The sequence below is a fragment of the Bufo gargarizans genome, chromosome 3, assembly GCF_014858855.1.
Source record: "Bufo gargarizans isolate SCDJY-AF-19 chromosome 3, ASM1485885v1, whole genome shotgun sequence".
Taxonomy (NCBI): domain Eukaryota; kingdom Metazoa; phylum Chordata; class Amphibia; order Anura; family Bufonidae; genus Bufo; species Bufo gargarizans.
Genome location: NC_058082.1, coordinates 92,908,520 through 92,960,012, shown reverse-complemented (window position 1 = coordinate 92,960,012; position 51,493 = coordinate 92,908,520). Strand labels below are relative to the sequence as shown.

General features: G+C 44.8%; 1 protein-coding gene across 1 annotated transcript; it reads left to right on the top strand.

The window, feature by feature from the left end:
* The first annotated feature begins 15,295 nt into the window (after positions 1-15,295).
* ACAT1 (acetyl-CoA acetyltransferase 1) lies at positions 15,296-49,154 on the top strand. Its single transcript, XM_044285050.1, has 12 exons — positions 15,296-15,408; positions 31,529-31,576; positions 31,936-32,053; positions 32,165-32,260; positions 32,362-32,462; positions 32,928-33,071; positions 35,103-35,253; positions 42,580-42,675; positions 43,279-43,392; positions 44,901-44,965; positions 47,759-47,916; positions 48,672-49,154. The coding sequence occupies exons 1-12, from the start codon at positions 15,355-15,357 to the stop codon at positions 48,790-48,792; spliced, it is 1,266 nt and encodes a 421-aa protein (XP_044140985.1). The 5' UTR covers positions 15,296-15,354; the 3' UTR covers positions 48,793-49,154.
* The last annotated feature ends 2,339 nt before the right edge of the window (positions 49,155-51,493 follow it).

Below are 51,493 nucleotides of genomic sequence, written 5' to 3'. Positions count from 1 at the left end.
AGACCGGTGAACAGATAGGAATTGATACGTGGATCACATTTCTTTCTCTCTAGTTAGGAAAACTGCAATTAAACCTCTTACACTCAGCCGTGCCTGTATTGCAGTCCCGCAAACAATAGGATCCGCAATATAGGGGCACCGGCAGTGTGCACACCGTACCATGGATGTGGACACATTCACTTGAATGGGTCCGCAATCCGGAAGGAGAGGTGCAGAACGGAGGCACTACAGAGCACTTCTGTGGGGATTCTCCCCCATGCCTCCACACCACAAAAATATAGAACATGTTCTATTTTTTGAGGTGCGGATGGATCACAGACCCATTCAAGTTGAATAGTGCCCGTGCATTGGGAACCGCAAATTGCATTCATGTGCATGAGGCCTTACTTGCTGTGCTACTGTTTCTATGCACTGCAGTGAGAGCTACTAAAACAGCGGATTGCCGATCCACTCTGCTTTTCCCAGCCACCTAGTGGTCGGCGCTTAGTCCTATCTTGGCTTTATAACGGCAAAGTGAGACAACCCCTTAAATCAGTATTGCGAGAACCACTGCTAAAATGTGAATTCAGCCTTGGAGTTGTCCAGGATTTTGATATTGATGGCCTAGTCTCAGGAAAGACCATCAATATCAGATCAGCGGGAGGTCCATCTTGTAGGTCCAACACCAGAACTACACGGCTGTGTCCATTGTATAAGTTTAATAGGAGCAGCTCTGTGGTCACCAGCTCCGTCCACTACACAACGGACAGAGCTGTGTAGTGCTGGAGCTGCTAAATAGCAGCGAGTCAGACCCTTGCCAATCTGATATTGATCCAGAGGATGGGCTATCAATATCAAAATCCTGGAATACCCCTTTAAGGGTCCATTCACACGTCTGCAAAATGGGACCGGATCCGTTCGGCAATGTTGCGGAACAGATCCGGACCCATACATTTTCAATGGGGCCGGAAAAGATGCGAACAGCACACAGTGTGTTGTCCGCATCCGCACTTCCGTTCCGCAAAAAATAGAGCATGTCCTATTCTTGTCCAGACAAGAAAGGGCATTTCTATTGAAGGAACGCACATGGCCGGTGTCCGTGTTTTGCTGATTTGCAATTTGCGGTCCGCAAAACACTTGCAGACGTGTGAATGGATCCTAAGTCCGCTTCGGGTGGGCATAATGCAGCCACATTTTAAACAAGTCTGTTTTATTAAATACTTTTAATAAAGTAAAAAAGTATATTTTAGAACTCTGCACTGCGCCAATCTTCCCTTCTTCCTCCTGGAAGTGTATTGACACCTGGTTACCACCATTCCCCTAGTGATTGTGTCCCTACACACAATCTAATCAGTGCTGACATTGACCATTGCAGGGGTCACACCTAGTTGTCAATTTAGTAATTCATTTCCAGAAGGAATTATAACAGCATAAGGGCTCATTCAGACGGCCGTATGCTGTCCGCAAAAATGCGGATCCGTTTTTTTGCGGATTAGATGCTGTCCCATTCACTTCTATGGGGCCCTATACTTCCATTGCACAACTCGGCAAAAAAAATAAAAAATTAAACATGTCCTATGCTTGTCAGTGAAAATCAGGACATGGCCCTATTGAAGTCTGTGGCTCAGCAAAAAAACTGAATACAATCCGTTTTTTTTGCGGACATGCTGAACTGTCTGCAAAAAAATGATCCGCATTTTTCCGGACAAAATACGGCCAGTCTGAATGAGCCCCAACAGTGACAATATATAATTTATAGCTAGGGATGAGCGAATTTCATATTTTGAAGTTCGTGTGCGGGATCGTGTTGTGGTATTTACTGAATTGCGTTATGGATTCCGTTCCCACGGACCATAACGCAATTCCATGAGGGAATGCATAAAGAAATGCCTTTAGAGGCATTCCATCATTTATTCCGTCATGGAACCCGCACATGAACTTAAAAATATGAAATTCGCTCATCCCTATTTATAGCACGTCACGTTAATGTTGGAAACATCGCTGATGTAGCCAGGTCTGATTATGTGGGATTATTCCTATATAATTTTGTTTCTTTTCATTGCTGAAGCTGTAAAATATTGATCTGTGTATTAATCAGCGCCCTGAAAAACACTCTAGCAGTTTCCAATCGTCTTCTGCTTTATTTGCTTTTAACCCCTTTCATCTCGCACGTGCATTTCACAGAGAATCCTTTCCATATCTACAATGTATTTCCAGCCCTGTCATTCTGCGGTGCTGAACAGGCCCTTCGAGGTTTGGGGGGTTCACATACTTTACAGAATGTTTCCTTTCATAAATAAAGTGCAGATTGTATCGGAGGACGCAGTCTTTGTGAATGGTTCCCGGGTGACTTCTGTAAATCTCAGTGACGCGATTGCTTTCTCTGTATGCGCGCCATGCGTAGTCGGGAGTGTAGTTATGTGTATGGTAATTACCATTTAGTGTGCTGCTAGAAAACAGCTGCCGATCGCTGTGCAGTCCTGACATGAAGTAGGCCCGTATGGCAGTGCAGAGATGTGCCGCTTCAGTTTTATTTTTTAAGTTGTATAATTTTCCTTCATAATAAACGTTTCAAGTCTATTTGTATCCAGTGGTCTTTGCTTATTTATCTATTTATCTTTTTGTTTTGTGCACTGGTCATCAACAGGGGGGGCCAGTGAGTCATCCCGGCACCTTTGCATCTTGTTAGACACCCAGTCGCCCATGTTTCTCCCGGGGCTGAAGGGCCCAGCTGTAAGGATGTCTTCCCACACGGCAGATTTTGTTGCAACTGAAATGTCCATTCTTTAGAATGGGGTTGTTTTAGCGGGAAGCAAATGGATTTCTGCAAGCCTCATTCATATGAATGGAATTGATTTTCCATTCACAGAGATTTCTGCAACAGAATTTGCCACGTGTGAAGACACCCTAATACAGACGACCAGTCGCCATAAAATCCGGTGGAACCTGCAGGCAGTATATGATGGAGCAGGAGGAGCTGGGCAGATTGATAGATATTTTTATGGAAAAGCTTCAGTAAAACGTGCAATTTATACATTTAAATCTCTGTTATTTCTGTTTTCATGGTTCACGGCACAGCTATCTCTGTGTATGCACTAAGGGTGCATTTACACAACCGGATGTATTTTGTGGTCCACAAAACGCGGATCTGCAAAAAATACAGATGACGTTCGTGTTGCATCCATTTTCTTATGTGGACCCATTGTAACGCTGCCTATTTTTTACCGCAAAACGGACAAGAATAGGGCATGTTCTATCTTTTTTGCGGGGCTGTGTGACGGACATACGGATGTGGACAGCAAACGGTGTGCTGTCCGCATTTTGTACGGCCCCATTGAAATGAATGGGTCGCCATCTGATCCGTAAAAACTGTGGAGCAAAAATACCTTGTATGAATGGAACCTTACACAGGGAATGCTATCAATCACTAATAACAACTCCCCTGTGTACAGCTATTAGTAACTGACAGCTTTCTCTGTATACACACTTACACAGGGAATGCTATCAATCACTAATAACAGCTCCCCTGTGTACAGCTATTAGTAACTGACAGCTTTCTCTGTATACACACTTACACAGAGAATGCTATCAATCACTGATGACATCTACTCTGTGTACAGCTATCAGTGACTGACATCAATCTCTGTATACACACTTACATAGAGAATGCTATGCATCACTGATAACACCTCCTATATGTACAACTATCAGTGACTGACAGCTATCTATGTATACACACTTACACAGAGAATGAATGCTATCAATCACTGATAACACCTCCCTGTGTATAACTGGAGTCAGAAATAGCAGATATACTGTAACAAATTTCAGGTTCCGCTGATTATTTTCCCATAAAACTATATCTGCTCCTCCTGCTCTATCGCATGCTGCCTGCAGATTGCACTGCATTTTGTGCTGACGGGTCATTTTTAAGAAGGCCACACACCTTGAGCCACGTTAATTCCACCTATTTACAGCTAATTCTCATGCTTCATCTGTACTTGCAATTTGTATCAATATAATAGACAGGTAAAGCATGGCAGTCTGCAGTAAAGTGCTTGTCATTACTGTTTCCTGGCCGCATGGCATCCTAATGCCACATGCACACCGAAGCGGGTGAATGCACCTAAGATCCGTGCACAAGGATAGTAAACAACCTCCAGGGAGACCAATAGTGTCAGGCATGAATAGCCTTAATGACCCCATCTGTAAATACGTTGAATACTTTCTGCATTCTCTAGTGGAAGGCCTTCCATCATATTTAAAAGACACTATGGACATTCTGAAGAAAGTGGAGGAGATCCCAATTGAACCTGATATGCTCATTGCGACGTGTGACGTTGAGTCATTGTATACATCAATTAGACAGAAGGATGGCCTAATGGCAGCTGATTTCCTCCTACGTACCACCAATATGGATGAGAATAGACGTAAGTTTGTTATGTCTTTGCTAGAATTTGTTTTGACCCACTTCTTCCTCTTTGGGGGGTCTTTCTTCCTACAGCTCCAGGGGACTGCAATGGGGGCATCTTGTTCCTCCCCCGTGTGTGCAAGTGCGAGATTCGGGAGCTCTTAGCGCGAGGTGGCGGGGCGGATTATTTTATTTTTTTTAAGTATATCTATGTCTCGCTGCATGATCCCGCGGGGTCTGAGGATTTTCTTGTCCGCCATTGGCATAGACGCCAGCTATTGCTACATGCAGCTCATGGAATGAACCTACACTTACACAGAGAATGCTATCAATCACTGATAACACCTCCCTGTGTACAACTGGAGTCAGAAATAGCAGATATACTGCAACTAATTTCAGGTTCCGCTGATTATTTTCCCATAAAACTACAGACGTGGACAAAATTGTTGGTACCCTTTGGTCAATGAAAGAAAAAGTCACAATGGTCACAGAAATAACTTTAATCTGACAAAAGTAATAATAAATTAAAATTCTATAAATGTTAACCAATGAAAGTCAGACATTGTTTTTCAACCATGCTTCAACAGAATTATGTAAAAAAATAAACTCATGAAACAGGCATGGACAAAAATGATGGTACCCCTAACTTAATATTTTGTTGCGCAACCTTTTGAGGCAATCACTGCAATCAAACGCTTCCTGTAACTGTCAATGAGACATCTGCACCTCTCAGCAGGTATTTTGGCCCACTCCTCATGAGCAAACTGCTCCAGTTGTGTCCGGTTTGAAGGGTGCCTTTTCCAGACTGCATGTTTCAGCTCCTTCCAAAGATGCTCAATAGGATTGAGGTCAGGGCTCATAGAAGGCCACTTTAGAATAGTCCAATTTTTTCCTCTTAGCCATTCTTGGGTGTTTTTAGCGGTGTGTTTTGGGTCATTGTCCTGTTGCAAGACCCATGACCTGCGACTGAGACCAAGCTTTCTGACACTGGCTAGTACATTTCTCTCTAGAATTCCTTGATAGTCTTGAGATTTCATTGTACCCTGCACAGATTCAAGACACCCTGTGCCAGACGCAGCAAAGCAGCCCCAGAACATAACAGAGCCTCCTCCATGTTTCACAGTAGGGACAGTGTTCTTTTCTTGATATGCTTCATTTTTTCGTCTGTGAACATACAGCTGATGTGCCTTGGCAAAAACTTCGATTTTTGTCTCATCTGTCCACAGGACATTCTCCCAGAAGCTTTGTGGCTTGTCAACATGTAGTTTGGCATATTCCAGTCTTGCTTTTTTATGATTCGTTTTCAACAATGGTGTCCTCCTTGGTCGTCTCCCATGTAGTCCACTTTGGCTCAAACAACGACGGATGGTGCGATCTGACACTGATGTTCCTTGAGCATGAAGTTCACCTTGAATCTCTTTAGAAGTCTTTCTAGGCTCTTTTGTTACCATTCGGATTATCCGTCTCTTAGATTTGTCATCAATTTTCCTCCTGCGGCCACGTCCAGGGAGGTTGGCTACAGTCCCATGGATCTTAAACTTATGAATAATATGTGCAACTGTACTCACAGGAACATCTAGTTGCTTGGAGATGGTCTTATAGCCTTTACCTTTAACATGCTTGTCTATAATTTTCTTTCTGATCTCTTGAGACAGCTCTTTCCTTTGCTTCCTCTGGTCCATGTCGAGTGTGGTACACACCATATCACCAAACAACACAGTGATTACCTGGAGCCATATATATAGGCCCAATGGCTGATTACAAGGTTGTAGACACCTGTGATGCTAATTAGTGGACACACCTTGAATTAACATGTCCCTTTGGTCACATTATGTTCTGTGTTTTCTAGGGGTACCATCATTTTTGTCCATGCCTGTTTCATGAGTTTATTTTTTTACATAATTCTGTTGAAGCATGGTTGAAAAACAATGTCTGACTTTCATTGGTTAACATTTATAGAATTTTAATTTATTATTACTTTTGTCAGATTAAAGTTATTTCTGTGACCATTGTGACTTTTTCTTTCATTGACCAAAGGGTACCAACAATTTTGTCCACGTCTGTATATCTGCTCCTCCTGCTCTATCACATGCTGCCTGCAGATTGCACTGCATTTTGTGCTGACGGGTCCTCTTTAACCTCTTCCGGACACATGACGTACCGGTACGGCATGTTGTCCTGATACTTAAAGACACATGACGTACTGGTACGTCATGTATGGCTCCGATCGCCGCTGCCCGGCGGGCGGTGATCGGAACCCGGTGCCTGCTCAAATCATTGAGCAGGCACCTTGGCTTAATGTGCCGGGGGGTCCTGTGACTCCCCCACGTTGGCGATCGCAGCAAACCGCAGGTCAATTCAGACCTGCGGTTTGCTGCGTTTCCGGGTTATTCGGGTCTCTGGGGACGCGATAACCCGGAACAGGATGGTGATCGGTGGTGTGATAATACACCACCAATCACCATCCTGCGATCCTGAAAGGTGATGGTGACATCACCTCTCAGGATCGCTCTCATTGGTAGGCTGCAGGGGCGGGAGGTTCAAGTCATCTCATCTCTCCTCCTCCTTTTGTGTCCAGGGAGCCGAGGAGAGAGGATCGCTGCACAGATCTCCAGCCAGCACCCCCATCTGTGCCCCAGCATCCAGGTAATTAGGGAAAGGCTAGGGACAGGTTAGGCTACTTTCACACGTTCAGAGCGGATCCGTCTGCATTATATTGTAAAAAAAAATCTTGATGATAGGTCATGAATATATATGGAAGGACAACTCCTTTAACCCCTTCAGGACCAGGCCATTTTCCAATTTTTACTTTTGGCCTTCCCGGAGCCATAACTTTTATAATTTTCCATTCAAATTATGAGGGCTTTTTGTCCTGCAAAAAAAAAAAAAAGTCTTTTCTATTGACACCATCTACTTTTGAATTTGATGTGGTGTAAAGCTGTAAAATCCAGATGGGGTGTAATGTAAACAATAAATAAAGAAATCTGCACAGTGTAATTACAGTGATACCACATTTGCAATTTTTTTCTTTTAAAGGGATTCTGTCACCTCCCCTAAGCCAAAAAACGATTTTAAAGCAGCCATGAAACACAGCTTACCTGGATTAGGCTGTGCTCTTTTATCTTGCAATCTGTCCAACAGTTACTGCAAAAAACGACTTTTATTCATATGCAAATGTGCCCTGAATGTGCCCAGAGGGGCGTTTTGTTCCCCTTAGAGAGCCCAGTACCGCCCCTCTTACAGTGCCCAGCCCGCCTTCCTTGCACTGTCTAACCGCCCCCAGCCTGCCACAGCCTCTCCTCCCCCTCCCTCACGCCGAACGAACTCTCGCACAGGCGCAGTACCCACTGAAGGCTGCGCCTGTGCGATCAGCAGGAGACTGAGGGCAGGAGCTTCATCCTCGTCACTGGGCATGCGCCGAGCCCAGTGACGTCCGATGCTCGCTCTTCCCTGCTGACTGAGGGAAGAGCGAGCATCGGACGTCACTGGGCTCAGCGCATGCCCAGTGACGAGGATGAAGCTCCTGCCCTCAGTCTCCTGCTGATCGCACTGGCGCAGCCCTCAGTGGGTACTGCGCCTGTGCGAGAGTTCGTTCGGCGTGAGGGAGGGGGGAGGAGAGGCTGTGGCAGGCTGGGGGTGGTTAGACAGTACAAGGAAGGCGGGCTGGGCACTGTAAGAAGGGCGGTACTGGGCTCTCTAAGAAGAACAAAACGCCCCTCTGGGCACCTTCAGGACACATTTGCATATCAATAAAAGTCATTTTTTGCAGTAACTGCTGGACGGATTGCAAGATAAAAGAGAACAGCCTAATCCAGGTAAGCTGTGCTGCATGGCTGCTTTAAAATCGTTTTTTGGCTTAGGGGAGGTGACAGAATCCCTTTAATACTGAAAAAGATCATTTCCAAAAAATCTCTATATTCTGATCCCCATTTCTGTTTTAGAATTATGTTGATGACAGAGGACTTTCGTCTCCGCTCAAAAATCATGTTCTGAGCGGACACTGAACGGACCCCATTATAGTCTATGGGGTCTTTAGGCTCCGTTACGCTCAGTTACTCCGGTCATCACATGGTACGTCACATGATCTTTTACCATGGTGAATCACGGAGTGACCGGAGTGACGTCATCAAAGGTCCTTAACCTCTATTTAATGCAGCAGCTCACCCCAGGTCCTGTTCAGCAGAGGAGACACAAGGAGATGCCGGCTTCGCGATCAAGTGGACTAAGGTGAGTTAAAATTTTTTTTTTTAACCCCTCCAGCACTATTGTACTATGTATTCTGTATTCAGAATGCTATTATTTTCCCTCATAACCATGTTATAAGGGAAAATAATACAATCTTCAGAACATCAATCCCAAGCCAGAACTTCTGTGAAGAAGTTCGGGTTTTGGTACCAAACATGCGCGATTTTTCCCACGCGAGTGCAACGCATGACAATGTTTTGCACTCGCGCTGAAAAATCGCGCATTTTCCCGCAACGCACCCGCCTCTTATCCGGGCAAAAAAACTGACGCCCGTGTGAAAGAGGCCTAAGGGCTCATGCACCCAAGTGTGTGTGCCCCGTTCCTGTATTGCAGACAGCAAACATCCCATTGACTTGAATGGGTCTGCAATCTGCAAGATACAGAGTGGTATGGGGCGGAGGCACGGATCAGAAGCCCACAGAAGCAAAGTGCTTCCAAAGGATTTCTCTCCGTGCTTCTGCACCGCAAAAAAAAAAATTGACCGTGTTCTATCTTTTTGCGGTGCAGAACGTATCTGGCGGATCGCAGACCCATTGAAGTGAATGGGTCCATATCTGCAAACTGCCTGCACTCGGCTCGTACCGGTGCATTGCAGACCACTATATGTGGTGTAGCACTCTTGGGGAAAGCCACCTCAGATGCTGTGGTTACAAAAGACCATGGCATCTGTCTGCGATCGGCATTGTGGTCAATCAGACATTGGCCCTAGGTCTATTTAAAACAGTAGAAACCCAGAACAGAATCTAAACAAACCTGTCTCAGCAAACTACACTTTGCTGAAACCACTGCAGCTTTCTGGATTTCAGTTCTCATCCAGCTGAGGTATCTGGGTGAGATATACACACCTTCCACCACAGTATATATAGATATAGAGATGTAAATAGATACAGTAAATGATGATAGATATCTCTCCATCTTCACACACATATTATATATATATATACACGCACACACCCTGTACACCTATGTACATATCCACACACATGTATGTATTTTATATATATCACATTGTGGGAAAAGCAGTAACCTTTATTCAATGCTGGGAATGTAGGATTGCTATCATTATGTTGATTTCTCTATGTACAGTAGTTATTTGACTGGAGGACTGATGAGATGACACCGGAGGTGCTGTTGTCACTATGGCATCACAAGTAGGCCTAGATGTCATGTGACCGCTCATCTGAAGATGCTTGCTGTGATGCATGCTGGGAGTTTTACTTTCACTTTGCAGTTGCTCCGCCCACACAGCCTCTCATCAACGTGAGCATGCTCTGCTGAATGAAGTAGAAAAATTATATATACACAGTATATCTCTCATGATACAAATACCTCTTGACATTAGTTACTGTCTGGGGCACTTTATTGTTTTTTTTTATACTTATGGTGACCAACCCCTTTAAGTAATGTCATAGCCAGACCCGTATTTCTGATATTTAAGGACTCTATACTGACCGGGAATGTTCCACAGGATTTGGGCATAGCAAATGTGGTGCCAATATTCAAAAAGGGTCCAAAAACAGAGCATGTAAACTAGAGGCCAGTAAGTTTAATGGGGTATTCCAATCTCATTGATCATATTTTAATTTGTTACTGAAGTGCCTGTGATCATTTTTCTAATTATGTTCCTTTATCAAATCCCTACCTATTTTGGCAAAATTCATTCACTCCTACCCCACTGTTGTCTTCTGGTAACCACTAGATACGGCCACCGTGTGTGTGCCGCATCAGTGGGCCTCGCAGAACACATTGTCTTCCCCCGGCCGGGCCAAACATGGCTGTCTTGAACTCGCACACATGCGCAATAGTGACTTCTTCCTGGCCGAGTATAGTACAGAGCCACGCTGCATACAGAGCATTCGCGGCTATGTACTATACTCGGCCAGGAAGAAGTCACCATTGCGCATGCATGGCGGCATGCGGCAGCGCGGACATCGGCGAGGGACATGCAGAGAGAGAGAGAGAGGACGTGCAGGAGAAGTATCGGAGGACCGGGACAACTTCAAAATATGTGAGTATCTTTTTTAGATAAATAAATTCACCACCTAATCCACCAACGATATTACCCTAATAGACAATAAAGGGGGTTACTCAGGAAGTCAGGAGGAACTCCAATGGATGAGATTATGGAGTGGAGGGACGCACATACATGTGGACATATTGCGGACAAGAATAGGACATGTTCTATTTTTTTCCGGAGCCGCGGACCGCAAGTTTGGGGCCGCGCTCCGGAAATGCGGATGCGGACAGCACACTGTGTGCTGTCCGCATAATTTCCTGCCCCACAGAGAATGAATGGGTCCACACCCGTTCTGGATAATTGCTAACGGGTGCGGACATATTCTACAGACGTCTGAATGGAGCCTTAGGGTCCATTCACACGTCCGCAATTCTGTTCCGCCTTTTGCGGAATGGAATTGCAGACCCATTCATTTCTATGGGGCCGCATGATATGCGGCCCAGATCCGGAAATGCGGACCCGCACTTCCGGGTCCGCAATTCCGATCCCGAAAAAAATTGAACATGTCTGCAATTGCGGACAAGAATAGGCATATTCTATTAATGCCGGCGATCTGCAGTCCGCAAAATGTGGAACGCACATTGCCGGTGTCCAAGTTTTGTGGATCCGCAAAACACACGGACGTGTGATTGGACCCTTAGAAGCAGGAGACTAGGAAGTGAACAGCAGAGCCGGCTGCAGGTGAGGATGAATTAGCAAGATGGGAAAACCCTTTTAACATCTGTCGTGGGTGAACTGAGGGTTTTCTGAGAGATGCTATCTTAGAGCAACTAACGACATATCAGCATGGCTTCGTGAGGGATCGGTCATGTCAAACTAATTTAATCAGTTTCTATGAGGAGGTAAGTTCTAGACTTGTATATAACAATATAGATAACAATTCTAGACCACCTGAGTCATACAGAAAATTGAGGTAAGTGATCAATTTAAAACTTAACTTTTAATAATCTAATCATAGAAAATTGGCCCCAAGATAAATAGATAACAACATAGAAGATACAAAAAGAGAAGCATTGCGGAAGGTCACCCCACAAATAGTTGTGGCACTCAGTGACCAGAACACACTTAGATAACAAGAGGTCCTCGCCGGCACCAAAAAAGTAACCAGGTGGTCCTACCGCTCTGATGAGGTGCTCCTTGGTACAACGAATGCCTCACCGGTGTTGGATGATGCACGTACACCGTTGCTGGAGGCAGTTGTCAAACACAGAGTTAGGGATGCTAGACTAGCTGGCCCTAGTGATGCCCTAGGGACCTACACTGGCCTAAGTGACCTGATCACGGATCCCCGTGACCGGGCCCAGTCAGGAACCTAACCCTGGAATTAGTGCGCCCTATAAGTCCCTACATGCATGTTTCGCTATAAAGATGAGTGTAAAACTCATCAGGGGAAACAAGGGAGCTTGGGCTATTAACCTGAACCGGGTACACTGGCAAAGGTATCAGCCGTGTCCCCTAAACAGAAACAAAGTATTTCCACGATCCTGATGTAGATTCAAGTGGACAGACTAGCAGTAGAAAAGGAAGAGGACCCCTGATGCTGGACCCCTCTCCTACTATAAAAGTGCTGGCGCATGGACTGATGTAGCCTAAGGTAGCGCTGAGAACCGCCACCTTTTTGAAAAGCCAGCCTCAGAATGAGGCTTGGCTAAGACACTCCTACTTCACCTGATAGTGCAGGTCACGTCCGCGCATGCGCAGGGAAGTATATCGCATTGCGAGAAGGGGAGGTCGCTGGGCGGACGCTCGTGAGTATGATGACATCACTGCGTCCAATCTCCTCTATTCAAGCGAGATGACGCGACAGTTGCCAGGCAATCGGGACGCTACCCCTGGGTCCTGTCAGGGAGCGCAGCTGCTGATGTGCAGTTGCGCTTTGTAAGGTAAAAGGCATTAGCGGCATGAAAGATAATCAAAGTAAAATGAATATGCTGGCCATACAAAGACACCTGCCCGAGGGGAGAGGGATGGAAAGATGGAACATAACAAATGATAGCTGATTCCAGACTTGGACAAATGGAGGGGGAAAGAGGAAAAAAAGAGAAAAAACAAAGAACTAGTATAATTGGATATACATGTTAATAAAATAATCATGATACAGATAGACAAGCAAACAAAAATATAAAGTATGCAAATGGATATGGGCAACCTAGATGAAGCAGCTGAAATGAAGCTGCTCATTCAGGCCCGTGGGTGAGACGGTACACAATGTGTAGATCCAGCGGGATTCTCGCTGGAGTAGAGTACGGTCCCAATCCCCACCGCGAATTGGGCGCCCAACCTTTTCTATTCCCATGGCCTTAAGGCATCTGGGGTTTCCCTGATGACAATCATGGACATGCCTGGACACAACTGTGTCCCTTCTGTTGGCGATGTCGCCCAGGTGTTCACCCAGTCGCCTGCACATTTCGCGTCTGGTCTTGCCCACATACTCCATATTGCAGTCACAGGTAATTTTGTAGATTACACCCTGCGTTTTACAATTAATGAAGTTCCTGATAGGGAATGTTCTTTTCAGGTTGGAACTATAAAAGGTTTTGCCTGTTTGGACAATACTGCAAGCTACACAGCCACTGCACCTAAAACAGCCTGTAGGCCTGCGATCAAGCCAAGTGCCCTGTCGGGGAGCAGGGGAAAAGTGGCTGTGTACGAGGAGGTCCTTGAGATTGCTGCCTCTTCTGAAGGTTATCTGGGGATAACCATGTATTATATCCCTGACATCTGGATCCATCAGTAAAATAGGCCAATGTGCGGTCAGCACAACCATCAAAAGTGGCTAACAGCCGGATCTTTTGGTCATCAATTGTTTTTACTTTGTGTACCAAAAGATCTGAGCGAGCCGTATCGGCCGCCCTATGGTAGGCTTGCTTAAGTATATTGACTTGACAGCGGCGAATCAATGGATGTCGTGTATCTGGACTTCTCCAAAGCATTTGACACTGTACCACATAAAAGGTTAGTATATAAATGAGAATGCTCGGACTGGGAGAAACATCTGCATGTGGGTAAGTAACTGGCTGAGTGATAGAAAACAGAGGGTGGTTATTAACGGTACACACTCAGATTGGGTCACTGTCACTAGTGGGGTACCACAGGAGTCAGTATTGGGCCCTATTCTCTTCAATATATTTATTAATGATCTTGTAGAAGGCTTGCACTAGTAAAATATCATTTTTTGCAGATGAGACTAAACTGTGTAAAGTAATTACACTGAAGAGGACAGGTATACTGCTACAGAGGGATCTGGATAGATTGCAGGCTTGGGCAGATAAGTGGCAGATGAGGTTTAACACTGACAAATGTAAGGTTATGCACATGGGAAGGAATAATGCAAGTCACCCGTACATACTAAATGGTAAAACACTCGGGCAACACTGACATGGAAAAGGATCTAGGAATTTTATGAACAGCAAACTAAGCTGCAAAAACCAGTGTCAGGCAGCTGCTGCCAAGGCCAATAAGATAATGGGTTGCATCAGAAGGGGCATAGATGCCCGTGATGAGAACATAGTCCTACCACTTTACAAATCGCTAGTCAGACCACACATGGAGTACTGTGTACAGTTCTGGGCTCTTGTGAACAAAGCAGACATAGCAGAGCTGGAGAGGGTCCAGAGGAGGGCAACTATAGTAATAACTGGAATGGGGCAACTACAGTACCCTGAAAGATTATCAAAATTAGGGTTATTCACTTTAGAAAAAAGACGACTAAGAGGAGATCTAATTACTATGTATAAATATATCAGGGGTCAGTACAGAGATCACTCCCATCATCTATTTATTCCCAGGACGGTGACTGTGACGAGGGGACATCCTCTGAGTCTGGAGGAAAGAAGGTTTGTACACAAACATAGAAGAGGATTCTTTACGGTAAGAGCAGTGAGACTATGGAACTCTCTGCCTGAGGAGGTGGTGATGGTGAGTACAATAAGGGAATTCAAGAGGGGCCTGGATGTATTTCTGGAGTGTAATAATATTACAGGCTATAGCTACTAGAGAGGGGTCATTGATCCAGGGAGTTATTCTGATGCCTGATTGGAGTCGGGAAAGAATTTTTTATTCCCCTACAGTGGGGAAAATTGGCTTCTACCTCACAGTTTTTTTTTTGCCCTTCCTCTGGATCAACTTGCAGGATGACAGGCCGAACTGGATGGACAGATGTCTTTTTTCAGCCTTATGTACAATGTTACAAAGATGAGAACGGAGACAGAATATTGCAGCGAAGCAGTGACACGTGCATTGTAGGTGCCCCAGCCCTGGCACACAAACCCACCTATGATACCAAAGTAGACCGATTCCTTATATTTGTTGTGTGGGCAGCTAGGTTTGACAGTACTCTCCATCCTTTGTTTGCTGATCTATTGGTCAGGTTGGGGCCCCTACAGCCCTCTGTTCACACTATGCGCGATGACACCGTGATCCTGCGATCGGCAGCCGTTCATTCTTCTCACCGTCATGTAAAGCTCAAGGTTTTGAAGGACAAAATATTCCCGCCCAACCATAACATCTCCATGGCAACACTCAAGCTTTTCCGCCAATCCCTCGCTTGTTAACTTTTAGCCACGCCTCAATAGATTGTTGCTCCAATAAGATTCGAGGGCAGGGCTGCCCGCGGTCGGTGATTGGTCAGAGTGGTAGGCGTTGTCCTCTGCCTTCAGTAGAGGTGACTCCCGGAGTGGCATTGGCAGCAGTCAGTGCAGTCATGGCCTTCTGCATCCCGCGTCCTGCTGCCCGCCTGTCCTCCGGCGCCTCCGGGGTGAGTGTCTCCGCCGCGGCTCCCTGTTCTGTGCACGGCCTGCAAGCGTGTCTAGGCTGCGCTTCTTATGGAAAATGGCGTCCGGGGAGCAGCTGTTTAAAGTGAAGGCGCCAAGTGTGCATAGGCAGCTGGTGCCCGTGTAGGGGGGGCTGGCAGCTGCCACTGGTGAAGCCGAGGAGGGCAGTGCTGTGGTGGGTGTACTGTTGGGCTCCAGTACTCCATTATTCCTCCTGTCAGGGTGCATTGTGTTAGCAATAGGTGGCTTTACCCATGTAATTCTGCCAGGCCCACATCTGCAAAGTCATTGCGTTTAAAATCAATGGTGGCCGGTGTGAATGGAGTATAGGTGACCGCTAACGCCAATTCTCTGCTGCAGATGTGGGGGTGAAATATCCAGCCCTCCAAACAATGGATTCCTACCCATCCTTATTTCTGCCACAGGGCCATTCTGCAATGTGAGGGCTCCGATGTGGCCACTGGTTGCCGGGTAATTGCACTGGCTCGGACTGCAGGACTTTTATGATGCATCATGCAGGTTGGAAGTCTGAGGACATGTTCCTCTCCCAGTTTTTGGAAGGGCCAGGGGTGCACCACCAGTGAGGCGATTGCCTCAGGCAGTGGAAGGGCCATGGACAATGAGTGCATTCATTGTGGCAAGGGGTTAGATTAAGAAATTGGCATTGAGGGGCGCTGTTTTAGTTTTCGCCTCAGGCAGCAGAAAGGCTAAGTGTCCCCCCTGGTAGGGGGAGCGACTTCTTTCCATACTGCGATGTGTAATGGCCGCCCCACAACCACAAGGCGTTTAGGGTGAATTCACACCTGGTAGATTTGTTAGAAGTTTTCCCCTGCCCACAGGATAGAGGATAAATATTAGATGGGTCTCCAATTGCTGGCTGGGGACCTCCACCGATCATGAGAAAGTGGATCTCGTACTCCTCGGAGCCCCCCCAAAATGAACAGGGCTCTCTGCCAGTCCATTTATCTCTACGGGAGCTCCCGAAATACTGAGCTGTCTCCGGAGCTCCCATAGAGGTGAAACGCTTTTCCATTTGTTTTGGGGGGGACTTTGAGGGATGTGGATTCTCTGTTCTCGTGATGGATGGGGGTCCCTGCAGTAGTATCTAGTTTTTCCTGATTCTGTGGATAGGGGATAATGTCTAACAACCGGAATACCCCTTTAAAAACCTGTTTAGTTTAACTGAGGTTGCTTTGCCGCAAGCGAAGAAATGTTTACCTCGAATCTGTCGCAGGTGAAGACGCCTTGGGTCGAATCCTGTAGAGTTGGCAGTGGGTTGTAGGTGCCCGCGACCAGTTGCCTATTTTACCAGTGCTGTAATCTTACCCTAGTGACTGGCAGAGTGCCCGCTCACACCTAGGAGACCGCCGCATGGACTGATACTCGAGTACTAAGGACTGGTCAGTGGACTGAAAATATCCCCAAAAAAGAAGTGTCCCAGGAGTCTTCTCTTCGGGAGGCTCTTGTCTGCAGATCTGCTAATGTCTTTTCTTCTAAGGCCACGTGCACTCCGTGTGTATTACACACAGAGGATTCGCATCGTAATCCAGTACCAGCCACGTAGATGAGATCTTCAAAATGGAAGTTTTCCGTGGATAAGTTGACCTCCTGTGCGGATTTTGAAATCTGCTGCATGTGAATTGTTTGTGCAGATTTCACACTTTGCAATGAAGATCAAAGGCAAATCCGCATCAAAATCTTCACGTCACACATGGGCTCATGCACACGACCGTATGTATTTTGCGGTCTGCAAAACGTGTGTATTAACCTCACTGCTGTGTGCATGCGCCCTAAAGCCTCATGCCCACGTCCATGGAACACGGACCGCGAGATACCGGCCTGGATTCCTGCTGAGTTGGTTGCTATGACGCCGTGCGCTTCATGCCGCCGCTGCTGTACAGTTATATACTTGTACAGATAATACATTACTGTACAGCAGCGGCGGCATGAAGCGCACGGTGTCATAGCAACCAATGACGCCATGCGCTTCTGCACTCAGCAGGAATCCAGGCCGGTATCTCGCGGTCCGTGTTCTTTAGGGCGCATGCACACAGCAGTGAAGTTTATACACACGTTTTACAGACTGAAATCTAGTTAACTCTTCATTATGCTGACCGTATGGATTATTCTGCCTCCACCACAGACGGTTGTACAGAATTACCAATACAAGGCTGCTTTCTTCCAAAAACAGCGCCACAGTTGTCTTCTAGACTGTGTGTGGTATTGCAGCTCAGCCCCAATCACGTCCCTGGAGCTCGGCTGCCGAGATGTATTTCTAATCCTCTATAAGATGATGACTGCGGTGGGGCATGAATACATTGAGGTGAAGTAGGCAGCAGGAAAGCCACACAAAATCTCTCTCCTCTTAGCGGTCTATTCACACGTCCGCAAGTGTTTTCCGCACCCGTTCCGCAATTGTGCGGGCCCATTTATTCTCTATGGGTACTGAATGGATGAGGAGAGCACACTATGTGCTGTCCGCGTTTTTGGAGTGCGGCCCCGATGATCCGGTCCGCAGCTCCGGAAAAAAAAACAGAGCATGTCCTATTCTTGTCCGCAGTTATGGGCAAGAATAAGCATTTCTATGGGGGGCAATTTGCGGATCTGCAAAACACGGACATCGGCAATGTGCTTTCGGCATTTTGCGGACCGCACATCGCCGGCACTCTCATAGAAAATGCCTTTTCTTGTCTTCAATTGCGGACAAGAATAGGACATTGTCAATTTTTTTGCGTATCCAGACAGCACATTCCAGCACCATTGAAAATGAATGGGTCCGTACCTGTTCCGCAGAATTGCGGAATGGATGGGGACCCATTTTGCGGACGTGTGAATGGACCCTTAGGACTCGCTCTTCATAGAAAATATCTTCTGGGCCATAAATCCGTCCACGCAAGTCAGCTGAATACAAAGTCTAATTATTGGGCTGATAGCGGTAGTCATAAATGCGGCGACCGCGCGCTATACTTTTCCGTACAAAGATCACTTGCTGAGGACATTTGTCTTCTACTGTGTAAGCCACCGTTCACCTACAGAATTGTCTGAAAATCCTCCGGATATGAGCATAATATGGTGACTTTCCAGTTATCCAGGGGTCATTTTTTATTAGGTTATTGGCTATATAAATGATTTGGTAATCAATACCTTTCCTTCCAGTGGCTTGAGAAATTTGGCACAGGCCTTCCAGCTTACATGTGCCACTTATAAGGCCTGAAACGGATGAGCGCGTTAAATGTGAGAAACTCGCAGCGTATGTCAGTGTGAGGTCCTGTTCTGACCGGATCACACAGAAGGATAGGACTGTTCTATTAAGGCCTCTTGCACACGAATGTTGTGTGGCCGTATTGCGGCCTGCTTATGGCGGGTCCGTAATACACGGGCAACGTCCTGTGTGCACTCCGCATCACGGATGCAGACCCATTCACTTGAATGGGTCCACAGTCATGGAGATGCGGATCAGAAGCACTACGCAGTGCTTCCGTGGTGTTTCTGTCCATGCCTCCGCACCGCAAAAAAAAATAGAACTCAAGTTTAATGGGTCTCGATCTGTCCCGGATGCCGCACGGATGTTGTTAGAGCATTATTGTGGTCCCCAATGCACGGAACAGATGCACAACTATCGTGTGCAAGAGGCCTAAGTGCCAACTGTACCGTTCTGCATAGTCATGTGCATGAGCCTTTAGGCTGCTGCCGCATGTTCAGGCTTTTAGATGCGGTTTTTAAAGCCAAAATCAGGTGTGGAGATAAAGTATTATGGGGATTATATATATATATATATATATATATAATTTCCCACTCCTGATATTGGCTTAAAAAACTGCATAAAAAAACCCTGAATGTGTGCCAGCACCCTTATTTAGAAGGTCCCTCTCGGTCACCAGGGCCTGGGTGCAGCTGCCACCTCTCTACACTTATTGCTGTGCCCCTGATTCTAGTAAATGAACACTAGGACCTCTGATCGTCCTTCAGCACCAGCCATGCCTTTTGGGTTGTGTCCACACAGGACATAAACCCTGTGGATTTGTGTGCGGCAGATCTGCAGCATGGTAAATGTATGAAATCCTGTCCATACAGTGTGTCTAAAAAAAATTAAATGTATATCCACAATGTAAATTGACCTGCGGTGTAGCTTTTAACAACATTGGAGGTCATTTTATTAAGACTGGCATTTTAGACGCCAGTCTTAATAAAACCCCTACGCTGCTGCGCCAGGAATACGTTTAATATAGGTGTTTTTCTGGATAGTACATGACCCCTGTTATGTCTATTTATGATGCGGATTTAACTCTTTGTAATGCAGGGGTTTAACTCCTTAAGGACACAGCCTTATTTCACCTTAAAGAGGACCTTTCACCAGAATTAAACTTCTAAAGTAACTATACAGGCATGTAGAGCGGCGCCCAGGGACCCCCCTGCACTTACTGTTATACCTGGGCGCCGCTCCGTTCTCCCGTAATTGCCTCCGGTATCTTTACAGTTAGGCTCCACCCAGGGGAACCTGCCGGCGCCTCCTTCTCCCATGCTGCAGCGCTGGCCAATCACAGCGCTCAGCTCATAGCCTGAGAGGCTTTTATCTTTCTCAGGCTATGAGCTGAGCGCTGTGATTGGCCAGCGCTACAACATGGGAGAAGGAGACGCCGGCAGGTTCCCCTGGGTGGAGCCTAACTATGAAGATACCAGAGGCAATTACGGGAGAACGGAGCGGCGCCCAGGTATAACAGTAAGTGCAGGGGGATCCCTGGGGCGCCGCTCTACATGCCTGTATAGTTACTTTAGAAGTTTTATTCTGGTGTAAGGTCCTCTGGACCAGGCCATTTTTTTTGCAAATTTGACCAGTGTCACTTTAAAGGGACACTGACAGGCCCAATAAGCATAATTAGCTGTATATATGCATGCACAGGTCTTCTAATGTGCATTAACCCCTTAGTGACCACCCATACGTGTTTTTACGGCGGTCGCTCAGGGGCCTTAGGCTGGGCCGCCGCGTTTTTACAGCGGCCCGGTCTAAGCGCTGCACGGCTCCCCCGTGCAGCGGGGAGTGCGGACCCGGCTCTCACATGAGAGCCAGGGCCCTGCTCTAACAGCCCGGACCGGCAGAAGTGCCGATCCGGGCTGTTTAACCCTTTACACGCCGGCCCGCTGCATGTAAAGTGGTGACAGAGGGAGCGGACTCCCTCTGTCTCCCATCAGCACCCCGAAAATGCGACTACGGGGTGCTGATGTGTTCGAAAGCTTACCTTGCTTCCGTTCAGGGCCCCGAGCCTGTCTTCAGTTCTCTCCAGCAGGCTGTGCCTCTCTGGCGCAGCCTGCTGGTCAATGTTTGAAATGCATTGCTATTGAAAAGTAATGCTTTATAGAGATAATGCATTCCATTTTAAAAGCAATCAAAATATTGTATATTATAGTCCCCTTGTGGGACTTTTAAGTAGTAAAAAAACAGAAAAAAAATGCACATTTATTAATTAAAAAAATTCCATAAAATAAAAAAATATGCTTTTTTTTTTCCATTGAAAATACGCTTTTCAATGAAAAAAATTGCAAATAAAAAATCCCCCATATGTTTGGTATTGCCGCGTCCGTAACGACTCAGACTACATAAATATTACATAAATTATCCCCTATGGTGAACGCCGTAAAAAAAAGACAGAATTTCTTAGTTTCCACCGAAAAAAATGTAATAAGCGATCAAAAAGCGCCATTTACTACAAAATGATGCCAATGAAAAATACAAGTTGTCCCTCAAAAATCAAGCCCTCACACAACTCCATAGAAAAAGAAAAAAAAGTTATGGGTCTTGTGAAGTGGCAATGCAAAATAATTTTTTTGGTTAATAAAGGTTTTATTGGAAACAAAAAAGTAGTAAAACGTAAAAAAATAAGTATTTAGTATCACTGTAATCGTACTGACCCAGAGAATAAAGATATTATGTTATTTGTACCGAAAAATGAACACCGTAAAATTTATAATGTAAAAACGCAGTGGCAGTATTGCTATTTTTCCCAATCTCCCTCCCAGAAAGAGTTAATAAAAGTTAATCAGAAAGTTGTGTACCCCAAAATGGTGCCATTAAAAAATAACTTGTCCCGTAAAAAACAAGCCCTCATATAAAGCTATATAGACGAAAAAATAAAAAAGTTTTATAGCTCTTGGAACAAGACCATGAAAAAAGGAAGAAAAACGCTTGGTCATAAAGGCCCAAACAGGCTTGGTCACTAAGGGGTTAAAAACATATAAGTATAACCCCTGTCCAGCTTATGAATACAGTAAACTCATGTTTTATAACCTGAAGTAATCGCTTTTCTTTTTGCCCAAGGGGCGGCGTTTCAGCTCCACTTGCGCCCAGCCAGCCGCCCCCCAACCGCCGTTTTGAAGCGCCGCCCAGATCATCCATATTCGCTTCTGCTGTCCCCAACCTTCCGAGATCCGGCGCATGCCCAATAGAAAGCTATGGGCATCGGACTCGCTTTCAGCTTCTGCGCATGTGCCCGGCACCCATAGCTTTCCACTGCCTTCCACCCCTCAGTTTTTTCCTGTCCAGAGACAGGAGTATTTCTTCTCAGGTCTATCTTTGGGCTGCAGGACCTCTAGGGTTAAAAATGATGGAAACCTAGTGGAGGTACCTGTCGGCGTAAGTCTCCACTAGGAGCCGCTGAGAAGCCCGGCTTTTTCTCTCCCTTCAGAGCCATGGGGGGATGCCTGTAGCTGCCTCATTTGTCCCTGCCTAGCCGGTGAAGTTTTGGCGTGAGGGGGGAGGTGGATCTTCTCCTCTCATTGCGGCAGGCCGAGTCTGGACGTGCGCGTCGCACCGGAATTGACACGTGTGTTCCACCGGCCGGAAGGGGAGGAGCTTAAACATGTCGGGCGTTGCGCAGCCCATTTGAAAAAGGGGAACGCCAACCAGCATGGAGGGAGCAGCAGCAAGCAGATACGGGTCCGGACGGCTAGTTCTTCCCTCCATTGCCCCCCTTGAAGCAGCATCATCATGCAGTAAGAAGGGGAAGTGCAACTGTGCGCTGACAGACAGGAGCAGCTCTCTGAATCCAGCATGGTACTCCTGGGGGTAAGAGGGGTTAACCACCACCATCTCCCTTTGGGGAGTTATTATTGTGGTCAGAATTAGACTGATTAGGGCTGTTTTATTAAATGCAGGTTAAAGAAGCCCCAAGAAAAGCTACCCACAAAACAAGAGTTAAGGAGTGTGTAAATTGGGCCGTCTTGCACCAAAACATGTTGCCAACCATGTCTGGATAAGTTAGTAGCAGATGAGTCGCCATCTTTATTACAAAGCATCCAAGAGTTGGTTAAAAAGGAAGTTTGTTCTTCTGTGGAAGATCTTAAAAAATCCCTGCTTATCTCATCCAGACATAACAGGGCTCAGACGATAGTGGAGGATACTACTGAGTCTGAGGAGGGCGCCATTGCAAGCTCAGATTCCTCCTATGAGGATTTGACAGGGAAGCAGTTATTCAGAGCGGAGGATACGGATCTACTATTAAAGAGGACCTTTCACCTAAAAAAATAAATAAATGTAAACTAAGACTATAGCGTTACTTACATGCCCCCATGATTTCTTGAACGTTAATTCTTTTTTCATTCTGTGCCCCCATTTGTCCGCTATGCCCCCCGGAATAATTCCCGCCGTCTATGCTAATGAGCCAGCCTCAAATGGGCTGGCTTTAAAAGTTCTCCCGGTCGTGATAGACGAAATCGCTCCAGTTCTCTGAAGTCTCGTGAGAACTGGAGCATCTTCTCCCTGGCTAAGAGCGGAGCGCGCTGATTGGATGCGCTCCGTGCCAGGGAGAAGATGGAAGGCACGACCGGGAGAACTTTTAAAGCCAGCCCATTTGAGGCTGACTCATTAGCATAGACGGCGGGAATTATTCCGGGGGGCATAGCGGACAAATGGGGGCACAGAATGAAAAAAGAATTAACGTTCAAGAAATCATGGGGGCATGTAAGTAAACGCTATAGTCTTAGTTTACTTTTTTTTTTTTTTTTTTTTTTTTTTTTTTTTAGGTGAAAGGTCCTCTTTAAAGGCGGTTAGATCCACAAAGGAGCTGGAGGAAGAAAAGGAGTCTAGGTCTAGGCCAGAACTAATGTTTGAAAGCCTAAAGCCAAAAAAGTCTAGGGTGTTCCCCATTCAGGACTGTATCAAAGACCTGATTAAAGGTGAATGGGATAAGCCCGACAAAATTATTTATCCCTAGAGCGGTCAAGAGAGAGTACCCTTTTGACTATCAAGTATCAGCTTGGCTGGAGGTACCTAGGGTAGACGCCCCCGTAGCTAAGATAAATAAAAAAAATCTCCTGTTTGAGGATTTAGGGTCCCTTAAAGATCCCATGGACAAAAGGGCAGATGACTACTTAAGAAAGAATTGGGAGGCATCCACTTCTGCCTTTAAACCAAATATAGCGACTACTTTGGTGGCAAGGTCATTAAAGGTCTGGTTGGAGGAACTAGGGTCTCATATAGAGAACAATACTCCTAGGGATCAGCTTCTGGAAGCTATACCGACCATGTCCAGAGCAGTGGACTTTATTTCTGATGCCTCCACTGATGCATTGAGGCTTTCCGCTAGAGCGGCCGCACTGTCCAATTCAGCAAGAAGGTCCCTATGGTTGGAAGGGCGATGTGGCTTCAAAGTTTAAGCTATGTGCCCTTCCTTGCCAAGGAAATTTTTTGTTTGGGTCTGCCTTGGACGATATTTTAGATAAGGCAGTTCAGAGCACTTCCCTTTGGGATATCACAGGCGCTGAGGCTCTTCACGAAGCTAATGGCGGAGGTAATGTCTGATCTTCTTATTTTTGGCATCATTATAATCTCATACCTGGACGACCTTCTCTTGGTAGGGCAGTCCCTAGAGCTGTTGCGATCTCAAATACAGGAGGTCCTGGGGACCCTGATGAGCTTGGTCTCGTTAATAAATTGGGACAAATCGTCCCTGATTCCAACCTCCAAATGTGTTTTCCTAGGCATCTTATTAGATTCCCAGACGCAGAAATCTTATCTTCCGGTAGACAAGAAGAAAGTTATTCAGCAGAAAATAGTCTTTCAGCAAAACCAAGGAAGTATCCCTAAGAAAAGCAATGTCTATTCTGGGTCTGATGACTGCTTGTATTCTGCTGTGAGGTGGGCCCAATTCAGGTCCAGAATACTTCAATGGCACATTTTCTCCAAATGGGACGGGAAGTTCCTATCCCTGGATCGCAAGATGGTGATCCCGGGGTCAGTAACCCGGTCCCTAACTTGGTGGCTAAAACTCTGAACCTAAGTCAGGGAGTAGAGTGGTTGAAACATGACCCCTTAAAAATAACCACTGACGCAAACCCTTGGGGATGGGGGGCCCATTGAGTTTTGGGTTTTTTCCAAGGCCCTTGGCCAAAAACCCAGAGTGCCCAGTCTCAAAATGCCAGGGAGTTAAGAGAAGTCCTGTGCGCATTAAAGGAAATTCTCCCATCATTGCCTTAAAAACATGTCAGGATCCTATCCGACAATGCCTCGGTGGTAGCTTATATCAACAAACAAGGAGGGACAAGATCTCCTCAACTAATGCAGCTAGCATCCAGGATCTTCTTGCTAATACAGGGGAAAGCTCTTTCTCTCTCAGCGGTTCATTTGAAGGGCTCAGAGAATCACCAGGCAGACTTTCTCAGCAGACACAGATTCAGCCAGGCGAATTGGTGTCTGAATCAGGAGGTATTTCACCAAATAGAGGCCCTATGGGGATCTCCCACAATAGAACTATTCGCCTCGCTAGAGAACAAAAAGTGCAAAAGTTTATTTTCTGAGCAGGGAGGATCAGTCGATAGGCACAGATGCGCTCACAGCCATGGGGAAAGGGCCTAGTCTATGCGTTTCCTCCCATCAGTCTATTGCCCAGAGTGATCCAGAAGATCAGGGGGAGCAGGCAACAGTTTTACTAATAGCACCGTTTTGTCCGAGAAGAGTCTGGAGAGGAGACTATATCAATAGCCGATCCCTGGATACTTCTAGAAAGACAGGCCTCTTATATCAGGGCCCTCTACATCATCCGGAAGTCAAGAACCTCCACCTGACAGCCTGGATTGTCGGGTACCTTTTTTAGATTTTTCAGCTCATTCCACCAGGGCAGTAGCCTCTTCCTGGGCAGAAAAAGGGTACGCTACCATTGAGCAAACCTGTAGGGCAGCAACGTGGAGTTTCCCCCTCTACGTTTTACAAGCACTACAGGTTGGACCTTTTTATCAGTGCAGGATATGTCTTTTGTGAGAAAGGTGCTGTAGTTCTCTTCCCCCCCCCCCCCCCAAATAGTCGTCTAGTCTCTTACAGGTGCTGTCATGGGGCGTAATGGAAATACTTCAATTACTCTTACCGGTAATATGTTTTCCATGTCCGCATCAGTATGTCCGTTCCGACACGGGGGGGGGGGGATGGCACACTGTTATGGGGGTAGTAGTGGATGAACAGCACCCCTTTAGAAGTATAGAGTCGGGTGCACCTCTCCAGGTGATTGGTAAGTTCCCCTCCAAGATATAGCAGTCCAAATTTCTTTAAAAAACTAGTGGGTCAAAAAACTCATTACACCCATAGATAAATACGTTAAGGGGCCTAATTTTTAAAATGGGTTCACTTTTGGGGGGTTCTATTATTCTGACACTTAAAAGCCTCTGCAAACTTGGCTTGTTGCAGGAAAAAATATGTACTTCAAAAGTCTCCTAAATAAAATAAAAAAAGTTCAAAAAATTAAGTGCAGCCAAAATAAAGTAAAGATGTGGAAATATATTTGATAAAAATATTGAATAGTATTTATGTATGTGAAATATTGCAGTTGAAAATAGGAAAATGTGCCAATTTTTTAACATTTTCATAAATGTTCACTTTATTAATAAAGATACACCTATTTTACCACCTAAGTAAAGTACAATATGTGATGAGAAAACAATGTCAGAATTACTTTGATGTGCAAAACCGTTACAAAGTTATTTTAAGCTAAAATGACAGATTTCTAAAATTTGGCTTGGTCATTAAGGCCTAAACAGGCTTGGTCACTAAGGGGTTAAGGATGAGGAGAGTTAGTCACATTAAATATGAACACTGTCCAGGGACTATACCCTGGACTGTATTAGCTTATGGTAACTGATATGACTACCGTATAACCGCCCTCATTAATAGGAATCCACCTATGTACTGCAGTACAAGGGTGGATATCTATGGATGAGGGGTGCTATAGTCATAGTTAAAATAAACACTGCTCTGTAAGGCTACTTTCACACTAGCGTTCGGGCGGATCCGTTCTGAACGGATCCGCTCATAATAATGCAGACGGAGGCTCCGTTCAGAACGGATCCGTCTGCATTATATTAGCAAAAAAAAGCTAAGTGTGAAAATAGCCTGGGACGGATCCGTCCAGACTTTCAATGTAAAGTCAATGGGGGACGGATCCGCTTGAAGATTGAGCCACATTGTGGCATCTTCAAACGGATCCGTCCCCATTGACTTACATTGAAAGTCTGGACGGATCCGCACGCCTCCGAACGGCCAGGCGGACACCCGAACGCTGCAAGCAGCGTTCAGCTGTCCGCCTGTCCGTGCGGAGGCGAGCGGAGCGGAGGCTGAACGCCGCCAGACTGATGCAGTCTGAGCGGATCCGCCTCCATTCAGACTGCATCAGGGCTGGACGGCTGCGTTCGGGTCCGCTCGTGAGCTCCTTCAAACGGAGCTCACGAACGGAAACCCGAACGCTAGTGTGAAAGTAGCCTAATTGGCATGTCTATATTAAATATGACTATAACCACCCTCCATCCATAGGAATCCACCCATATACTGTAATGCATGGATGGATTTCTATGGATGAGGGGTGTTAGTCATATTTGGCGCACATTTTCCGTTGGGGTACCGTATATTGCCTTAAGCTGTCCTCACCATGGGACTTGTGCAGCACTCTACAGTACCCGGATAGGGGGGAGGTCATATGGCGCAAACAATGTGGGATGCTAATTGGGGGAGCAGGACTCTCTCACCACCAATCAGCACAGAGGGATCCTGTTGCTGGGGTGAGTGGAAGGACTTGCAGGGTATACAAAGAAGCCGGCAGCCTGCCCAACGATACTGTAGTGTAGGGCAGCAATGAATGAAATGGAAGCGCAGGCTGACGGCATCACTTGGCATTCAGTGAAGCTGCCAGCCTGCCCAAGATGCTGCTTAGTGCCACAATGTATACGCGGGCTGGCGGCTTCACTGAAGGCTACGGTAAGTGCTGCCAGCCTGTGCTAACACATTCACTCCGGCCTTACCGCCCACCCAGTACATAACCAAGAGAGCGCAGCATGAGAGAATGGCAAACACATTCCCGTCTGCCCGCCCACACTAAGTTCTGTGCGCTCACCCGCCGCCCTTCTACAGTTTCATGGCAGCTCAGGAGCCGTTAGTGAGAGCTCCTGAGCTGCAGCAGGTTACACATTTGGGTCACCTTCCTTTTATAAGACGCACTGACTTTTCCCTCTACTTTGGAGCGAAAAATAATCTATAATGCACACAGTTGATATAAAAAATCCACACACCCCTGTTAAAATGTCAGGTTTCTGTAATGTAAAAAAAGACACAGAAATCCTTTCAGAACTTTTTCCACCTTTAATGTGACCGATAAACTGTACCACTCAATTGAAAAACAAACTGTGCGCTGCGATTGGCCAGCAGTGCAGCAAGGGACACGCCTCCTACAAGAAATCAGTCAGACGGAGCTGAGACACCGGAGCCTATACCGGGCGAACGGAGCGGCGCCCAGACTTACTAGTAAGTGCAGGGGGACCCCTGGGCGCCGCTCTGCCCACAGGTATAGTTAGTTTTTCGTTTGTAGAGTAGTGAAAGGTCCTCTTTAAGTGTGCACACCCTTAAACTAATACTTTGTTGAAGCACCTTTTGATTTTATTACAGCACTCAGTCTTTTTGGGTATGAGACTATCAGCATGGCACATTTTTGACTTGGCAAATCTGTCAGATTGCGAGGGCAACTCCTGGGCACAGCCCTCTTTCAGATCATCCCACAGACTTTCAATCGGATTCAGGTCTGGGATCTGGCCGGGCCATTCCATAACTTTAATCTTCTGGAGAAGCCATTCGTTTGTTGATTTGGATGTAGTGTATGCTTTGGGTCGTTCATGTCGTTGTCATGCTGAAAGATGAAGTTCCTCTTCATGTTCAGCTTTCTAGCAGAAGCCTGAAGATTTTGTGCCAATATTGGTATTTGGAACTGTTCATAATTCCCTCTAGCTTAACTAAGGCCCGGTTCCAGCTGAAGAAAAAACAGCCCCTTGGCATGATGCTGCCACCACCATGCTTCACTGTGGGGATGGTGTTCTCTTGGTGATGTGCAGTGTTGTTTTTGCGCCAAACATATCTTTTGGAATTATGGCCAGAAAGTTCAACCTTGGTTTCATCAGACCATAACACCTTTTTCCCCACATGCTTTTGGGGAGACTTTTTAGATATGTTTGTGCAAAATGTAGCCTGGCTTGGATGTTTTTCTTCGTAAGAAAAGGCTTTCGTCTTGCCACTCTACCCCATAGCCCAGACATATGAAAAATACGGGAGATTGTTGTCACATGTACCACACAGCCAGTACATGTTACAGATATTCCTGCAGCTCCTTTAATGTTGCTGTAGGCCTCTTGGTGGCCTCCCAGACCAGTTTTCTTCTAGTCTTTTCATCAATTTTGGAGGGACATCCAGTTCTTGGTAATGTCACTGTTGTGCCATATTTTCTCCACTTGATGATGACTTCACTGTGTTCCATGGTCTATCTAATGCCTTGGATATTCTTTTGTACCCTTCTCCTGACTGATGCCTTTTTAACAATGAGATCCCTCTGATGCTTTGGAAGCGCTCTGTGGACCATGGCTTTTGCTGTGGAAAAGGAAAGACCAATTAGAGCAGCTGAACTTTATTTGGGGTTAATCACAGGCACTGTAAATCATGGATGTCAAACTCATGGCCCTCCAGATGTTGCAAAACTACAACTCCCATCATTCCCTGATAGCTGTAGTATGCCCAGGCATGATGGGAGTTGTAGTTTTGCAACAGCTGGAGGGCCACGAGTTTGACATCCCTGCTGTAAATGATGGCAGGTGTATGCTGACTCCTATTTAACATTATTTTGGATGTGATTGCTTAATTCTGAACACAGCTACATCCCCAGTTATAAGAGGGTGTGCAGACTTATGCAACCACATTATTTTAGTGTGTTTTTTCATCCCTCCACCTAAAAGATTTCAGTTTGTTTTTCAATTGAGTGGTACAGTTTATAGGTCACATTAAAGGTGGGAAAAGTTCTGGAAGGATTTCTTTGGCTCATTTTTTTTTTTTTTTTTTTACAGCACAGAAACCTGACATTTTAACAGGGGTGTGTAGACTTTTTATATCCACTGTCATTTTTTTATTTCCTCCTCAGCTCCCCAACTGGCCCCCCCTTCTTCCTTCAGGTTTAGCTGCTCATATCTCTGGATTGGAAGCAGCTAGAGACATGACATTCCAAGCTTTCAAACAATACCAGAATCACAGAATTATCTTCACTACATGGGAGGATGTTGCTGTTAGAAATCGGGTGCAGTGAATGCAGTTGAAAGTGAAAGCAGTTTTTACCGCATTTATTCCTGACTCGATTTTTAACATTGATGTCTCCTCCTGATGTTGTGCTAATGATGTGCCCATGTCTCTAGCTTCTACCAATCCGGAGATATGAGCAGCTAAAGAAAACTAATGGTATATTCACATCTATACTGCCAGATAACGTGAAATCCTGTACTGTTTTCCTCTGTCTGAACAGACTATCTGATCAGGTAGCGCAGATGCGACTGCAGCATAAACGTTCCCAATAATTGCCTGATCATCATTGGTGATGAGGGCTGCAGTTGCACGCATCAACCACCTCTGATGTATGGGGACAGGCCATGGCTGCAGCAATTGCTCGTCCCCTGGGCAGCAGATCACTTCTTACACCGCACGACTTGCTGCCCAGAAACAAGGATTTTGGTGCCCGCAGAAGGATAGGATCGCCCAATATCTTTTACACGCACCAATTATCTGGAACTAGCATTTCTAGCTCATCCCCCGATAACTCGCCTATTTATCAGTCCGTGTAAAAGGACCTTGAATGGCGAAAGAGTTTGTCTCAATGTCAGTACGTTATAATTGTGGAGTAAGAGGTTATGTAAGATCAGTCGGATGACCCGCAGCACAGTCTACTAGTTTTTGCCTATGTGTCACTTGGAAGCTGTTCCGTCTGTGGTTAGAAAACTGTGCCAAATTTTTGCCTTCTGGGATTTTTCAGCTTTTGCTGCTTAATACGCATGTGTAATAGGACTGGACGCAGCCACACATGGCTGACATTCCTCTGCTGGTTTGCAGCAGGTTTTACTCTCTGCATTGTAAAGGGTTAAATTTGCAGCAGATGTGCTATAAACTGAAAATCTGCACCGCAGGTCCATTTGAGGGTGAATGACTTTACAAATCCTCAGTATGTCCGCCACGTGTAGATGTACCTTATTGCAGATTCTGTCTATCGTTGCTTGCAGGTGCTGCCTGGTTTTGGAAACCCCACTTCTGACACCCTTTCAGGGCATTAGTGGTTAATAGAGGCCCATCTCTCATTAGGAACACCTACTAATACTAGTTTCACACTAGTGCCGAGACCCCCACCAGTCACGAGTACGGGGTTAAATTATATTACATAATAGTTTATCCCTTAACTGGAATACCCCCTCCTGCATCACTGGTACTGCTGCGAGTGGAGGGGTTAATTAAAGAAGTATTCCCACCTTAAAGTCATGATGTCTATGTAGGATATGTAATCACTTTGGCTAGAATCTGACCTCTAGAACCCCTGTCAGCCCTGAGACTGGAGGGTAGCGCTGCATTAACTTCAGTGTTGCGGTAAATGCTTCGCTAAATCGGCATTGCAGCCCAGTGATACCGTTTTCTACTGCTATGCCGTCAATTTTATAAAATGGGAGAAGCCCTCTTACTTGCCTTTTTTTTTTCCTAGGTTTTAACTGACACACATTTGGTGTGTGTGTGTGTGTCCTTTGTTGCATTTATAAGTAATGATCTGTCATCTGTTCCCTTTGCAGGCGCTGAAATACGCCCAGCGGTCTTATGCATCTCAGAGCTCCTTAAAGGTACGTGATTTATATTGGCCAAGGCACCTATACTGTATATGAAGATGATTGGTTGAAGGTTTTTAGTATGTTACTATAAAGCCTTATACACAACTGTCTGTTTTGCAGTCTGTAACTTGCAGATCTGCAAAACATGGATATCAGCTGTGTGTGTCCTGCACTTTCCTGTCCCGTCCTGTTGTAAAAATGCCTATTCCTGTCCGAAAAACAGACTTTTTAATTTTTTTCCGACGGACATACAGCCCCATGGATGACCTCCATGTGCTTACCGCAATAGCTGCTCGCCCATCCTGCACACCATTCACTGCGTTCTGATACTTTTTCAGTCCAATGAGACCTTGTCGTTTTTGTTTTTTTAGGAGGTGGTGATTGCAAGTGCAGTAAGAACCCCCATCGGATCATTCCAGGGGTCCCTGTCCTCTCTTCCTGCCACTAAGCTTGGCTCTGTCGCCATTAAAGCTGCAGTTGAACGAGCCGGTATGTGCAGTGCCTTCTTTGTAATTCAGTACCCTCTGTATGGAGGTAGAAGAGCCACAGTTCACTTTCTTTTCTTTTTCTTTTTTTTTTTTTCTTATTTTTTTTTTTTAGGTATTCCTGCAGAGGAGATCAATGAGGTGTACATGGGCAATGTCCTGCAGGCAGCGCAGGGACAAGCACCAACACGACAGGCCACACTTGGTGCAGGTACTTTTCTGGGCATGCTTTACTTTAAAAAAATTAAATAAAAATAAGAGCCCATTAACAATGTTTGATAATGTCATTTTTGCTTCTTTGGTTGACCACAGGTCTGCCCATCTCTACACCCACCACCACAATCAACAAGGTCTGTGCCTCTGGCATGAAGTCCATCATGTTAGCAGCCCAAAGCCTGATGTGCGGACACCAGGTGAGACTGTGTGGACATAAGATTACCTTGAAGAGAATCTGCCAGACGGCTCTGATGCCATTTATCTCTAGGGAAGCTGTAGGATCAGGCAGAGAATACTCTGCTCCTTCCCAGTTTTTCCCCCACAGTGTCAAGCAAGCGTCTGGTGCCCCCTGCAGATATTAGATTGTCAGTAGATGGCCGTGACCTTGGCCCAATGTGATCTGATTATTAAAATTTCAGTACTTAGGCCAGACTAAAGTGTGCCTCTGATACTGAAGGATGGAGCTCCATATTTCAGTTAGGCCTCATGCAAACGACTGTTTCTCGGGTCCGCATCCGAGCCGCAGAAACGGAACGTAGTGTGTGCATGAGGCCTTACAGAGATGAAAATCACTTGGTTTTACATAAAGGTGTTGTCCGGCCATGAAGCTGTAAATTGCCCCTGTTACAATTAAAGGTTATAACAATGTTATTATCCTGCAGAATGTGATGGTAGCTGGTGGGATGGAGAGCATGTCTAATGTACCCTATTGCATGAGCAGAGGAGCCACGCCATATGGTGGAGTAAAACTGGAGGATCTGATTGTGAAAGATGGACTTACTGATGTCTACAACAAAATCCACATGGTATGTTCTACTCTACATTGCAGATTGACTAATCCTGTAGATAGTGTAAGCTTAGACCAGCTGTCTAGGCGTGCACAGGGGATCAGGCTGGATGATAAATGTGGTGCAGGGATAGCTGCTTTTCTCTGGCTCTAGTTGGCTTTCTTTGAGATTTTTTTTAGTTTTTAATTGTTATTTTATTTTTACACTAGAATTGTGGTAAAATTTGGGTGCAAAATAGTGCATCTTGGGGGCACCCCTTTCAGCAAAGCTCAATGCAGACATCTTAGTAAATTTGGGCCATTGTGCATGTGCTTTCCCTGTCAAATTACTACAAAGCTAGGTATTCCTAGTAAGATTGTGTGGAATTAAAAGGAGGTGTACTGGATTTATACTATTCATGGTCTATTCTCAGGATAGGTCATCGGTATTTAATCAGAAGGGATCCGACACCCAGTACCCCTACCAATCTGCTTTCCTGCAGTAATGTCGGCACTACAACTCCATCCGTTCTGTAGTGGTGCTGCAGCTACCGGCTCCATCCATTACATAATGGACGGAGCTGTGTAGTTAAAGAATCAGGGCTACAACCGATGCTAGGTGTTGGATCCTTACAAAAAATGGTGCACTACACTGGTAAATGTAATTGCCAATATATGGCTAAACCCTCACACTGATATTTAAAATGAGACTTTTTCCAATATATTATCAAGAACATACCGGAGCCTGCGCACCCTGTCAAGGTATCTCAACGTGGCCTAACGCTAACCTACCTGTGCCATATGGGCAATTACAGGGGCCGTATGGGCTTTTACAGCCGACACACAGCGAACAACTCCCAGTTACTCCCAGCGCACATACAATGGGAGGAGGCTGCGAGTCCCACCTATCACTGACTCATGTGACGCAGTCCGCACAGGTGCACCTGAATGTTACCCATAGATCAAAATCGAGGCACATTCAAACCTGGAGTTGCCACACCTCCAGGCGTGCATGTACAAGCAGAATAAAGTGGTCTTAGAAGGCAGAAAATGCTGAAAACCCCATATGCTGTTGCACATTTCTAACTGAGGGAACAAATCCTGCACATGTGATCCGTTGCTAACAGCAATCCCCAGCAAAAATGCATACAATGGAGGATGCCCATAGCGGACCACATGTACCACAAAGATCCTACACAGGATAGCCAAATGTGTGGATGTAATTGGCTATATAAAACAGGAATTTACAAAAAATTGTACACTACACTAAGTGTAACTGACAATATATGGCTAAACCCTCACACTGATATTAAAATGAGACTTTCGCCAATATTCTATATCGATAACATACCGGAGCCCGCGCACCCCATCAAGGTATCTCAGTGGCAAGGGACCTAACGCTAACCTACTTTTGCCATATGGGCAATTACAGGGGCATAAGGTCTGACACACAGCGAACAACTCCCAGTTACCTCCAGCGTGTCGGACCTCCATCGATCAGATTTTGATGTCCTATCCTGGGAATAAAAATTCGTATGTTTGAATTGATTTGTGTTAATTTATTTCTTTAAGAATAGGGATTTGGGAACATTTTTATACTGCTTAAAGGGGTTATCTGGTAATTTTAACATTGACCTATCCTTAGCATAGGTCATCAATATCAGATCGGTGGGGGTCCAACACCTGGGACTTCTCGTCTAATCAGATGTTAGAGGCCTTGAGCGCCGCGGCTTCCTCCTAGGCCAGTGACGTCACCGCACATCGGTCACATGGCCTAGTTGCGGCTCAGCCCTATTCAAATAAATGGGGCTGACCTGCAGTATCAAGCACTGCTCCTATACAGTGGACAGTTCTGGGCTTGGCGACCTGTTGTAAGCCGGCTGCACTCGCCAGCACTCTGGACAGTGCGGTAGGGGACAGAGTCCCTGCATATGTGATCATGGTCTATCCTAAGAATAGATCATTACTGGATAACCCCTTTAATCATGTTAAACCTCAAGTATCAGGTTATGTGAACGCTGCACGACAGATATATATTTTTTTTATAGTCATGTATCCAATTGTATTGCAGGGAAACTGTGCAGAAAACACAGCAAAGAAGTTCAGCATTGGGCGGGAAGAACAAGATAATTTTGCAATCGGCTCTTACACCAGAAGTAAAGCCGCCTGGGACGCCGGGTTAATGGCAAAAGAAATTGCACCTGTTACTATTGCACAGAAAGGTACCTGCATGACAAATGTCTTTAGTGAGGCAGAACTGGGAGCAATGGAAAAAAAATGGAACCACAGGAAAACCCAATTCTCACTGCGCAGTAAAAAAAAAAAAATATATATATATATATATATATATATATATATATATATATATATATATTATAATTTTTTTTTTTGTTTCCCCAGCAATATTCTTAGACAACCCTATTAATTTACAGGGATCCCTCAGGATACAATTATTTTAACATGCAATTCTTTCCTGAGCCATCGTAAGTTGAAACTAGACTCGACACACAATAAGGCCACTTCTGGTAAAATTGTTGGATTAGTTGCTAGTTAGCTGCTATTCCTGACTGTTATACAGGTGAAATATGAATATTGTGCAAAGTTCATTTATTTCAGTAATGAAGCTTAAAAGGTGAAACTAACATATGAGACTCTACATGCAAAGCGAGATATTTCAAGCCTTTTTATTTGTTATAATTTGGATAATTATGGCTTGTACCATATAAAACCCCAAAGTCACAATTTTGAGGTCCCCTTTGCACAGGGGGTATGGATTAATTAGCTGACTAGCGTGTGACACTTTGAGCCTAGAATATGGAACCCTTTCACAAAATTCTAATTTTAAGCTGCATTAATGCATTCCTTTTTAATTTGCAAATGGACTTTTGCACGATATTCAAATTTTTTGAGTTTCACCTGTATGTAAGGACTTGTTTCTTTAATCTTAATTTTCCAGGACATCCTCCATGACAGCACACATGGAGGATGTCCTTTATACATCTAAAGGGACAGAAAGCGGAGAGGTTAAAAGCCCCTCCCTCCCCTCCAATGCCAGTGTTCTTCCTGTCCCCTTCGGTTTGAAGTAACAGAGGTTCTCTGTTATATGAGAAAAATGTTATATCTATTTTGAAGACTTAGATTGGATCGGGGGATGCTGCCTCTCCTTCCTTTCTATCCTTGGGCCGGGTAGCTCCCCTCAAGGTGGGGTCCCCTGGCCTTACCAGTACCCATGAAGGCTGCAAAGTCTGGTTACGATGCCGAAATCCTCCAATGTAGGAGGAAGCGGACTTCACGCAGCGCTTCCTCACTTCGTCCTCCGGTGGCTCCACGTGTATGTGCGTTGCCATGTTGGAGGCGGGCCCCGGCTTGTATTCCAGCATAGGAGCGTGCCTGTGAAGTCCTCTCGTGAGGTTCGGCGAGAGAACGGACAGACCTGGGTAAGCAAGCAATAGATCCCATTTTGGGATTGCCGGGGGCACGCTAGGAAGGCGCAGACTAATGGAGGCAGGACTATAAAATCAGGTAAGATATCAGTGTTGTGTATCTCTCTCCATGAAAGGTCCTGTGTCAGGTCGGTCCTTGCCGAGTTCTGACCCCCCCCCCCCCCCCCGGCCCAGGGGCATGTAAGTTATTTCTATATATGACCCTGTCTGATTAACTTCTTCTGTCCATAGAAAGCGGTATTTCCTGATGTAATTTCAGGATGATAAAGATTCATAAAACACCATCTGAACCAAAAAGAGTTAAAAGATGTGCTACGTGTAATAAGAAGCTGGCGGATTCATACGCTAAGCAACTTTGCAGCTCTTGTATTGATAAACTCATTAAGGAGGAGCAACCATCTTTGTCATGTGAAATTATAAAAATCATTAAAGAAGGTCATTCCTCTGTGGCTAAATGAATACCAAAATCTGTTCCATTATCTCAGGCTAAAAGACATAGAGTGGATATAGACACCGATTCAGAGGAAGAATCTGTTTATAATATAACTGAAGGAGAGATCGATGATGATAATATCGCTTCCGGTCCAGCGGAAGAGGCGAGGAAATATTTTTTTTTTTTCTCCGAAGCTTTAGACACTCTTATTTTCGCAGTCCGTCAAACAATGAATATTGAAGAGGTGGCTCAGCCTCGTTCTATTCGGACGAAATGTTTGGGGGGACTTAAAGGGAGTCTGTCACCACTTTTTTGCATGTTAGACCATTAAAATAGGGTTATTTGATCCAGCCAGAACATAAAAACGGTACCTTTGTGGTAGAAAACGGACTTTTCAATTTGCAGAAAACGAACTTATAAGATTATTTTCGGAGCCCTCTCAAGTGCCCAGGGCGGTCTCTCAATCCTCAGAGCCCAGGCAGGCACCTCCTAAACGGCTGATAACGCCGCCCTCCGTGCGCCTCTGCCCGCCCGTTTACTCCCCTCCCCTGTCCCTTTCCACTGCGGCTGTGCGGTACAAATCGTAGCGGGCGCATGCGCAATGCGATGCCCGCTCCTGGCAGGGCATCGCAATACCTATTGCGCATGCGCCGGCTAAACGGCGATTAGCCGGCGCATGCGCAATAGGTATTGCGATGCCCTGCCAGGAGCGGGCATCGCATTGCGCATGCGCCCGCTACGATTTGTACCGCACAGCCGCAGTGGAAAGGGACAGGGGAGGGGAGTAAACGGGCGGGCAGAGGCGCACGGAGGGCGGCGTTATCAGCCGTTTAGGAGGTGCCTGCCTGGGCTCTGAGGATTGAGAGACCGCCCTGGGCACTTGAGAGGGCTCCGAAAATAATCTTATAAGTTCGTTTTCTGCAAATTGAAAAGTCCGTTTTCTACCACAAAGGTACCGTTTTTATGTTCTGGCTGGATCAAATAACCCTATTTTAATGGTCTAACATGCAAAAAAGTGGTGACAGACTCCCTTTAAAGCAAGAAGGCACTCTCTTTCCTGTTAATAAAAAATTAAAGTCCCTCATTTTGGAGGCATGGGAGGAAGCGGGGGGAAAAAGGGCTGTATATATCTTGTGAATGTAAAAAACGTTTAGTCTTTAATGCTGAAGATACAAAACTATGGGTAGAGACCCCAAAAAATAGACGTACCCATTGCAAAAGTAATAAAAAAAAAAAAAAACACCTTACCTTTTGAAGATTCCTCGCAGTTAAAAGATGCTATGAATAGAAAAATTGATGGTCTTCTTAAAAAATCCTGGGAAGTATCTTCTGCATTAATCAACACGAATATTGCCACTACCTTTAGTGTCTCGTTTGTTTCTTTTTGTGGCTCTCCCAGCTTGAGAACCATTTAAAAAATGAAAACCCCCAAAGGAAGAAATTTTAGAGTCCATTCCACTATTGAAGATGGCTACAGCGTTTCACTCTGATGCTTCGACAGAATCCATAAGAGTCACAGCTAGAGGCAGCTCTCTATCTAACACATCCAGACAAGCATTGTGGCTTAGGGCCTGGTCAGGAGATATTTTGTTTATTTTAGATTCCATTCTAGAAAAGGCTATGTATAAAAAAAAAAAAGGCTTTCCTGAAGACAAAGGTAAAAGAAAATCCCAGTCCTTTCGGAATCCTGGTCCCCATTATATGCTCCAGTCTTACAAGGCCAAAGGTAAGTCGGGAAGATGGAGTTACCCTAAAGGAGGCAAGGGTACGGGGTTTCTCCTTAATCCCAAACCTACACAGCAGAAACTATGACATTCTTCCTGTGGGATGGAGATTTAAATCCTTCCTTCCACAATGGAAAGAGATTACTTGCAATACTTAATTTTTTAAATTCATACATTTTGAATACAATATAGAATTCTTATGCCCTCCTCCCAAAAAAAAATAAAAAAAATTTGTGGTAACTCATTTCTCTCAACCAAAACACATCTCCGCAATACTTTCAGATCTGGAGAAACTTCAAGCCATCAGGGCTGTTCCTCCAGAAGAGAGGTCTGGGTCACTACTCAAAGGTTTTCCTTATAAAAAGAAAAGCCGAACGGAACGTATCGGACCATTCTGAACCTCAAGACACTGAATCAGTGGGTAAAATATCGGACGTTCAAAATGGAATCAATAAAAACCACAACTTGTTTGATCGATCCAGGTGCATCAATGTGCACTGTGGATCTAAGATGCCTATTATGTGCCAATTTTCCCAGACCATCAAAAATGTCTCAGATTTGCAGTTCAAAAAAACGTATCCATTCTACTGTTCCAGTGCCTTCCCTTTGGCTTTTCCTCAGCTCCAAGAATATTTTCAAAAATAGTGGCAGAGGTGATGTCCTGGTTGAGAAACGAAGTATAAGAATAATACCTTATCTGGACGATTTCCTATTGACAGCTCCATCGGCCACAATGCCAAGTGAACAGCTGGAATACACCCTGTCCAGCCTCTCTCGCTTAGGGTGGATAATCAACCTAGAAAAATCAAACCTAGTTCCAGAGACGAGGAAGATTTTCTTAAGTCTGTGAAGGTTCTCATTTATCAAGGTCATGGTATATCTGTAAAGAATAAATCAAGGCAACTGGACGTACTGTAGATTTCTTGAAAACGTTTCACTCGTTCTTCCAACGAGCTTTCTCAATTCTGAGTGACCGTAGAAGAATTCTCTGGAAATAAATATGTAACTGAATCAACATCTGGTAATTATACCCAGCATGGGGTCAGAGGTCATTATACCCAGCATGGGGTCAAAGGTGGTGATTCCATTATCCTAATTGGAGTCAGTAGGTGATAATGACCTCCCGGAAAAAGGTATCAAGACAGCATTGTATGTGGCAGACAGTAGATGTCTACTCCCCCGCCTCTATTTAAGCTTGACTTCTCTGGATAATGAGGCCGATTGGTACAAACGGGGTGTGAAGGAGGCAATCTACATAAAAAAAAATGGAGAAGCCAAGCTTAAATGGAGGCGGGGGGGGGGGGGGGTTAGACATCTACTGTCTGCCACATACAATGCTGTCTTGACACCTTTTTCTGGGAAGTCTTTATCACCTACTGACTCCAATTGGGATAATGGAATCAACACCTTTGACCCAATGCTGGGTATAATTACCAGATGTGGATTCAGTTACATATTTATTCCCAGAATTTTTGTACAATCACTCAGAATTGAGAAAGCTCGTTGGAAGAACGAGTGAAACGTTTTCAAGAAATCTACAGTACGTCCAGTTGCCTTGATTTATTCTTTACAGATATAAGATTTTCTTGAGCACACTTTTGGATTCAGAGAAACAATGTTCATTCCTTCCAATAGAAAAACAAGTAAAAAATGTGCCAGGAAATCTCCTTATTCCAGAAGAAGGTCTGGTCCATAAGATCATCTATGAAAATCCTGGGATTAATGACATCTTGCATTTCTATGGTCCCCTGGAGTCAGTTCCACTCAAGACCCCTGCAGAAGACAATCCTGACTTGCTGGAACCGGGATCTGAGGACATTAGATCAAAAACTTTGCATCCTGGACTCTGTTATCCGGAGTCTTTCATGGTGGAAAGATCCAGAGAATCTTTTGTTGGGAATTCCTTGGACTTCAGAACCTCAGATTATAGTGACAACAGATGCCAGCAAGTCCACCTGGGGCGCCCAGATACAAGACTCTTACTTCCAGGGTCACTGGGATCACACTCTCTCTCAGAAATCATCAAATTTCCGGGAGGTAAAAGCAGTGTTGGAGACCTTTCTAAAATCAGAAGATCTACTAGAAGGTCATCAAGTTCTCTCTGACAACATTGTAACAGTGTCCTTTCTGAAGCATCAAGGGGGATCAAAATTCCCGTCCCTTCAGCATCTATCTGCACAGTATTTCAGCTGGGCAGAGAAAAATGTTCTGTCAATATCAGCAGTCCACCTGAAAGGGGAACAAAATGTTACCGCAGACTTTTTAAGAAGACACTCCATACAACCAGGGGAGTGGGGTCTCAAGAAGGAAACTTCATCTCCTTTGCAGAAGATGGGGGACGCCACAAGTTGATCTTTTTGCAACACTTAAGAATTCCCATCTTCCCTGTTTCTTCTTACTAAACCCGTGGGACAGCCCACTGGCAGTGGATGCCTTGTCTCAAAAATGGGATCTGGATCTGGCTTATGCCTTTCCCTTGTTTCCTCCTCCTGATTGGGTCGGTCTAAAAAATCCTAGATCAGAAAAAACTGTCTGATCCTAGTAGTTCCCCATTTGATATGGGTCTTCGACCCAGTACAATAAAAGTTCAAATGTCGGCCATAAGTTGATTTCTTGACTTCCCTCTTGTAGAGCACAGTTGGATAAAAACCTTTTACTCGTGGTATCTCAAGGATACTGCCTCTGGTTATAAAGTCAGTCCCTCCTTGGGACTTGTCACTTGTCTTAGAAGAACTAATGTAAATCTCCATTTTGAACCATTAGATAGCTGTCACACTGAAATGCTCTCTTTTAAAACTGTATTTCTTGTGGCCATAACAGTAAGAAGAGTGGGGGAAATTCAAGCCTTTTCTTCAAGCAACCATATTGGAGAATCCTGGACGACAGAATTATCTTAAATTTTGACCCGGCTTTTGTGCCAAAGGTCGCCTCTACCTTTCATCGTTACCAGGAAATTGTTCAGCCTTTTTTTTTTTTTTTTGTACTGACCCAAGGAATGTGAAAGAGCTTTTTTCATACTCTGGACGTTCATCGGGCGGTAATACGATATCTAGAAGCCACTCGCCCCTTCAGGGAGGATTCAGCCCCTATTTGTACAATTTGCGGGGAAGAATAAAGGGAAGCAAGCTTCAAAGTCCACTATTGCAAGATGGATTCAATCAACAATTCGGCAAGCATATACTTCCCAGAACAGATCTTGCCCATTCTACCCGATCAGTGTCGGCTTCTTGGGCAGAAAGAGCTAATGCTTCGGTGGAACCAGCTACCTGGTCTAGTTTTCAAACCTTTTGTAGGCATTATAGATTAGACACCTCTTCTTCTAATACAGACCTTGCCTTTTGGACATAGTCTTTACAGGCAGTAGTCCCTCCCTAAAATAGTTATCTGGTATTGCTCCATGTGTGCTGTCATGGAGGACGTCCTGGAAAACATAACCTAGTCTTAACTGCTAAATACCTTTCCAGGAGTCTGACATGACAGCACCCCTATTTCCCCCCCCATTATTGTTATGTATATATTGAGTATCGGTTTCTTACATATATTGTTACTTGACCGGTGTGATGGTTTAGAACACTGGCATTGGAGGGGAGAGAGGGGCTTTTTAATCGCTGTGCTTCCTATCCCTTTAGAGGTATAAAGTACATCCTCCAGGTGTGCTGTCAGGTGCACTCCTGGTAAGACTAAATTATGTTTTCTCTCATCTTGGATGACATTTTGGTGCTTTGGAACAAATTGCTCAAGTTACAATGGTTTCAACATACAATGGTCTTCCTAAAACCAATTAATATTGTATCTTGAGGGACCACTGTAATTTTAAATGGTAAAATCTGATGTACTGAAAGAAGTGACATGCCAAAAAAAACAAGCCCAAAATGAGCCACTACTTGTATCCGTGTCCTATGATGTTGCGAATCATCTTATTTGCTGAATCTCAGATTTTTCTTGCAGGGAAACCAGATGTTGTTGTACAAGAGGATGAGGAATATAAGCGAGCAGATTTCACCAAGTTTCCAAAACTAAAGACAGTTTTCCAAAAAGACAATGGTGAGGAGTGCTGGGATATGAGTGACGCAGAGGGGCTCATGCATTTATTATGTAGAGAACTGCATAGACTATAGACTGTCCATGTCTTCCCCTCTAATCTGTCTATATCGTGAACTAACATGGAGAAAATGAGCAGTAAAAGGACCAATCCCAGTAAATTCTATATTCATATCATTCTTTCTTTTAATCACATCTCGTACTATATAAAAAAAAAAAACAGATCCCTCTGACTGTAAGGCAACTAGCTGACACAGGAGCCCTATCCCGCTGGTCTGTCTGCAGTAGTTGACTATACATGCTAAGCATGATTTTTGTTGGCCAAAGACTCTACCCTCGGCTACATGCAAAATCTGCCGTCAGGTGCCAATTAACCCTTGTGTTCTCTGCAAGACGTGCTGCAGGTACTGGCAATAAATCCTGCAGACTTGCACTGTGTGGGCAAGATTTTATCATGTATGTCCACAGCTTATGGTATATAAGCTAACCATAGAACTGTCCCTTATTGCGATTCCATTGACAGTGTACTTAGTATGACTGTCTGCTCTGCGTGTCTGCTTGGTTGAGGAACATTTCTATCATTTTATCTTATTTTCATCTTCCCAGGCACAGTAACTGCAGCCAATGCCAGCACACTGAACGATGGGGCAGCCGCCTTGGTTCTTATGACTTCAGAAGCTTCAGACAGACTCAAAGTCAAGCCTCTGGCGCGGATCCTTGGTACAAAACAATATGCAATGCTTCAAGTTGTTACATTGATTGCAGAGCATAGTCTACATCAATGGATCGTTAAAATTATGGGGATACCAAATTTATAGTTTTACTGGCTTTGCACTTCTAAAAATATGTTTGCTTGTACCAAGAGCTGTAATGTTTTTATTTTAGCATCTGACAGAGCTGTATTAGGGCCTAGTTTTGCAAGGTGACTCGTAGTCATTGGTTACATTTTAGGGCACACCTTTTTTTTATAAATTTTTTTTATTCCGTTTTTTTTGGGAGCGGCGGGTGGAGGACGAAAAAGAAATTGGTTCTGACGACTAATTTTTTTTATTTATTTATTTTCCTCAGCATTAAAGGGGTTCTACACCCGAATTACTAATATATCCTTTGGATAGGTCGTGAGTATCTGATCAGTGGGGGTCCGACACTCGGGATACCTGCTGATCAGATGTTTGAGAAGGCAGCGGCACTCAGTAGTGCAGTGGTCTTCTCGCTGTTTCCTGCAGGCCAGCGACGCCACGACTATAGGTGATGTGTCCTGGGCACAGCTCTGCCCCTTTGAAGTGTATGGGGCTGAGCTATGGCCAGGCTATTGAAATAGTCTTGACCTCACTGGCCTGGGGGAAACTGCGAGAAGACCACTGCACTTTATAGTTTGGGTAGTTATAGGCCATTGGCATAAAGTGTTTTTTTTTTTTTGTTTTTTTTTTGTTTTGTTTTTTTGTTGTTTTTTTTGTGGGGGTTTTTTTTTATTTTTTTTTTTAATCTTGGTGTTATACTTAGTGTACAGACAGCATATGGTAGGTCCTGTTTTAGCCAGGTCGAAATAGGCTTACATCCATGGCAGACCCGGTTTGCCTTTGGATTTACAGTGGAGTGACCTCTTCTGTCTGTAAAACCACTTAAATGATGTGATTGTGTGCACAAGACTTAACAAGTTTTCCAAGATTTTGATACTGATGACCAATCCTCAGGATAGGTCATCGATATTGGACTGGTGGGGGTCTCGCTGCACCACTGCCAAGCAGTTGTTTGAACAGGCTGCATTGCTCCGATGAGTGCCGCAGCTTCTCCTAGGCCATGTGACGTCACATTTATCAGCCACATGGCGTAGGTGCGGCTCAGTTCCATTCAAGTGAATGGGGCTGAGCTGCAATACCAAGCACAACCTTTGTACAATGGACAGTTCTTGATAAGCTTGAGGAGGACGTTGCCTCCTCAAACTGCAGGTCAGCGGGGGGTGCTGGGTGTTGGACTGCCACCAATCTGATATTGATGACCTATCCTGAGTCATCAATATCTAACACCCCTTTAAAACAGCTGCTGTGGAGTTGCCACAGATGTAATAGTTATTCTCTACCATGTGGACAGGGAATAACTTATCACAAACAGTATACGTCTTTAAAGAGAGTGTAGTGTCCTACTCATCATGTCTCTATGCTGTACTGTCACATGTGTGTTGCTTTAAGTAAAATATATATATTTTTTTTTCCTCTACCCTTGTTCAGCTTTTGCCGATTCTGCCGTAGACCCCATTGACTTCCCTATTGCACCCGCATATGCTATTCCTAAGGTAAGAAATATTTCTCCGCTGGTTAGAGTAGCCCTGGCACCAGAGGTTGGCAATGGAACTACACAGCTCGTTCCACTGTGTAGTGGATGCAGGTGATTCCTGCAGAGCTGCTCCCATCGAAGTTGACTACACAGTGGACAATACTGTGTAGTTCAGTATCGAACCTACGCTGAAACATCTGGGGTGCTGGATGTCAGACCCCCAGCAATTAGATATTGATGGTCTAAGCTGAGGATGGGCCTTCAATAACAAAATCGTGGAATACCCATTTATTTAAATGTCTACTTTTTAACAGTGTAATGTTTGCATCTAACTTTGGGCTGATAAATTTCTTTAATATGTTTGTACAACAGTCATAACTCCATTTTTCTGATAGAGCTTCAAATCATTACATAGACAGTTAATGGTAATCTGTCAGCAGTTTTGACCCTTGACAGCACTATGCAGGGGCTGAGGAGAGCAGAGCAAACATTCCTTTCATGACTCTTATCAGGATTAGTGTCAATGTGAAGTTTTATTCTGCTCCTGAAAGTACCCAGGAGGCGGTGCTTCATTGTAATGATCTCTGCATAGCCCCTCCGCTCTGAGTGACAGCTGTATTGGTCTCCTGGTTGGATACTACAGCTGTCACTAAGAGCAGAGGGCAGGGGCTGTGAAGCGACTCAATGCAGAGAGCACTTCACAGCAGTCCTCAACAGAATAAAGCACATTATCTTCATATTCACCTTACTGATAATAAAAGCTCCACAATAGGTGCCCTATATGGCGCTGTCAGCAGTTTTACCTGTGACAGGATGCTTTGCTCGGGGCTTCCGCCATAATTTTCTGCATATCTATGATATTCTGTACATCTGGGCTCCTGACCTCTTGCAGCACGTTTTGAGATGCTCATGACTTGCAAAAAAGAGAGATGGAGGAGCTGCCACCCCACCCAAGCATTATGGCGCTAGAGCCACTCCCAAGCTGGATATGGCTACCTGACTGGAACGTTTCACTTGTGTGACAGGGGACTCCAGATCTTACCCAGCTGGACCTTCCATGAATTCTCCGGTGAACGTTCTCCGACCACCGATCCGTTACAGTGAGTCCTGCTGCCACTTCTAGTCTGGGAACTGTTTCGGACATGAGACAGCCCGCTCATGATACTGGCCCACAGTCTGTACATCATGATTCCTTGTACCGGATCAGATCTGAAGTCCCCTGTTGCATGGGCGAACCGCTCCAATCGGGTAGCCACTAGAGTTGAGCGAAGCGAGCTTCGGATGCTTAATCTGGAGTCACTTCGTTCAAAACATCGGAGTAATACTGTACAGTTTCGTCTCCGTACAGTAATAAAATGTATGGGCTCCGATTAGCTGAAGTTATTCACAAAGTCGCGCCGTAGTTGATTTTTAAAAACGCTTTAAAACTTGAAACCGAACTCTGCTTCGGTTCCAAGGTACTAGTAGGAACCGAAGCAGAGTTCGGTTTCAACTTCCTGTCTCTCCCACTCGTCTGTCTTGTCTTGATAACCCCACAAGTTATGTTATTATCTGCTATGCCTGTAATTTGAAAATATTATGGGTCATGTTATATAGTCATTTTGCCTTTATAATCTGCCCAATAAACAGATTGAACCATAAAGATCAACTACCGAAGTTATTCAATTAAGTCGCGCTCGACTTCGTGAATAACTAACTTCAGCTCATCGGAGCCCACACATTCGAATACTGTACGGAGATGAATCTCCGTACAGCATTATTGTGAATTTTTTAAAGAAGTGACTTTGGATTAAGCATTCAAAGCTCTCTTCGCTCAATGCTAGTAGCCACACTTAAAATGTCTATCAAGCGGTGACAGGCTGCACTTCTTCCTTAGCTATGCGTATGGCACAAATAGGTGGCCTTAAAGAGGACATTACTCTTAAGAGACAAGACATACGCAATATGAATGAGCGCATACCAGCAGCTGAAGGGAGAGTTAGTGATCTGGAGGACCGATTTCCGCCTGTGCAAAGATGTGAAAAAAGCGGGACATACACTGCCCCTCCTGATGGTCTTGAAAATTGGTCACAAAGAAGCAACATTGGGCTAGTAGGGCTGCCAGCGAAGGTTGAGAAGGCACTAATGCTACAGCCTCTTTTGAGTTTTGACTGTTGGAGAAATTTAGCGCAGAAACGCCATCTCAGCTCTTTGCTATTGTATGCACCCACAGGGTGCCATTCCACCCTTTGCCACTGCCCTTGAGACCGGTCCTTCTGAAATTGCCGTATTTCCTGGATCATGATGCCATCTTCAGGAAGGCACGAGACCACCTGGATCTTACTATAAAAGGGGGGGGGGGGAGACTTTTTTTTTTTTTTTTTTTTTTTGTACCCATCAATTTCACCCATCCATAGTTTCTCACACAGAAACGTATCTTGTTGCGAATACTACCCATTTGCTAAGCCGCTCCTGGAAAGCCCATTACGATCATTCAAGATTTACTACTTGTGCTGGAGTGGTCAGTATCTTAATTCACAGGGCTGTTGTTTTTCAATGCTTCAACCTTTTCACTGACCCGAAGGGTAGGTTCGTTTGTTTGTATTGCTCCCTTTTTGGGAACCCCTTGATTCTAGTAGCAGTTTATATTCCTCCCCCATACCCTTCTGAAGTTCTTAAACAGGTAATGGCATTTTTGTCGGCATCCCCATAGCCGCTTTTGTGCATTTATATTTTTATTTTATTTTTTATTTATTTATATTTTATTTTATTTTTATGGCTTTTTATATGCGGAATGTGATGTCCTGACTTTTTGTTGTTGTTTTTTTTACAGATCCTGAGTGCTACTGGGCTAAAGAAAGAGGATATTGCCATGTGGGAGATCAATGAAGCATTCAGTGTTGTCGTATTGGCCAATGTAAAAATGTTGGACATTGACCCTGCAAAAGTCAACATTAATGGTGGAGCAGTGTCTCTTGGCCACCCCATTGGGTATGAAGCAAATATCTCTATAAATTAGGAGAGGTTGACTCAGAAAAAAATAAATTATACAATGTATAGTTGATAAATGTGTGACTACTGAGATCCCCCACCAATCTAAAGCATGGAAGTCCCCTATGTGAATTGAGCAATCCTAAGACTAGGGGTCCCAGAGTTTCCTCTCTGAATGGAGTCATTGTGAATATGTTGGACTCCAATGCTCCTTTAATTTCTGAGGGACTGATGTTGACAACACTCAGTCCCATCCTTTGGATTGGTATTAAATATTGTTAATTGCACTGCTCCTTTGCCAGGCCTTGCATTCTGTGCTCATGACATATTTAAAGGGGGTTTACCATGTAGGATATACCGGCACTGGCGGATAGTAGGAGTCCCAGGGTGCATAATCCAATGAATTGCTTGACTTAAGGATCCATTATCTTCTGTAAAACACAATGGCTCCTCCTGAATTTTTCTCTGCACTGTGCCGCTTCTGTCCAGATACTACAACTCCAACCCCTTGACTTGTATGGGACTGAGTTGAGGTGCTGTGCACAGCACCTGGAGCGGGAGCAGTGCCGTGCAGATAAAATACTAAAGAAGCCTTTGCCCCATTGATCTCGTGACTGGTTTCATTGATTTGAGTGACTGCATGCCCTAGTTTTTATGTCAACACCTGCAAAAATAGGAAAGCCCTCTTTATGTTGCCCCACTTTATTGCTGACTGAATTTTTTATTTATTTATTTATTTTGTTTTCCTCCTCCAGGATGTCGGGGGCTAGAATTGTTGGTCACATGGCTCACGCGCTGAAGAAGGGACAGTTCGGTATTGCCAGTATCTGTAATGGTGGAGGAGGTGCCTCAGCAATCTTGATCGAGAAGTTATAGAACTTTAAAAGCCAAATGCCAGACCGTAAATCGGAGCATCCACAGTCCACGCACTTTATAATCTTTTCTGTTACACTTAGAATTCTGTTACAGCTTTCTTTAGGGCTACAGGAATCCTTTCTAGAATATATTTGGCTTACAAGGTGTGGAACCATTAAATGTCTAGGGACCTCTGCACTGCAGGACTTCACCTGCGATTTGGAATTCTCTTAACGTTGGCACGTGCTTGTACCCTGCCTTTACAAAGTATCTGACAATCTAATACAGATGTACAGAAACATTAAGCTGTACCTGAATGTACAAGGTTTCTGTCATCTTCAACGGCTGAAGTGTTTAGACAGAAATCCTACATGTCGGTATCATCGAAGACCTAAAACTACCCCATTCAGTTTTGACCCGTGGGTCACACAAAAGATGCCGTAAAGTAGTTGTCAAAAAAACAGCGGCACTCTTATTAAAGTGTAACTGCCATTTTATTTGTGTAATGTATAGTGGCAGTGATGCTGGCAATTTTTGTAGTATACTTTAATTACCCAAATCGTACGCTTTTATTAGAAAAATAGCTCTAAAGTGGCCCATGTTGAGCCTAAGCAACGCTCCCGTCTTCTGTTTACATAACTGTGGAGACTTGCTGACACTGACTGTTATGTAAACAGAAGACAGAGGAGCGTTGCGAAGGCTCAAAATGGGCCACTTCAGAGCTATTTTTCTAATAGAAATGTATGATTTTAGTAATTAAAGTATATACAAAAATGGTCACCATCACTGCCCCTATACATTACACAAATAGAACAGCAGTTACACTTTAATGGACTGTCTGTCTGGCATTGCAGCTCAGTCACCGTCAAGTGATGAGGGCTGCACTGCAATATCAGACCCGGCCTGTTTCCAGGAGAGGTGCTATTTCTGGAGGGAAGGACACACCATTTCAAAAACCTTCCACATTACAATAAATAAGTGACTCAATTCCTGTAATTGGAAAATAAATGAATAACTTGTGAAGTCTACATGAAAAAGTTGACCTTTTTGTGAGCCGTCCCCTATATTTCTACAAATTTGTCTACAACTATCATTACAGTTTATGTAATAAAATCAGTTGCAAAAAAAGTCTTATTTTTCAGTTATTTACGACTCTCTGCAGTAAAAAATATACATATGTTTTCAAGTGCAGTGTAATGTATGTACAAAGTCCTCCGGAAAGCCGAGTAGCAGCACTTAGAGATTTATCTGCTCCCCCAACAATCCTTTCCGACTCTGTGGCACCTGGGCTGTCTAAACTGCACTTCCACCCTCACCTGTCAACTTCCGTGTAAATGTGGTCACCTGCAGCGCTACAGCCCATGACTTGCCTCTGTGGTCATTTGTCGCCAAGCGGCACATAACTTCTGGGTCATGTACCGCTTGGGGACACATCACCACTGAGGCCAATCATTGGCTGCAGCAGCACATGTATCGCATCCGATCTGTGCAGATCTTGACAGGTTCGGCCTGAAAGTGCAGTGAAGACTGCTACAAAGCCAGAACGGAGCACATGAGTATAGATATCGTCACTGGTAACACTACAGGAGGGTAAGGGGGAGAAATTAAAGAAAAAGTCCTTGACAACCCCTTTTACCAACAGCCCTTTGACTATAGACGTCCAGGCGGTCATCACATATATCTGCATGGATGTTTTAAAACTTCTTTGCAGAGACCGCAGCTGCACGCTAATCGTGAAGCTGCAGGAGCCTCCCGGGAACCTGCTGTCAGTACAAGAGATCCATGATCGGACATATAAAACACTGATTCAGTCGGTTCAGGGGAGCTGCATTGGCCCAGCAGATCTGGCAGACGCACACACCTGGTTTCCCAGGCTTATCATAGTCTTATTTTTTATTTTATTTTGTTTTTATACATTATTCACCATGTGCAGCTGCAGGTTTTATACTTTGGGTTGTTAGATGCAGCTAAATACACTTGACGCTTGTCAGTTTTTCATGGCCATTTTTCAACTAGTTTTACATCCGTTTTCTGTACTCTTTTTTTTTTTATCGCCATTTTGCATTCAAAAATGGCCATTAAAAATTGATTATTTTCATTTGGCTTTTTGTTACAAAATCCTAACTCCTAAAAAGCCATAGTGCACTTGTACGGGTGCACTCCTGTCTAACGGCGGTTAAAAATGGGCACGTTGATTTCTATAGGGTTGCCTGGCTGTGAAAACTGCCATAAATTAGAACATGTTCCATATTTTGATGGCCGCTATTCACTTGTTGGAAAAATGGCCATGGAAATAGACCGATTGACACGGTGCCGTTTTTAGCTGTCATGTGAATGTCGCCTAAACTTAGTAGGTTTCACGGTTGCACTAACTGGGTTAAGGGCACTACTCCCATGCCGCATACTAGCTGCTGATCTGTCAGTACTTTTGGAGGGTAACCAGTATGGTGGGGCAGCTGCACTGCCTAGTGCAGTGATGGTGAACCTTTTAGAGACCGAGTGCCCAAACTGCAACCAAATACCCACTTATTTATCGCAAAGTGCCAACACGGCAATTTAACCTGAATACCAATATAGTATATCTATCATGTACTTTATCATTTAGCTATAATAGCTTAATAGCCTAGATTCAGTGCGCTGCCTGTGCTGTTCATAGTGCGTCTTGTGCTGATGAATGGCAGGAAAAGTCTAAAGCATATTGGTACGCCATAGATTTTTCCAA

Bases quoted from the DNA above. Each gene is read 5' to 3' on its own strand.
- ACAT1 (XM_044285050.1), top strand. From the start codon at position 15,355: ATGGCCTTCTGCATCCCGCGTCCTGCTGCCCGCCTGTCCTCCGGCGCC. The intron at 32,261-32,361 runs GTACTTTTCTGG...GGTTGACCACAG, and splicing joins ACAGGCCACACTTGGTGCAG to GTCTGCCCATCTCTACACCC. The intron at 35,254-42,579 runs GTACCTGCATGA...TTTTTCTTGCAG, and splicing joins TGTTACTATTGCACAGAAAG to GGAAACCAGATGTTGTTGTA.